Source organism: Terrapene carolina, unplaced genomic scaffold, assembly GCF_002925995.2.
Source record: "Terrapene carolina triunguis isolate 2854851 unplaced genomic scaffold, T_m_triunguis-2.0 Scaffold714, whole genome shotgun sequence".
In the NCBI taxonomy this organism is placed as follows: domain Eukaryota; kingdom Metazoa; phylum Chordata; order Testudines; family Emydidae; genus Terrapene; species Terrapene triunguis.
The window spans coordinates 3306145-3376529 of NW_020665065.1; the positions used below are offsets into that span (position 1 = coordinate 3306145).

At 41.7% G+C, this 70385-nt stretch overlaps 4 protein-coding genes across 7 annotated transcripts in view; 3 read left to right on the forward strand and 1 right to left on the reverse strand.

The window, feature by feature from the left end:
• Positions 1-1337: 1337 nt before the first annotated feature.
• Positions 1338-7675, forward strand: CUNH1orf174 (chromosome unknown C1orf174 homolog). The gene is made up of 4 exons (XM_026659945.2): positions 1338-1457; positions 2411-2524; positions 4716-5225; positions 6202-7675. Exons 1-4 carry the CDS (start codon positions 1443-1445, stop codon positions 6304-6306), a joined length of 744 nt encoding a protein of 247 aa, XP_026515730.1. The 5' UTR covers positions 1338-1442; the 3' UTR covers positions 6307-7675.
• Positions 7676-8618: 943 nt separating this feature from the next.
• Positions 8619-15203, reverse strand: DFFB (DNA fragmentation factor subunit beta). Of its 3 annotated transcripts, none has more exons than XM_024207806.2 (7): positions 15071-15203; positions 14486-14543; positions 13400-13588; positions 12552-12631; positions 12182-12352; positions 10662-10762; positions 8619-10088 (listed from the first exon to the last, which is right to left on the reverse strand). In XM_024207806.2, exons 1-7 carry the CDS (start codon positions 15182-15184, stop codon positions 9869-9871), a joined length of 933 nt encoding a protein of 310 aa, XP_024063574.2. In that variant the 5' UTR covers positions 15185-15203; the 3' UTR covers positions 8619-9868. The 3 variants fall into 3 exon arrangements, with proteins under 3 accessions (XP_024063574.2, XP_024063573.2, XP_026515729.1); XM_024207805.2 differs by having other exon boundaries at positions 14417-14543; XM_026659944.1 differs by having other exon boundaries at positions 13400-13642; positions 14396-14543.
• Positions 15204-15439: 236 nt separating this feature from the next.
• On the forward strand, positions 15440-46325 carry CEP104 (centrosomal protein 104). Of its 2 annotated transcripts, XM_024207833.3 has the most exons (22): positions 15440-15529; positions 21396-21522; positions 22679-22852; positions 23920-24058; positions 25053-25115; positions 26048-26124; positions 28177-28345; positions 28576-28734; positions 29528-29758; positions 31069-31272; positions 31942-32109; positions 33185-33358; positions 37081-37257; positions 37686-37892; positions 38484-38600; positions 39712-39748; positions 40387-40468; positions 41146-41254; positions 43380-43518; positions 43986-44053; positions 44976-45066; positions 45910-46325. In XM_024207833.3, the coding sequence occupies exons 2-22, from the start codon at positions 21410-21412 to the stop codon at positions 46044-46046; spliced, it is 2835 nt and encodes a 944-aa protein (XP_024063601.2). In that variant the 5' UTR covers positions 15440-15529; positions 21396-21409; the 3' UTR covers positions 46047-46325. The 2 variants fall into 2 exon arrangements, with proteins under 2 accessions (XP_024063601.2, XP_024063602.2); XM_024207834.3 differs by lacking the exon at positions 15440-15529 and having other exon boundaries at positions 21424-21527.
• Positions 46326-54064: 7739 nt separating this feature from the next.
• The window catches only part of LRRC47 (leucine rich repeat containing 47), an 18815-nt gene continuing 2494 nt past the window's right edge, over positions 54065-70385 (forward strand). The window contains exons 1-7 of the mRNA XM_029913562.1: positions 54065-54288; positions 57541-58216; positions 59011-59472; positions 62426-62542; positions 67268-67383; positions 68339-68441; positions 69789-69878. Of these exons, the coding sequence (XP_029769422.1) occupies positions 54065-54288; positions 57541-58216; positions 59011-59472; positions 62426-62542; positions 67268-67383; positions 68339-68441; positions 69789-69878 (1788 nt within the window). The remainder of the gene's footprint in view (positions 54289-57540; positions 58217-59010; positions 59473-62425; positions 62543-67267; positions 67384-68338; positions 68442-69788; positions 69879-70385) is intronic.

A 70385-nucleotide genomic window follows, 5' to 3' on the forward strand; every position in this document is an offset into this window, starting at 1 on the left:
GTATAAGTAACTTTAACACTAAAATGAGTGATGTTCCCTTGTGATGAGGGACATTTGAGATCAATGGCTCTGCAGGTGTGCCACATTTCTGAGAAAGCAAAAGTCAGAGCAAGACGAAGCTGAAAGGATCTCATAGTAAATGAAGTGACTTTCGCTCACATACACCCCTGTTGCCCTCATCCCAGAGATGTGAAACATTAGCCATAATATTGCAACATCAGGCATTCAAACAGCATGAGTGCAGCCCCAGAAATCATGAGATTAGTTTAAAATCATGACTTTTTGTAAAACAATAAATGTGGGGTTCTTTTTGCTTTCTGGGCTTTGAGCTTTTTTAAGGGTCCTATTTTCAATCTTTTCTTCACAAACGCAAGGAACTAGAAATTTACTGTATTTTAAATTAAAGCTGAGATTCCCACATACTCCCATGACTCCAAGAACTGGAGCTTCATGAAAAACACTAGTCATTGCAAGACTCCCACCAGATGGCAACACAAGGCAGCAAAAGCATGGTATGAAATATGTCAAACTGCAAAATCATTATCTTTGAAATCTCATGATTTTTAAGCCAACCTTGTGACTAGTTTGGAGTAGGCAAGGCTGCCTTGTGATTTCTTAAAGCTTGTGATTGGCAATAGTGATTTAATCTCTCTGTGGCACATGATTGCCCCGCCTAGCCATGGGAACTTCGGTGGAGAAGAACATCCCCATCAAATTGCACGTAATTAGGGTTAGAAAAATAGATTTTTATGGATAAACAATGTTTTCACCATCCACACAGAAACTGTACATTTCCATTATTATTGATGGGAATATTTTTCACCAGAGAGGCAAAGTAAGAAAAAATGCTGCTTGAGAACTTAAGGGAGTTTGATTTAAGGCCATTCACTTTGCATATTTTGACATGTGTGTTGACAATTTCTGTTTAAGGCTATAAAGCGTCAACTTCTTGAATCTCAGCCTGGACTGTATTGACTATTCTCTGGCCCCTGCCCCCAATTTCCCACAACTGACAAATCTATAGGAATTGGAACCCCCCCCCCCATTTTATGCAACTGTGAAAACTTAAATCGATATAACAGAAGAAAATACTAGCCTCCCACGCGCTCAGGAAGGCTGTGCCCTTCACAAAGATGGCGGTTGTGTTCGCCCCGCCCCTATTAATGCCCCTCAGAAAGATGGCGTCCGAACTCTTCCCCCCTCCCCGTGCGCTAAGCGCCCCTCACAAAGATGGCGCCTGCTCTTCGTCTTTCTTCCCCCGCCCGCCATGTTCAGAATGCCCATCACAAAGATGGCGGCCGCTCCGTGCGTGGCGTAGTGTCGTGTGCGCGAGGGTGGGCGACGTCCGAGCTCGTCCCGGAAGCGGCGGGGCGCCGGCCGGGGAGGGGAAGGAGGCTGGAGCTGGGGGCGCCCGGACAGAGCCGCCCCCTCCTGGGCGTCTTATGAGGACCCGAAAGGTGAGGAGGGCCCAAGCCCGAGCCCGGCCCGCACCGGAGCTGCTCTGGCTGGGCCAGTCACGCTCCCCTGGGGTGGGGGCTACCCGGTCAAAGCCTCCCCCGAGCGCCCCACCACTCCCTACAGTGCGCCCTCCCTCCCACTGCCCCCCAACCAGCGACCCCCCAGTGCGCCCCTCCTCCCCACAGACTGCCCCCCAACCAGCGCCTCCTCCCCACAGACTGCCCCCCAACCAGCGCCCCTCCCACAGACTGCCCCAACCAGTGCCCCCCAACCAGCTCCCCCCCACAGACTGCCCTCAAACCAGCGCCTTCCCCCCACAGACTGCTCCCCAACCAGCGCCCCCCCAGTGCGCCCTTTATCCCCACAGACTGCCTCAACCAGCGCCCCCCCAGGGCGCCCTTTATCCCCACAGACTGCCCCCCAACCAGCGCCCCCCCAGAGCACCCCCACAGACTGCTCTCCAACCAGTGCCTCCCCCCACAGACTGCCCCCCCAACCAGCGTCCCCCCCACAGTGGCCCCCAGAGCACCACCCCCAGACTGCTCCCCAGAGTGTCCCCACATCCTCCCCTGCTGGGAGCGGCTGCTGGGGATGCTGGGCAGAGGTTAAAGCTGGTCTGTGGCGCTGCGGTTTTGTGGCTTCTCTGCCTCCCTAACCGCAGAAGCCGTCTTGTTCCTGTCCCCATCTCTCATGCTAACCCTAACCACTTTCAAGTTCGGGTGCGGACTTCTCCCAAGTGCTAAGGAGTCGAACCTCCTGCCTAACGTAAATGGAGAGCGGATTCTGCCTAAGTGGTCTGCCCTGCATTCCTGTGGGATCTGTGTCACAATCGTTTGGGTGCACACCGTGATACTTTAGGAGATCCTTGTTGCTCGAATGGATGCTTCTGCCGCTAAAGATTTAACAAGACCCCCCACATCCTTTCTGCATTGTAAAATTGCATCTGGTTTAGCTTGCAGATGGAGTGCCATCTTCAGCACGCCAGAAGGCTGGAAACAACGCAGCAGCCCAGTCTTCATCTCATCAAGAGGTTGATCTTTGCAAATCTACTAAAACAGTGTGTCTGGTAGGAAAAACCTGTGACTTTCACTCTTTCTGAAATGTTTTTAAAATGTTACGTAAATTCATTTTGCAATGAGCTGTTTTGGAATATGATATAGGGGATGTTTTGACTTTTAGTAAGGCCATGAAAATAATATGTTGTGCAAAATGTTTTTAGTTCCTTCACTCACTTTGTCTCTGTAATAATATCTTTTATTGGACCAACTTCTGTCAGTGAGAGGGACTAGCTTTTGAGCCACACAGACCTCTTCTTCAGGTCTGGAAAAGGTACTCTAGAGCAGGGATCAGCAACCTTTGGCCCACGGCCCGCCAGGGTAAGCCCCTGGCAGGCCGGGCCAGTTTGTTTACCTGCCGCGTTCGCAGGTTCGGCCGATCGCAGCTCCCACTGACCGTGGTTCACTGTCCCAGGCCAATGGGGGCTGCAGGAAGCGGCCTGGGCCAAGGGATGTGCTGGCCGCCCTTCCCGCAGCCCCCATTGGCTTTGGACAGCGAACTGCGGCCAGTGGGAGCTGCGATCAGCAAAAGCTGTGGACATGGCAGGTAAACAAACTGGCCCGGCCTGTCAGTGGCTTTCCCAGGCTGGCCGCGTGCCAAAAGTTGCCGATCCCTGCTCTAGAGTGTCACAGCTAAATGCTAAGGGACCATTCAACAGAAATTGGTCCCATAAAAGATATTACCTCACCCACCTTGTCTCTTCAACATCCTGGGACTGACATGGCTACAGCTAAACTTTAGTTAATGTACACGATTATCCAGAGAGCAAGGGAGATGGAAATAAACATGCATAACGTACATGCCTTTATCAGCTATATAAATAAATATAGCGATGAACATTTAATATATTGACATATGGAACATTCATTTCTGCTTGTTAATGTGGATGTGTCAGTAATTTGAGGTACTCCAGATCAGAAATAAGTAATTCTGATTCCTCAGGTTGTTACTTCAGGATATCAGGGTGGCCGTGGTGTGTGTTTTTTCTAAACATACAACCAGTAGTGCATACGTGCAAATAAATGCACTGGCACCTTTTTCTTTTCACCCTAAAAACAAGTTTTTTGCATATTATGTCTATACTAAGGTTGAATTGTCCAAGTTTTGTATCATAAAACCTTGGAAATGGTTCTAAGGAACAACAGCATACTATAGTGGAACACACTGGAAGTGAAATCCTGCCTTCCTGTTGGCTACTGTACTGGCATTTAACCTGTTCTGTGTATAAAAAAAAAATACTCTAATAATATGCAGTTTTATCTTGCAGTTTATAAAGTGGTAACTTATTTTTCCTTAAACTTATAGTTTCATGGTTAATAATGGCAATAATGAATAGTTACGGCATTTTCTGGTCGATTAATGACTGGTGAGGTTAATGACTCCATTCCTTCAGCAAGTCACTAATTACTAGGAAATGTGTCCTCCCCAGCAATCATTATCACTTACTTTCTGTATAGGGTCTGTATAGGGTTTTAACGTTAATATATGTGCAATGTGGCCTACTTATGGCTGCTGTGGGAACCACAGTTCTTCTGAGGTTTAAAATCTGTTTAAACACTGCAACAAAGGGGTGGGGGGTTTTTGCATCTAATTATAAACAGCTACAAAATGAGCTACCAGTGTGATAGATTTAGCTTGAGAATTTGTTAAAGAATTTTTTTTTTCAAATTCACTATATTTACATTATTTGATTATATGGCCATGCAAAAAACACAATCAAGGGAACAAGTTTATACACTGTGGAGTCAGTTTTCCAGATTTGTTGTTCACAGCATAAAGTGCACTGTGGTAAACCATGTGTGTATGTACGGTCCTGTGAATTCCTATATAATAGCGATCTCATAATTTAAAGTGTATAAAGTTCATTCTGTTATGGTAACTATCAAGAAGAATATTGTGAAAAATATGATGGGTGATTATCCACATGGTACATTAGTTCTGTGCTTTCCATGAGAAGAGGATTCCAAATGGTGATTGATTGTTTGTAATTTTGAGAAATGTAATTGAGTCAAATTTTAAACCCACTGTTTATCATAAAATCAACTTTCCTTAGGCATGTAGCTTTGGATCAAACTGCAGCCCCCTAAAAAACACCCAGTGCTCACTTCATTAAGCCGTTCAGCTTCATATCCAGCCTGTCACTAATGTTGTCTAGTGAAGTTTGTTTGAAGTAGACCTTAGATCTTCTTTCTTTGTGATAGGCTTCTTCACACAAAGCAACTGACAGACGCCCTTCAAAGAGGCTAAAATGTGAAAAAAACAGTCTAGTGAAACTGGAGTTACAAGAACTTGTATCTGGAAATGGAAGTGTTCCTCTTCTGAAAGAACCAACGGAAACGTCTGATGAGGATCAACATTTGGGAGATTCAGTTGACCCCAATATGAAGCCTTTACAGAGTAAAAGCAGAAGTGCTCCAAAGATGAATGAAGAGATACAGGGGAGTGATGATGATGTTTCCATAAAACCATCTGCACTGAAGGGAAATAGCTGCCCACCAAAGAAAGAGGAAGATGAAACTTTCCTGCAAAACCATATCCCAAATGTGGAAGAGGAGAGCAGCTGTGGAACTGCATTTTCAGATGAGTCTGGGCTGGAGACCGTGGATCTCCAGAAGAAACCAATACAATTGGATAATAGTGCTTTCTTAGATGAGGACAGTAACCAGCCAATGCCAGTGGACCGATTCTTTGGAAATATGGAGTTCATGCAGGTTAGAAGAATAAAACTTTGAAGTGTGTTTTTGTTGTTGTTTTAATTTTGCTCTTATGAACTCCTTTCTAGCTTTTAGTTTATATGTCCAAAGAATGTTAGAATGGTGCCAAAACTTGAAGCAAATTTGACCAGTATTGACAATCTATTCGAGAAACATCCTGAGCTATTGGATACCTCTGGCTGAAAATCTTTCAACTGAACAGTTTGCTGTTTAAAAAAAAAAAAAAAAAAAAGCAGTTTCATCTAAATTGAAACATTTCGCGGGAACTTTGATTTTGAAAGGAAAATGTCTAAATGTTTTTTCAGCTTTATCATTTTGTTTTGAGAAGGTAAAATGTTTCATTTCAATAATGTCAAATTTTTGACTTACTATATTTTAATAATATAATAAATAAGATCATCTTTCATATTCTAATGTAACAACCAAAACTAAACATTTTTCCCTTGCAAAATAATGTTTCTGAATCAGGATTTTTGAGAATTTCCCCACAGAACAGAAATTTCCCACCAGCTCTACTAATGGATTGAGTATGGGACAGGATTTTGAGTTCTATTCCCAGATCCACCACTGACATGTTGTAATTTTGGACAAGACAATCTTTTTTCCCCAGCTGTTTAATGAGGAGTAATACTTAACCATCATACGGGGTAATGTGTGGATTTGTTTGTAGAGCACTTAGCCCAATAATTTCCCACCCCCCAAGTATTAAAAAAGAAAGCAAGCACCACACGCTAAGGCAGATATATTTTGCTCTTAGCATGAGCTCACATGAGTAGTTTGAGTAGGCTCACCTCAGACTGCTTCTGCTTTTACTTAAGATCTATGTGAACACAGTCAGCTGTAGTAGGGATATGTTAATGTCTAGCATATAGCAGTTGTGGAACCTGTATATAGTAATGTGAAATGTCTGTATGGGAGGGCTGTTTGGTTGCTACAGCAGCTGGCTTTTGTTAATAAACTCTCTTTCTTAAAGGACCTCCCAGCAGCTGCAGTCGCGTGCACCACAATGAGCAGGCGGGAACTTAGAAAGCTGCACTTCATTGCAAAGGAAGACGATGACGACGATGATGCACTTTAAGCACAGAATGCAAAAAAGATAACTTTTTAAAGTAGTTAAATTGTCTATTTTTCTATAAGTCTGTTAAAATAATTAGTGATCCTGTTATAATTAGCTATTCTACCCATCACATGTCACTGGCATGACATCTTTCTACAAGTGCCTTTCTTAGAGAGAAACTGTCTATTTCTATAGGAATCCTAGACAAAACCCAAAGCTGAGTGTGGAAGAGAGTGAGTGCCTTTACTAGTGAATGTGGAAGTATGAAGTCAGCAGGATTTAGAAGCCACAGCTACTGATTTAACAGAATTAAACAATTTAATAGAATTAAAGGACTGGTTGCTTTAATAAACTAAGTAATTTTACTTTATCTCTTTGTTGTGAAGAGGAACAGCTAACGAGCATTATGTAAATTTGAGTGCATACAACACAAGTCACCGTGGGGCTAACAGTTATTTTCTTAAAAAGCAGAAAAATCTTAAAAGCAAAATGTGACTAACACACTTGTTTTGTTATTGTATGGTGTTCTTCATAGGTGCCTAGTAAGTAAGCTGCTGATACCCAATACCTAAGAGGGAGTCCATCCTGTATTTCTTATGTTTAGTGTTATACTATTTGTTCACTTCTGAAACTAATCAATTCTACTTACAAACCTTTAAATTGTGGTTCTGTTGGGAAAACTGGCCCTGTACAAATGTCAGTGTGGGTTCTATGTTTTGTCTCTAGATGACCAGATGTGCTTATTTTACAAACAAGTATGGGAGCTTTACTCTCTGCCTGTTCAACAAACTCCACCTGCCATCTGAGATATAAGCTGGGTTTTCTTTCTTTCACGTATATTACCAGCAGTAAAGATACTGCAGGATAAATATTGCCCTCACTTATACCCATGTAACCTTACTGTTTTCTTCAGTTGGTTTACGCAGCTCTTACTGATGGGAGCTCAGTAAATAATTCTGTTGATGCTCAAGAAGGAATAAAAACTAATCTCTGAGCTTTCTTCAACAGTTTATTACTAGATGAATGGTGTTGGAAGTATGGAATAAGGTCGGTCTGCCTGATTTTCCCAGGCGGTAGTGGTTTTGAGAAATGAGCAGCTTCAAATGACTTTATGAAAATTATTAGTTAATCTAACATTGGTAACACTTCATTGGAAGTGGTTATTAGGCAATAAGCTTCCAGATCTATATTTTTGAAACTTTAAGTACTTGCTCTCTGTATTTCTAGAAAAGTACGAAACCTATCAGCAGATGGCTTATATAAATATTCATTTCTACAGCTATTGCCTATTAAGCATCCACATAAAAGCTGAATGAATTGTATAGGGTATGTTCATTCTCTTATTTTCACTTCATCTGATATGCTATTGCTGTCAGCAATGTCTTACTGCTTTTCCAATGCAGTAATATAAAGGCATTCAACTTTTTTAAATAGTGTGGTTATGATTTTTAACAACTAAATCTTGCTGTAATCCCTATACCTTTGTCCTTCAGGCTTTTGGGGATTTATTTATGAACCACTGTCCCTCATAAGTGTCTATTCAGGTGGAATAACATTTATTTTTAATAGCCTCTTGAAGGGTGATGTTAAATTATTTAGGGAACATACTTTATAGACCACATTACGTTTGTCAGCAGGGCAAGAACAGGATCTTCATTTGTTATGACATTTCCAAAAATATCATCCTGGAGTGAGTGTAGATTTCTTATTTACAGGTATTAAAACAGTTACAGATTACTGTTCAATTGGTTTGATTGTATCAAATAGTATATGTTTAAAAATTAACGGGGACAGGTAACTATTGGGACTGCCATAGCCCTGCTTTAAAAATGCACCTGCTCATTGTATAGCAGCAATGCTGAATGCTTATTTTCTGAGTTTTACTCACTTTTTTTTTTTTTTTTGGTATATAGTAAAACTTCCCCACTTCGAACAATAAGATGGTATTTTTGTACTAATAACCTAATGCTACTTGGAGCAGTGTTTGTGATGGAAGAGAGAGAGAAGCAAGTACATGAAAAAAGAGACCTCTCCAGAGAGAAGAGGAGATACGCATGTTGTGACCAGTGTTTCACCAAATGTAAAAACACAACTCTGTGCCACAAAGACACTATTCTAGCCTGACCAATTTATACTTCACTCTATCAGAAGTGGGTATGAGTTCATTTGATTTTGCACTAGTTGCTTGTACACACTTTGTCTCTCCTTTATACTTATGTACGAGGAAAAAGATGCCTGAAAGATCTTTATTAAACAAATATATAAAAATATATTGGAAGTTTTACATTTACATAGTTCCTCAGAATTCAGTTGATTTTAGATGACCTTTAAAAAAAAAAAAAAAAAAAATCTCACATTTTACTACATAATTAAGAAGTAGAAGGGAACACAGCTGAACAGACAATTATCAAAGATATTGAACATACAGTACCTTTTCCTATAATATCCTTCATATGTAGTACTGTACAACACTGCAAGAAAAGTCATGCAGCCAAGGAAGTTGAAAGATGGTATTTAAAAAAATAAAAGGGGAACATGAATCAAAAAAAATGAATCTAGCACCACTGATAGTTTCTTTAGAAAATATGTATGTAAAATAACAGTAAAGGTTAAAAATGGGAGTCATTAGTAGATTAGAGCAGAGATCCCTGGGACACAGGACTGGGAGTAGCTCTGCCACTGAGTGTGTGGTGGCCTTTGGTAAATCTAAGGCACAGGGATTGTTTGCCCAGCTGTAAGCTCTGTAAAACAACTTAACTACCTCACAGACTTAATGTTGAAAGCAATAGCTAAGTGCATTTTTGTTCCAGAGCGCTCGGAAATTAATGATTTGCAGAAATAGCTCAACGTTCCTGGAGCTTGCTTCTTGGACCTGCATTTCTAATGTAAGAAAGAGATCAAAGCCTGGATTGGTAATGGGATACTAAGCATCATCTCTCAATCAGATCTACTTCTGAACATGTTAAGTCTTTACCCATCTGGCAGTTTGTGGTCAGTTGAGGGGGAAATTTTCTAAAATGTCTAAATGTTTAAGTACAGGCCCCAATGAATTTTAAGGGGATCTCTGCTGCTAACTTCCTTAGGCACCCTTTGAAAATCTCCCTCAAAGTCATTTAGTGGTGTCCACGTTAGTACAACTTTTCCCATTTTTGGCATGCCTACAAAACTGGCCAGGATTGAATCAGTTATAGAGACTGAACTTTATTTCCAGGCAGCACCCCGTCTGGCTTCATGTGAGACAAAAAAGCCAATATTATTGGGTTTGGGAGAGACTTCAACTGCCTAGGTTGTACCTATGGCTAAAGGGCCAGGACACTTGGTATAAAAGATCTGTTATATAAACTACATTTCACATTCTATAACCTATGCAGGTTGCTTGGAAAATGAGCTGGGGCCTCACGAACCAAGTGAAAGGTGGAATGACAAATGTTTGAACTAGGTTTGATTGCAGACACATCTATATTAGGGAATTTAGCAAGAAGAGATCAATCTATGATCTTTCACTAAGAATTTCAGAAATATTAAAGATAGTGTCCTTTCAAATAGTTTAGAAAACTACAGCAAAGAGCCACCTTCAGGGAAGTCACTTTGAGATCTTCCGCATACGCTTTCTTTTTCTGTATATTTTAGTTTTGTCACAGGTAAGATTATGGCTGGTTTTCTTATGGCAAGCAATATGCACTAGTTTTAAATTTTCCAGAGTAAACAGCAACTGATAGAAGTATTCCCAGGCCACTTCCCTTCCATCTTGTTCTTTGACAGCTTCTGCCAGTGTTGGGACAATAGTACGTTTCTTCTCTATTCTGCAATATAAAATGAAGGGAGCATTTCCCATTATTGACAGTAACAAACTTTCTTTTTTATGAACCATGTATGTATTCCCTAAAGGAGTGATGGGAGTTAACCTTTCAGTCATGTGTAAGATTTTTCTGCATTGATATTAGGATGTGTGTGATGGTGGTTTTTAAATTCTAAAGAAAGGAGCTTAGCATGAATAACGTGGACCCTAGAATCCTATGTAATTTCTAAGTGCACAGCACCTGAAACAGCTTTGGGCAGGGGCAGAAATGAGAGAACAGTCACCTGAGGAGCCTAGTGGGGGATGTTTGTAATACAAAGAGAAGTTAGGGGTAAGGGAAGAGCAGCTAATGATAAATGTACTAGAAGGTAGTATCTAGTGTAGAGCTCTATCCTGCCACTCATCGCTGCAATATTGGAGTATCTTCCATCTCAGTGGACTTAGGATAAAATGAGCAGACCAACAGACTAACTATCAGACTTCCCTGTAAGATGAAAACGAGCTGGGTGGTAACTTGTTTGACACTGAAGGTAGACAGTGTGTAACAGGTATGTTTGGTTTAATGTTTTATACGTACATATGATCGAGATTCCACGTACTGAAGAGGATTCTGCTCTCTCTGTTACTGTAGGGATTGATGGAATGTTTACACAGGCAGTAATCCCTGTCAAAAGGACCCTGTAAAAAGACAAAGGCAGTGGGATGGTATCCACACAGCAAAATGTATTCAACTTGTTGCATAGGAAAAGATATGGGAAGAATCAAGGCCATCCACTGACAAAGCCTCCCTTTGGAAATACAGGATCAAATTTGAATAGTTCTTCCCTGCACAGCTAAGCAAGCAATATCAGTAAGCTAACTTGTGCTTGTATTTAATTGGGTATCTAAGTAGTTATCTCTTTCCTCAAATTCCATCACTGTAGAGCAGAGGTGGGCAACCTGCAGCCCGTCAGGGTAATCTGCTGGCGGGCTGCGAGACCGTGTTTACATTGACCGTCCTTAGGCACGGCCGCCCGCAGCGCCCAGTAGCTGCAGTTTGCCGTTCCCGGCCCATAGGAGCTGTAGGAAGTGGCAGCCAGCATGTCCCTGCGGCCCGCGCCGCTTCCCGCAGCTCCCATTGGCTGGGAACAGTGAACCGCGACCACCGGGAGCTGCAGGCGGCCATGCCTAGGGATGGTCAATGTAAACGCTGTCTTGCGGCCTGCCAATAGATTACCCTGACGGACCACAGGTTGCCCACCACTGCTGTAGAGCACGCCAGCACTTGCTGTAGCCGAGAACTCTGGCTAAGAAATGACTGTGAAATGTGTGCCTATGTAAGAGATGAATGGGGGGCAGCTCTTAGCATGGTGGAACTTTTAACAATGATTGGAAAGCCAATGCTGAGACCCCTGATACCGCTGCTGTTTTACAACAATTTGTAGAGCAGTGGTTCAGGGCAGTAGATGTGAAATCCAATTTGTAGCTTATAAAGGGCAAGAAACAAGTCCTCTTTTAAAGCTGCGTGATTGTTTACACAACAGTTGGCACCATGTCCTGCTGAAAGCCTAGCTGAAATGTCAGCCTAAATCAGACATTTTACTTAAATAAAATACAGAATCTTGGAAAGCCTTGCCTCCCCTAGTAAGGCTTGAATTTGTTCAGCAGTATGACAATCAGCAAAGGGACACTGTCAACTTAAAAATGTTGTAAATAAGTTAGTTGTTACCCACGCCCTTAATTATTAAAAGAGGTAATTTGCCACAATTTATGCTTCTCAAAAGTTGGATGCTCAAATTAATTAGTCAGTTTCACTCTCAGTGCTACAATGTTTAAAATATCAGGCCAAAAACCAAAACAAAAAAAAAAGTTGTTGGTTTTAAGTCTTGTTTAAATTAGTAAAAACACCAAAGTATTTTCTCTGAGAACAAATTATGCTGGCAGCGTCCTTCAATCACTGTAGGTAGGTATGTTGTTTCTCTTCAGTTTAATAGTTTGTAGTGCCCAGAGGCTTATTCTTCCTTTAAATGCATAACTCCCATTACAATTTATTTTCATGAGCATAGCACATAAAATATACCGTACACACACTTCTTGATCTTAGAAATAGTTCCTTACTTGACAGGAGAACCATCCTTCAGTAGTGCAGAGGCAGACCGCCTCCTCCTCTCTTCTGTCAAAGTAACAGCCATTATATTTAACAGACTTCAGTTTATCCAACATAAAGTCAGTTATTCTTTTATATTCTGCTCGTGCTGCTGGATGAACAGCTGAAGTATAACTGCTAACCTTTAAGAAAATAGAAAGCACTATGTCAGCTCAGACAGTGCCTATTGCACCCTGAATCTATTTAATAAATCCAATAGATTTAAATTTAAAACTTCCATGGCTGTTTATGGGGGAAAAAATCAGCTGTTCAGGCCTAATGTAAAGATTTATTTTTAATAACAGCTTGAAACCAAGCTACATTCAAAACAGCAATTTTTACCTCTTTCATATAACTTCGTATTCTGCTTTCACAACTGTATCTCATATAACTTGATTTATTCTTAAAGCGAGACTCTATACCTAAAAGAAATAAAAAATATTTTATGACTTGCTGCTTGTACAAAAACTCTCAAGCTGTTGTTTTACTTGGCTGGACCTCTGGCTCCTTTTCTTTATGAAATGAAGTGAGTATGGCTGTTTATTTGCTTTGCTTCCCTGTTCGGAGTGTAAGCACTCTGGACACCAAGAATGCCTTACTATTTTGGCTTTACATAGGGCTCAGCATGTTGTTTGCACTTAATAAGTCATATACCAATCATTGCTCTTAATGGTACTCCTTGATGGCCCATACCTGGAATACTGTGTTTAGTTCCAGGCACTTCTGTATCAGAAAGATGACAAACTGAAGGGTGTTCAGAAAGGAAAACCACAATGATTAGGGTACCAGATGGATGGGCTTAAAAGGAGATAGTTAAGCTATAGCTATTTGGCTCTTTTAATAAGTGACATCTAAAGGGAATAGATATCTAAACATAAAGAGGAATATAAATCAAAAATATCTAGATACTAAAGAGTTGCCCAGAGACTGTACGTGTAGAAGAAATGGGAGGAAAGTCAGAGGAATATCTGACAGATCTACTTAACTGTGCAATAGTGTTCCCAGGAAAATGGCAGGACCCTCTTCACTTGGGTCATTTTAGAATTAAGAGTTGATAAAGCATAGGGGAGTTGAGGACATAGACCATGTGTTGTGATCAAATCACGGAAATTAAAGATGGAAACGATTTTAAACTATCTCATCTATCACACTGCTGAGAGGTTTAACTGTTATACTGATACAGAACTTACCTTCAAACCACTTTCTGTCTTCCTCTCTGCTTTCCGCCAAAATGTTTTCACTTAGGTTTTGAATGAGATCCACTAGAAGCTTCTGTCTCTTGGGAGCCTGCTCATCTGATAGCAGCTTTTGTGCAGCCTCAACAATGTCATCTTTTTGTGTGTAAAATGTATTTAGGAAGTGATCTATGTCACTGACAACTGTAGTTTTAAATGAAGAAAAAATTAAACTAGTGCTAGGCAAACTTATGTAGTCTGAACTGTGCTTTCAGCTAGGATTTTGATGTGTTCCATAAAAAGTTTGTCTGGGACTGTATAAAGAACATTTAAAGAGTATTATGCTATTTTTCAACATTTATATCTTAATGAAAGGTAAATCCCAAACTGCAGTATTGACTTTCTAGTGTTTCATAGGAAAACTGGGAGCAAAGGGTTTCCTTCAGGCCAAATTCCCTGTACCTTATTCATGGTGAATAGCACCTTCCTCTGAGTAGCCCCACTGACTTCAACATGACTACTTGGGGAGTAAGATTCCACTCTGAGTGAGTAAAGGCATCTTTACTTTTATTCTGCACCTGTTCAAAAACCCACCAAGCTTTTCTCCACCCAATTGATCCACTCTTAAAAATGAGGGAAATTTCTTCCAGTTTACTTTTTACAGTACTACCTTAGTAATATAGTAACATCACTAATAAGTGGGTGGCCCACTGCACACATTTTTAAAATGGGTGTGAACAAAAACCCAGTGATAAGGCATCCAAGTGTATTTAAAGATGAAAGCTGTAGATTAGCTTTAGTAGTTCAGACTAGTAAAGGCACAGTAGAATGCTGGAATGAAGTTTTAGTATGGTATCATACTCCTTTTACATATTGGTAAACTGCGGCACAAGGAGGCCTTTACAAGGTCATACTGAGCCACAGTTGCAAAGATGGAGATAAAATCTCAAATTCTCACTCCTTCCCATTTGGGGTTTTGAAATGTGAAAGTGTTTAAGTTGCAAGGTAAACTGATAAATTTTTCCCACTTACAACCCTGCCAGGTCTCCCCTGGGGCTAGTAGTATAAGGTCCGTATTCTCTGGAATACTGTGGAAGTAACCTTCAGTCAGTTCGGTCCCATCCTCAGACAAACAGAGCCGGCAGTCAGGAAAAGAAAGCTGTTCACAAAAAGAAAACACACACACAGGCACACATCTGCACTTTAATCAAGGTCGTTTGAAAACGGACACAAAGAAAACTTTAAACGTGAAATCGGTTAAAAGAAATAAAGTAACTGAAAATGGAAAAATACAGATTCCACTAGCACCTCCAGGTGCCTTTGCAGTTACAGAGCTAGAGTCTCTGGACTCCGAGACGGGGTGAAGGCGCATTGGCACCAGGATCTTCCACTCCCCAAAAGCGGGGGGTGGGGGTGGGATTCTCCGGGGAGCTATTCTCAGTGCTGCTCAGGGCGGGTTTGCGCCCCTTGCCCCCCACGCTCCGACGCTACTGTCTGTCGGGGGCGCCCACAAACACCCCGAGATACACCAAGCGGCCGGGCCCCCGCCAATGTACTGCGGGGGGGGGAGCTCTCAGGGGGAGGCACTGACAGGGCCTTGGGCCCCGCCCCAGGGACGGGGCTGTGCCAGGCCGAGGTCACCCCATCTCCCCCGTAAGGCCCCGGGGCGGCGGGCTGAGGCAGCACCTGCAGCAGCTTGCCCCCCTTGCGCAGCAGCTCCGGCAGGCTCCTCCCCGCGACCCCGTACTTCTGGGGGCCGCGCAGGCTGCGGATCTTGAAGGCCTTGGGCCGCGGGGCCATGGCCCAGCCGAGAGCGGGGCCCGAGCCTCTGGCAGCAGCAGCTTCCGGGCCTTAGCGCCGCTCCCATTCAGTTTGCGCATGCGCAAAGACACACAGCCGGCTCCGGACGCCATGAGAGTTACCGAGGCGGAAGCAGTTCCCCCCCCCCCTAAGCAGCAGGTCTGGCGCATGCGCAGATGTGGCCCGGCCGCGCGGTAGGATGCCGCGCATGCGCAGGGGGCGGGTACTAGGCCGGTTGCCATGAGAGCGGTGGCCCTGGCGATGGAGCCGGAGTGAAGTAGGTGAGGGCGAGGGCTGCAGCGGGGGGGGGATCGTTGCCCCGCTCGGGGTCCTGTCATGCCCGAGGTGAGCGGTAACCGTGTGTCCCTGCCCGCCCCCGCCCCGCGGGGACCCCCAGACCCGGCCGGCCTGGGCAGGGCCATCCCCGCCCCCCTCTCCCCGACTGCGCTGCCATCCCGTCCCTCCTCCCCCACAGCACCCCCGTGCTCGGGCCTGGGGGTCTGTCCACGCCCCTGCTACCTCAGCCGGCCCCTGACAGCGGGCGCCTCCCTGCCGCCCTCGCGTTGCTGGCCGGGGGCGGGGGACACCGCAGCGGGTTGTATTTGTCTGTGACGCCCCCGCCGGAATCTTTGTCAAGTTCTTGTTTTACAAACGCACCCAGCCCCCGCGTTTAGGGCCTGCGCCCCGACCCTTCCCCTTTGACCGTCCTGGAGAGAGCGAGCCTGATTCTCACCGGGGATGAGCCCTCCCCCCCTTCTGCGGTCAGCCCCTCTGTGCAGGCGTCTCAGCAAGCTCTCCGCCCCTGACAAGGGCGCCAGTTGGGGGGGGGCAGAGGAGAGGAGCCCCCTGAGTTTCATACAGGAGGTGCAAGCTCCCAGGTGGCGCTCTTAACTACAGCCCAGCATTAGTGTGAAGTTGTGCAGAGGAGAGGTGCCCTGGGGTAGGGAGTCTGTATTTTGTTTACAAGCAGAGGCCAGGTAATTAAGATCAGAAATTGCTGGTGATTAAATGAAGGGTGTGGAAGTTTAGCCTGTGAGGGAGGAGGGTTTGATTTAGAGAGAACAGGGAATTCAGAATGAAATACAGCAAAGCACTGAGCCCAGGTTACATTCAGAAAAGGGGAAGCTTTGGGAATGTAGGCAAAAAGAAGAGGTCAAACGCAGGGAAGAACTAGCAGTGTATAGAGAAGTGCCCACTCTACCTGTGTTATTTATGTGGTTTCATCACCATAGTATCTGAGGCTGCGCCTCACAACGTCTAACCTATTTCTCCTCCCAGCCCCTTGGCAAGGTAGAACAATGCTGTTATCCCCATTGTACAGGTGGGGCACTGAGGCACACACAGATTAAAGGCCAGATTTTCAAAGGTATTTAGGCACCTCATGAGATTTTCAAATACACTTAGAAGATTTGGTGCTTTGTAAACCCCACTAGAGATCTAACTGCATCGTTGGGTGCCTAAAAACCTTTGAAATTCTGTCCTTAAAGCACAGGCCCGGGGTGGGGTCAGACAGGAAGTCCATGGCGGAGGGGAGTAGAACCCAGGTCTTTCAGGGCTAGTTCCCTATCCAGCAGACCAGCTTCTCTCTCTGCTGAATGCTTCAAAAAAAGAAGACTCTGATAGATGAGAGCAAAACCAAGGCAGCCAATTCTCTGAGACTCCAGCAAATGGTCCCAAGATGGATGTCCTGGTTGACAGCATGAAAAGCAGCACTGAGGTTAGGAAGAATGGAGCATGAGAGTCAGATGAGAGGAGATAGCTTAACTCCAAAGAGGTGGCAGGTTCTGCCCCATGCTGGGTTGTAGAGCAATGGCTGCTGTGCAATTTTACATTTTAACTGAAAACCATTTTGTTCAGTCATTTTTTGTTCTGAGCTTGAGAAAAGGAATGAATGAGAAAGTGTCATAAGTTTCAGATGTGTTTATGCCTCAAATGCTTAGGGTTTCAGCTCTATTCAGGCCAATTCCAGAACAAAGAACAGAAACTGCATCCACAGAGTCCATAAAGTCAACGATTTGTCCATAAAGTCCCTGAGCCAATGCATATAAAATGTGTAAATCTGGATAAGATGGCTCAGATATTTAAGTTTGAGGTGTATAGTAATTGACCACTCATTATCATATGTTCACTGTGATGTTTATAGCTATGAGTGGAGGCACTGATGGCAATAGAAGTTTTACTTGATTAAGGACTAGAAGATTTGACCCTCCAACTTTCTTTCTAAAGGAAGAGCTGCCCAGAGCTCCTGTGCCTGTTTATTTTTCTTTCCTGCCTGCAGTTGCCGTGATATACCTCGGAAGTCTGTTTTTTTTTCTCAGCTTTAAAATATAGAATTTTCTTGGTGTTTGGTTTTAAATATTCTCCTGTGAGAATGGCAACTCAATCGCTGTAGTGTGTTTAAGAGCCTTCTGAAAAGTAACTAGCTTTTAAACAGAAGTAAAAACACTGTTGCCAACTCTCATGATTTTTGTCATGTGTCTCATGATAATTCTTTTCCTTAAAGCCCCAGCTACTGGAGTCAAGTGGATATGTGATGATTTCAGCTTTCATTCTTAAAGAAAAATTACGTTTTTAGTCCTCATGGCTGTAGAGAAAGCTTCAAAATGTGACCCCAGTGCACCCTAAAGGCTCAAAAAGCAGAAGGCAAATAAAAAGAACCCCAAATCTGTTATTTTTACATAATCTCATGATTTTAAAGCCAGTCTCGTGATTTTTGGTGAGCCTGATTCATCATTTTTGAACATTTGGGATTGGCAATACACCTCTACCCCGATATAACGCTGTCCTCGGGAGCCAAAAAACCTTACCCCGTTATAGGTGAAACCACGTTATATCGAACTTGCTTTGATCTGCCGGAGTGCACAGTCCCGCCCCCTGGGAGCGCTGCTTTACCGCGTTATATCCGAATTTGTGTTATATCGGGTCGCGTTATATCGGGGTAGAGGTGTACTGTGAAAGTGACTTGAAAGTGTCAGTTTCACTCCTGTTTAAGGTTAGTTTCTAGTCTATTATTTGAAGTGAGGTAACACATCTAGGGCCCCAGGGAGATGTAGTATAAACTCACAGTGGGCGGTTGCCCTAGTAGGATGTTTCCAAAGTTAAATGATCTACTTAAAGCTTGATGAACTGCAAAAAAGTGATAGAAAGTATTCTAGATATTTCTACAATTGTTTCAGTGTTGTATTCAAGAGTTAGTAACAAAGAATATATATTAAAATTTTAAACCTAACCAGCGTTCCTTAAGTGACTTGACACAAGATGTGAGAACATGTTAGTATTAGAGCTGAGTGAGTCTAATGTTCATTAAATCCTCTTTTATATATATGAATTAGATACAGTGCTCCTATCAGCTAATTTCGAAGTTATCTGCAAAACAAACACACACACAAAATCCCTAGAGTTTTCAGGTGCCTAAGTAGCCCTTGGAATCACGGTTAAAGTTGCCCCCCACTTAACAAAATCTGAAATGGTGCCCCTGTTCCCTGTCCCAGGGTCACTGAGAGTTGAGGGGGGACGGGACTGGAGGAGTGCAGGCTCAGAGAATGTGAGAAGTGGGAAAGTGCATGTGCTGTGTTAATGCTGGCCCCTGTTTGCTGTGCATAAAGCATGATGAGGTGGCCTAGAAGTTTAGCAAAACTGAATTTCCCCCCAGGAGAACTATCTTATCACGTGAAAGTGGACCACAGTAACAAAGGGCAGCCCACAAGAGAACGTGTTCTGTGGTGTTAAAGCCTGCTCCAGTCACCAGTGCAAGTGGTCAGGTTGAACTCTGTTTAATATTTTTTGTGGTAGGTTCACAGACTCCCAGGATTCTGCATGTATCTCGTTTTAATCTAATCATGATACATTTTATTTACTTTGTCAGATGTTATAGACCATTTATGTTAGTTTTCAAAACAGAGTGCAACTCATGACAAACCAGCTTGTGAGAGTTTAAAACAGGTGATGAAGTTTGAGGCAGATGGTGATGAGAACTGAAGGTGTTCTACTTTAGACCTTTTTGTAAGCAACACAAGAGTACTCTAGGAGGGAGCATTTCTTTTACAGAGTTCATGAACTTTACAGGAGAAGGGATCTCGCCATCCCTTCCTGATGCCTACTTTTTGTGTGAAACTACAATGTGCTCAGTTTTCAAAGATAACTTAATACATTACTAATAAGTTATTTTGTTGCCAAGTAACCTGTTTGCAGACCACTCTAAGTGGTGAAATGATGGATATGTTTTACAGACATTATAGGAAAGCACGTGTTACATGTTAGCTCTGTATCCTTTTCACTGTGAAATGAGTTCAGTTTTATAAGATCACTAATCAGGAGGCTGTTCTTTGATCAGAGGGATCCATGCACTTTTTTCTGCTTTTGCCTCATGAACAACTGACTACTGAGTTACGTGGAGTGTCTGTGATATCAGAGGTATTTCGGTAAATCTTTACTTTTCTCACTTACCAGTTCCATTCATTACATAAGAACAGCCATACTGAGTCAGACCAATGGTTCATCAAGTCCAGTGTCCTGTCTTCCGACAGTAGCCAGTGCCAGATGCTTTAGAGGGAGTGATCAGAATAGGGCAATTTATTGAGTGATTCATCCCTTGTTGTCCAGTCCCAGCTTTTAGCTGTCAGAGTTTAGGGACATCCAAAGCATGGGGTTGCATTCCTAACCATCTTGGCTAATAGCCATTGATAGACCTATCCTCCATGAATTTATCTAATTCTTTTTTTGAGCCCTCTTATACTTTTGGCTTCAGAACATCCCCTGGCAATGAGTTCCTCAGTTGACTGTGCATTGTGTGAAGAAGTACTTCCTTTTGTTTGTTTGAAACGTACTGCCTATTAATTTAATTGGGTGTCCCCTGCCTGGTCACTGGTATGTTTTATGTGAAAGAGTAAATAACATTTCCTTATTCACTTTCTCCATACCATTCATGATTTTATAGATCTCTATCATATGCCCCCCCTTAATTATCTCTTTTCCAAGCGGAACAGTCCCAAGTCTTTTTAATCTCTCTCCATATGGGAGCTGTTCAATACCCCTATTCATTTTTGTTGCACTGCTCTGTACTTTTTCCAATTCTAATATATCTTTTTTGAGATGAGGTGACCAGAACTGCATGCAGTATTCAAGGTGTGGGTGTACCATGGATTTATATAGTGGCATTATGATATTTTCAGTTTTATTATTTATCCTTTTCCTTATGGTTGGTAATATTATTTTTTTACTGTCTGCACACTGAGCAGATGTTTTCAGAGAACTACCCACAATGATTCCAAGATCTCTTCTTCACTGGTGGTAATTAATTTAGACCCCATCATTTTGTGTGTGTAGTTGGAGATTATGTTTGCCAATGTGCATTACTTTGCATTTATCAACACTGAGTTTCATCTGCCACTTTCTTGCCCCATCACCCAGTTTTGTGAGATCCCTTTGTAACTCTTCACCGTCAGCTTTGGACTTAACTAGCTTGACTAATTTTGTATCATATGCAAACTTTGTCACCTTATTGTTTCCATTTTTCCCAGATCATTTCTGAAGATGCTGAACAGCACTGGTCCCAGTACAGATCCTTGGGGGACCCTGCTGTTTACTGTTGTTCACTGTGAAAACTGACCATTTATTTCTACCCTTTGTTTTCTATCTTTTAACCAGTTACTGATCCATGAGAGAACCTTCCCTCTTATATCATGACTCTTTATGTTACTTAAGAGCCTTTGGTGAGGGACCTTGCCAAAGGCTTTCTGAATGTCTGGTTCTCATTTCCTTTACATTTAAGCCTGTTGGTTAAAATGCTTTGAATTCTTAAAATCGTGTTTTCACTAAATTGGTCCTGACACTTTTTGGGCTCTCACAGACAGGTGGATATGGAAACTTGGTCACTGAAATCCAGTTGGAACGGCACAGAAAACAGTGTTACTAAAGTGGAAATTCTGAAATTGTGCAAATCGTACAAAGTTCCCTCTGAGTTTGGAAGTTTTTATTGACTTTATTAAACAATGCTTGTAAAGTTAGCTAAAACTAATACCTTTAATATTAATGAGGTTTGATAGGATTTAGATTAAGAATCTGATGTGCTAGTATTTATTCAAGAAAGTTCCCATGAAAGTGAACAGTCATTTTGTCTAAGTAGAGACTGCAGGAGTGGGTTGTACTTATTTAGTTGTAGCTTTTATAAAATGGATTAACTTGATTTTTAAAAAGTCATTGTTTTGATCAGCTCAACTGTGCAGAATGCCACACAAAATTGGATTCGTAGTTATCAGTTCATCAGGACATGAAGATGGCTTCAGTGCAAAAGAACTGATGGTTCATGCACCAACAGTCAATGGATGGAGATCACCAAGGTACTGTAAGTGAAAGAGTTATTTATATTAAGGAAACATTGAAGTGTCTCTAAAATATGCGATACAAGTAATTCACAGGGAAATAATTCTACCCTGGGTATCTGATTACACCAAAAAATGAGAAATCTAAGATAGAAAATCAGGATTTTGCATAGTTGCCTCTCATTCAAGATCACAAAGAGTTTGACAAAATCCAGCCCCAGTCCTGTGAACTGCTCCAGGCAGACTCCTGTGTCCACATGAGATCCCATCAAAGTCAGCTGCCTGGTTCTGTCTGCCCAAAGCAGATTGCAGGGTGAGGGACCTCACTGGCTGTGAGAACTATGGACCAAGTTCTGTAGTTGCCTTTCATCCCACGCAGCCCTTGTCTCCCAAAACTCCAGAGTGTTCTTAAAAGGGATCCCATTAACTTGAAACAAGTCAATTAAAAAAAAATGGTTTTGGACACTACATCTGCCTCGGAATCCCCCTGCCAATTTTTGTGGTTTTACAATCACTTGCCTTCTCTAATTTTTGTAATGCTTTTCTCTCCACTTCTATTGTGTGACAGGCCCACGCAGCCAGCAGGGGGACCTGTCTATAAACACTGCTCTTAAATATACAAAGTAAATTGAAAAAAGAGCCCCTCTCTTCCCCCCCCCCCCCCCCAAAGAAAACCAACTTGCTATATAGTGATGTTAGCAGGGCTGCACATCTTGGGGTGCCCGGGGCAAAATCTGAAACTGAGGGCCCCCACCCTGCTAAAAAAGTTACCACTGAAGGAGGGGGGGGGGATTGGAGAGTGATCCCACACTACACTCAGCCTGCAATAGGAGCTTGGCCCCTGTCTCACAGGGCTGGGGTTGGTTCCCTGGTCTGGGCTTTCCAACCTATAACGTGGAGTTGCAGAGCCATTGAGGTTTCGTCTGGCTGACCCTCTATTGTGAGTGGCACTATGACCCTGCATGCCAGGTGGCAATGTCACTTGGTTTTAGGAACCCTCTCAAACAAGGGACCTGGGCAAGCTGTCCCTCCTCCCCACAGCCTTCCCAGCATGGCTCTGAATGTTAGGAGTTACTTGTAGAAATGAGAGAGAAACAATTTTTTGCCAACTTGAATCACGTTTTGTCTATAACTCTTTAAGAAGATGATTATTGAAAATTTTCTTTACTTTCAGACTCTGCCAGTATCCACAAGAAATCGTCCTTCAGATGGTGGAGAGATGTCGAGTTCGAAAGCTGCAATTACTCGCTCATCAGTATATGATTTCAAGCAAAATTGAGTTCTACATTACTGAAAATCTGCCTGAGTACTTTGCACCGTATCAGTCAGAGCGGTTTCGCAGACTGGGGTAAGTCAAAAGGTGCTAAATGATGGTGTCACTTTAATCAGAAAGGTAAGATTTGGGAAGGGAGTGGTATGTTAGTCATGGGTAAAATGTTGATGTGATGTTATGCAAATAGGGAAGGGAAATTCTGTCCCCCAGCTGCACCTGTGGAATGCCACAGTAATAAAGTTGGAAGTCACTAGAATTGTATGGGTGCAACTGAGGACAGAATTTTTCCCTGGGCTTTCAGAACACACGTGACAGCTGCATTCTTTTCTGTGTTTTTATTAAATATGGATATAGACATCTTACTAGACTTATTGACCAGTATCTCTCAGTACACAAGCTGACATGTCATCTTTTTAAATATGCATGTGGAAGAGCACAGTTGTTGAAAGGAGAAAAATCTATCAAAACCCACTATGTATTAAGTGCTGTGTCATTATTATTTATTTGTATTGTGGTAGCACTTAGAAGCCCCAGTTATAAACCTCACTGTGCTAGGTGCCTCTAATACACAACAAAAATATGATCCATATCCCAAAGAGCTTATAATCTAAATACATTATTTCAATTTTAATATCTTCAGATAGAAAAGTCCTTTTTATTGCAGTTTTAAAGGGATGGTGGTTGCCATAACTTCAGGTGGTTTTATGCTTCTCAGTTCTCTGGTATTCTATTAATAGTTGAGCATATTTAACACATCAGCTCTTTTAATACATAGGCCCCAGTGCTGCAATTGTGTCCATATGTGTGGCTGCCAGAGTAGAGCCCCAAGGGTTCCCTCACACGTTTTCTCAATGCGGGCTCAGGGCTATGGGGCTTATTCTACTGAAGTGATATAGGGACTGATCCAAAGCCCTTGGAAGTCAGTGTCAAAACTCCTGTTGATTTCTGTGCACTTTGAATCAAGTCTGTAGAGTGTTTTTTTTTTAAAAGAGAAATGGCATTCTTTATTTCAGTTCTCAATACCATTTTAAAATTTATCAAAATACTAATTTGAATGGATGTTGTATATAAACAAAATATATCTTTCTTATTTGCGCATGTTTTTACACATTTCATCTGCTTAATCAATTTTCCTTCTACAGTTATGTCTCTCTCTCAGACAATGAGAAGACCGGGTACAAAGCACGGGAGCTGAAGTCAGTCTACGTGGATGCAGTAGGACAGTATCTAAAACTCACTTTCCATAAAAATTACATCAATAGATACAACTTATACAGTCAGGTAAGATGAATTAAAATGGTGACTTGATGCAATAAACAATATTGCAGTTGTCCAAGACTTCCGAAGCAAAAAGCTGCTTTGATTTATAAAACTAAAATTGCCAGTGGGAAGTTGTTGTGAATGAGTAATTCTCAGAAAAAATGTCAATTAAAAGTCTGGTGTCTTTTTTTCTTTAATGTGCAAATTATTAGCTTCAAATTATAGGGGTCTAAAGATTTCTATTCTACACTTAAGACATTTGGATATAATCAAGAGAGCTTTCGTCTGGCACACTTTCATCCAAGCACTGCATTGTATATTGAGAGTATCGATAATATCTGAAGGTAAAAGTTCTCTTGCTGGCTGCTCTTCTATCGGATTGGCCAGAAGTGGTATTCAGTGTATCCAGAACAGATTAATCAAGTGTGCAGTTCTATGCCTCTTTTCATTTTGAGCTCTGAGTGCTTAATGTGTAATACAGCCAAGACAAACAGCTTTCTCTGAGATGGAATGCTGCTGATGTCTTGCACACCACAATACAGCGCTTTGGGATTGGATTTTTTTTTTTTTTTTGTAAGTGAATGAAGTAGTTACACTGCACATCTATCCAAAATGAGAGAAGCTGAGAATCAGCCTCTCTAACTTTGCATAGTTATGCTGTGTATGAATCAGACTTATGGCCCTAAAAGGGGAGTAGGAGACCACTACACCATGTTGTTTCTAGCCAAGTTACCTTTAACTAATTTAGTAACAAATTGTTAAACATATGCATCTGACCCTTACAATGAGCTCTTGCCTACCTATGTTTGGGTGCATAGGGCCCATAGAATGTATGAATTTAAGTAATTCACTACTAGATAATTTTCAGAAAGTGATAAAAATATTTTAGAGGTGCCAGCACAAGTTGTGTAGTGGCTCAGTGCATGTTCTATAATGACATTGTTCCAGTCTTCATAAATACAAGTAAAGTAATAATGGTCTTGTGTATCCGTATTTCTTTTTCATTCTATCTTAGGTTGCTCTGGTAGCAATAAATATAATTGGGGAACCTGCAGACTACAGCAATGACAGCAATAATGTAAGTATATAAAGATGATTATGGAAGAAAGTTTCCCTCTCAAACATACTGTCCTTTGGATGTTGCTACACGTACTTAATAATGATGTGCTTCCCCTAATGTAGGGTGCCTTTTGATTGTTGTTGTTGTTACATTAGTGTTGTTTAAACAGAGCTGTCATGCACTTATTTTCTGTTTTTTGTTTGGTTGTTTCTTTTTAATGTAATTTTGAAAAGAAATTCCCTTTGGAAGGAGTAAACCAAAATAGCATCATGGAACTGAGTATGTTTGTATTTTCAGCCTTTTAAAATGCACAGATTATTTTACATGCATGTGCACATGCAGTCCACTATGTAAAATGCAAAATGTCCCCCTTCCTGGCTTTGGAGTTAACAAAGCAACAACAAGGTAGCAAATTTCAGGTCCAGCCTTTTCATCAGGCTGGGTAGTATTCCTCACATTGGACTGCTCAACCCGCACCCTCGTTTCTTTATCCTAAGAGTCACATCTCCCTATTCACAGAAGTGATGGTCCAGTAGAACCTTCTTAACATTAACCCTACTAGATTCTCCCCTGATAATGAAGTGTGGTGTTTCAGGCAACTGCTGCTGTTATAGTACAGTAAATATAAATTATAGAGTTTTATTTTCAAACTTACGCTGTAATTTGCGTATAAGAGAATAGTTTTGCCATGTTTACTTTTACTGTTGTGCTAAACAAAACTAGTATTTTGTCAGAGTTGTAGTAAAAACTCTACTAACATTGTGAGACCTTTTTATATATGTGAGTTTGTTTGAAGATACTGTTAATTCAACTTAGTTATTTAAGTCTAAATATAGAGGCATATAGGAAAAGGTGTGACATGATGTCTCACATTTAATTGTTTGAATCTACAGTTTCTATCCTCTTCACAAAAAAATTGGTGACATTATATTAACCTTTTTCTTCCAAAGCCTTCAAGAGAGAAGCTGATTGACCATTACCTTGGAAACAATCCAGATGACCTAACCTTAGATGGAACATACCTTGGGTAAGATTTCTTTGCTGAGATTTGGATCAGAGGAGTTAATAAAACTAGTGACATCATGAGCTATAACTAAAAACAATTTAGGTGCCAGAACTTTGTCATTTCCAAGCTGTGAATTGTGCTGATTATTGTTGGACTTCAGCACTTAATTATGTCTTACATGCTTGGTGAATGAACAGTGTGCAGTCACATTCTGTTGGGTCTTATTTCTTCATCAGCCACCCTTGTGTCTTATTTCTCAGAAACATTGCTGTTCCTTAAATGCCAAATTTGAACCCAAGCGGTTGTTACCGAATTGACAGCACTAGCTATTCTTCTTAGCATCTTGTTAACCAGCACAACTTTAACTACCATTCATCCTATTTTCCTCTTTAACATTTACAGTGTGGTTGCCATCACAACATGTATGCCGGCAGTCAGGGATTCAGCCAATGTGGCGGCACTGCAGATTTGGCCAGTGGTGGTAGTTCTATCAGCTGACAGACGAGGAGAGTAGTTTGGCTAACAGACTAGCCTATACTCTCCAGAAGCTAGCTAGATCTCTGAGTTACTCTCCTACCAATATTATTGTCATAGCAAACAGCCATGTAACTGTCAGAGACCACCAACAGCCAGCCCTGTGTTTCTCAGTTAGGCTTTTTTGGCTGCATAATTTATGTGGCCCACATTTTCAAAACTCTACAAAAGCCATACACATTGTGCCTACAGAAGCCCTCTTTTGGGCATGCAGATCAAGTAACTGACTCAGTTTGTATGCCAGTAAGTGTGCAGTTACTTGATTTACACACGTGTTGGTTTTTGCATGTGTTGTTGGTGTATGAACAATCTGTGTCCATTGCATGGGATTTTGATATTTTGGCCTATAATACTTCCTGCTTGTTCTGATCAAATTGATCCAATTCTAGCATTATTTGATCAGAATAATCAGCAGATGATTGAATTATCTGTGTGACAACTGGAGGAAATATCATAGCATGCCTGGTACACAAAAACACTCTATCAGAATAACAATCTTTTAGTTTTCAGGAATCTTATTTTTCTGGATCTTTTTTCTTCGTTCATTTTAAAAATGTTAGCATCTCACTTAGAAGAAGAGACTGTTATTCTCAGTGATAAATTCATATATTTTTAAGGTCAGAAGGAACCATTATGATCATCTAGGATTCTAGTCTCAACTGTATAACACAGACCTTATAGAAATTACTGGGTGAAATGCTATCAAACCCCATATCTTGTGGTTGGGTTAGAGAATATATTTTTAGAAAGACATCCAATTGTCATTTAAAGACTTAAATGATGAAGAATCTACCATGTTCCTTGGTAAGCTATTCTAGTGGTTAATTTCCCTTGTAAGTAGAGGTAATTTATTTTGAATAAAAGACAATTTTCTCTGGACATTGAAAAATTGTTTACTTACTAAAATCACTGCAGTCATAGCAACATTGACTAGTGCTAGAGGCAGTATTTTCCAGTTTACCTCAAAGTGGATCTGGGAGGAAGAGGATTTGGTGAATGATGGAAATAACAGGAGTATAATAATTAGCTATTACCTAGTACTTTAAATCTTCAAAGCCATGTATAAACATTATAACAGACATCTGCTCTTCTTCCTTAGAAAATCTCAATGACCAGAGTCTTGAGGAGCTCTTTCATTTACATAGAAATGTGATAATTTAATCATATAGATGTCCCTGAAAACAACAGATCACATCAAAATCTCGGTGGTGGTGGGTCTAGAACATTGAGTTAGGAGATAGCATATCCACTAAACTTCATTGTAGAGTAAAATGGAAAATATACATTTGTTTAAATATTCTTTTGGTTTCAATAATAATTTTACAAGAGCTAAACTTGTATTTCAAAGTAAAACAGGAAAAATGTGACTTTGATGAGCCATTTAAAATAAGTGAGATCCACAGTATTCTGAAGAATGAGAAAAAATAATTGTCATCCTAATATATATATATCTTCTCACAGCAAAAAGAGAAGGAATATATTGTAGGTGGTGCTTCAGATTTAATCTCAAAAATATCTTTTTTTTTTTTTATTCTCCAGAAAACCTGACTCTATTTCACCACTGGATGATTTGGCTTTTGATATGTACCAGGATCCAGAAGTTGCTCAGATAATTCGTAAACTGGATGAGAAAAAGCATGAAGCTGTCCATCATGAACGTTATGACTATGCCAAGAAACTCAAACAAGCTATTGCTGACTTGCAAAAGGTACTGTTTAATGACTGTTATGTCACAAATCCATGAGTTTTTCATTTGTCCATAAGGTGGTCCTCAATCTTTGCAGTAAAATACATTTGTGGTGGCTGCAGGTCACCCCTCTGGTGTGTTTAAAAATAACAAATGAAGAGTCAGACAATTGAGTCTAGCTGGAATTCTATATACATTTAAAAGAATGTGATTTCCAGCAACCTTAATGACATGAAAGCACCATTTTTCAGGTTGGGGAACGACTCGGGCGGTATGAGGTAGAGAAGCGCTGTGCTGTAGAGAAGGAAGATTATGATCTTGCTAAACAGAAGAAACAGCAGATGGAAGAGTACCGCCTGAAGGTGTATCAGCAACTGGAGCTGCACAACCTTCTGGATCCAGAGCTGATGGTAGGGATCACTAGTCATAATATAAGAATAAACACATGGTGACTTGACTCATAAGGCTTTATCAAGTTGTATTATAAATAGAGATGTGCCTGAGAAGCTAAAATAAACTCATGGGATAGGACTCATAAGATAATTGTCATAGAGTATTTTTGTTAAATCTTTATATTTTTTTACTTGGATTGTTAGTTGCTCATATAGCATCACAGCTTGGCTTTCTCTGCCATTGATCTGTACTCATCTAGTTTTTCCAGCTATATACACTTAATGGTCTATAAATAATAATGAAAAGGCACTAACTTATCACAGTTACACTAGATATACTCACGTGTTTTGTCACAGATTTTCAAGGATAAAAGAGACCATTAGATCACTTAGTCTGACCTAAACTTAACCAAGACACGTGGCTTTCTCATATTTCTAAGCACCTCTTGTTGTTGCTATCATACATGCATAAAGGGCTTCTGGTGGCATCACTGCAAACCACAGGAGTTCAAAATGAGTGACATACCACAACCCTAAGGTGTATTTATAGCTTAGAAAGCTATTGGAAAGCATTATTTGCCAATTAGGTGAGGCTGCTTATAATCTGTTGTCTTCTCCCTTGTGTTGCTTTGCTGTTATGCCAGACACCTGCATTTAGAGCCATGATTTCCACTAATTTTTATAAGTGGAGTTGTAGTGTTTATTCAAAAGCAGCTGATATAGTAGTGGTGACTGAGCTTCACTTTCAGAATTTTATTTTGAAGCAGTGTACTGAAACCTTATTGTACAAAAATGCCCTTTCTTTTCTCAGATCCGAAGACCTCCTGAATTGCCACTTGAGCCTATGGTTTATTCAGTTAGCCCTCGGCAAAAGAAACCCATGCAGTCACCCCAGCATGAGAAAACAGAAGCACAGAAGATTGAGCCTTTGCCACAAGAAAAGCCACCCAAGACAACTTCCCCTGAGCCCATTGTTCCTGAACACTCCGCTTCTCCTGTTGCCCAGCCACCAGTCTCTGTAGAGGGTTTTCCAAAGATAAATGTAAGTGATCTTGTTTATCTGAGTCTTCTCTGCTTCTCTGATTTGAGGCCTCCCACATTTGCAAGAGATCATCATATAATCATGTCCAGCCAAAAGTCACCTTTCTTGGCCATTTCTATAGGAATCTACCAAAGAAAAGATTTTCTTATTACATTCAGCTTCCTATAAAAATCTGATCATCTTTTGGTTATGCTGATGTCTCATATGGCATCAGAGGTTGGCTTTCTCTGCTGTTAATCGGTGTTCATCTAGTAATAATAATGTTTAGCATCTCTTGTGAGAAACTCTTGAAAGCCTTTACAAACATTCATGAAGACTGAGTTAAGTAAGATTATACCCAATTTACAAATAGGGAAACTGACGTAAAGAGAGGTTAAGTGACTAGTCCAAGGTCACACTGCTGATTCACATTAGAGCTGGGCTACAACTCAGCTTGTTCCTCTAATGATCTGATAACACTCCTCTTTTATAAATTATCATGTGTGAGTCCAGGCTCAGGGCCAAAACAGCAGCAAAGAATATGCTGGAATGAGACTGAAGAACATAGTAATGGCTTGATGGCACATGCACCACGAGGAAAAGTAATCCAGGCAGTAATCGTAATAAAAGTCTTGGAACCAGCAACACTACGCGTACGTCTACGCTGCAATTAAAACCCCATGGCTGGCCCCTGCCGGCTGACTCGGGCTCACAAGGCTGGGGCTGCAGGGCTGTTTCATTGCAGTATAGATATCCAGGCTCAGGCTGGAGCCAGGCTCTAGGATCCTGTGCAGTGCTCAGGCTGCAGCCTGAGCTGGAACATCTGCACTGCAGTTAAACAGCCTCTTAGCCTGAGCCCAAGTCAGATGCACCCTCCAGCTCTAGGTGTCTAATTGCAGTGCAGACATAACCAATAAGGCCAGCCCAACTTCCGCTGAAGCCAGTGGAGACTCCCATTGACTTCAGCAAGAATTAGATTGGACCCTAAGAGCAGCAATAATCTCTTTACAGCACACTGGAGTAAAATAATGTAACTGTTTACATTGTCTTCATATCTGGAGAGTGGCTATAAATGGAATTCCATAATGTTTTTATCTTATCTGCTTAATGTCATATAAAATATATCCTTTGTACTGACTTCCATTCTGAAAACACTGTTGCCATGGTAACAGGATAAAAAAAGGAAAACTTCCAAACCTGCATTTAAAATGCAGGAGATACAACTCTGGAGAAAAGTCTGTCTGGATTGTGTTGAAATGAAGCAAAGTAGTGATGGAACAACATCAGATCTGAGTCACAATTAGAATTACTTTGCTTGTCTTCTCCATTAGGTTGAATTTTTGCCATACGATGAGAGACCTCTTCCAGCTATTCGTAAGCAGCATGAGGATGGATTTGCCTACCTTGAGCCAGAGATGAATGAAGAAGATATCAGTGATACTCCAAGAAGTGGCATCACTGGGGAACCAGAACCATTAACTGAGAAAGCGCTGAGGGAGGCTAGCCCTGCCATTGAAGTTTTCGGAGAGGCCTTGGTAAAGACCAGAAAAATAAACCACTTCATATTTATAATCCAGATCTTGAGTCATTTTAGAATTCACTTTGTGAACAAAAGCATGATGAGATAATGGCTTCATATATATAATGATTAAATAGAACGTCAAATCTAAAGTTTGGTACTGCTATAATTAGTATTAAAATCAGGTGCCTATTTTCAGCATTTACATGGCTATCCAACGTTCTGTTGCTAATGAGTTGATTACATATTATCAGAGGAATCTATTATATCTAGATAAGTTTATGTAGTTCATCCATTTAGTTCATCCATTTTGGGGAGCGAAATAAGATGTTTACAGATTATCTGCTTTCGAATTTGTCCTCTGATGGAAGTTTCACTACTAGTGCCAGTGATTGGTGCTTTGTCGGTAGATAGGTAATTGCCAAAATCTGGGATCGTTTTTTGAGGTTAAGGTATTAATCCCTTTTCTTTTGGTATAAAGTCTCATTTTTCCTTTAAGCAATCTTATGGAAGAGATTTTTCAAGGCTGCAAAAAGAAGTAAAATGCCTCAGTCCCATTGAAAGTAAATGGGATTTGGGCGCTTAATTCCCATTTTGCCTTTGCAAATCTCTTTCTGTGTCACACTAAATTATGCATTGAGTTGCCAGTATTAGCCATTTTAACAGTAATCTTGCTCTGTATCAGGTTGCAGGAGCATATTCCAAGACTTGGTCGTATCGAGAAGATGCATTGCTTGCTACATATAAAAAGCTGATGGAAATGTCTGCCAGCACATCTAAGGATGATTTAAAGAATATGCTTAGAGCTGCTGTCTTTCTTATAAGAAGAGCCATAAAAGACATAGTGTCTTCAGTGAGTAATACTGTTTCATAATAAAAATATCCTCATTGAAGCTCCAGTCCTGCACAACCTTGTGCAGGGCTATACTCACATGGAACAAGTTGCAGGATCAGGGCCTAGTAAATGAAGGCTTTTAGTTGAGAAAATAATTGTAATTTAATAATATTAAATATCTGAATAGTCTACACTCTAAAAGGGAATGCTGTTATATTAATTTTGGCTTTGAATAATAGGTGCAATTTTACAAAAATGTGAGTTCATGCAGGTTTTTAATTGCTGTAGAATTTAGGGAACTGCATAATATAGAGGTAAATATTTTAATAGTTTATAAAATGTGAGCATCTTGGGTTGTCTGTATATTGCATACCACCAAGAATAGTGACAGTGCTCAATAAATAAGTTTTATGAAACTTTTATACAGAACGTAAATGCTATAGTAGAAAGAGAAACTTAGGTTATTTAGCAAATAATATATTTTATGGGTAAGGCTCCGTGTTTGTCATGGAAGTCACGGATTCTGTGACTTCTGCAGCAGCCAGTGCACCTGGCCCAGGGGCCCCCTGGGCAGCTCCCGGGCCAGGTGCACCGGACTCTGCTGGAGCAGCAGGAGTTTGGGTGTGGGGGGGCTCCAGGCTGGAGGTTGGGGTGTGGAACGTTGCTTACCTGCAGTGGGGCTCCCCGGAAAGGTGACAGGAACTCTCCTCCCTCAGCTCCTAGCTCCACAGTGCTGCTTCCGCCCACAGGCACCGCCCCCGCAGCTCCCATTGGCCGTGGTTTCCAGCCAATGGCAGCTGCAGAACCAGGGCTTGGGACAGAGCAGGGGCAGCATGTGGAGCTAGGAGCTGGGATCGCCGCTTCCCAGGAGCTGGGTAGGAAGCCTGCCCCAGCCCCCTCCCCCTGCGCACCCGCAGTGCCCCCCGGGCCGCCCTCCCGAGCTGACCCCTCCCCAAGTTTTAGTCAGGGGTATACAGTAAAAGTCATGGACAGGTTCACGGGCCGTGAATTTTTGTTTACTGCCCATGACCTGTATTACCTGGAAATAGGAAATTTTAAAATATTTTTTGTTTTAATAATCTTTTTGACTCAGGTTTTCCAAGCTTCCCTGAAACTTTTGAAAATGATCATCACTCAGTATATACCAAAGCATAAACTAGGTAAACTGGAAACAGCTCATTGTGTGGAAAGAACGCTTCCAAATCTGCTTTCTAGAACAGGAGACTCCTCAACCCGTCTTCGTATTGTGGCTGCCAACTTTATTCAGGTAGGAATGTCATCTGGCAATGCATATTAGACTGACTTTTAACACAACATTTAGCTGTTTTACCCACACATACGACAGACTGAGAATGCCACCAAGACACGGACTGCATGACATCTGTCCAAAATCAAATGTAAAGTTAATATATGAAAATGTAATAAGATATATTGGTGCTATAGTAATCAGTTTACTGCTGCTGGATTAACCTAAATAAACTCCATGTCATGGTTGGTTGTTTTGACACTAAATGTTACTTATCCTTTTTGGTTTGAATGTGATATTTCTGGTCAATACTTCATTACAGATTCCACTTCCAGACTCCTGGGCTGGCTGCCTCCTGTGCTGCTCAGCTCCCAAGCAGGCAACCATAGAAGCCAGCTTGCCCTCAGGTCTGGAAGCCCTCCATCGCCAGCCCCAAGAAGGTCCACCCCAAAAGTTGCAAAACTTGGAAGCTCCAGCTGAACGGCTGACTGAAATGGACATTCTTGTCCATTTCACTGCGGTATCCTGCCAAGAAAGTCAATTTTAGTCAACAGCGGCCCTCTGGAAAGCGTGTTTCTTTTTTGGAAATGTAATGTGTTGGTATATGAGAAGCAAAATATTTTTCAGGATTTCCAGTTCATAAGAAATTTCAAAATATTGTGCTGAATTGGAATTAAACCATATTTCAAAATGTTGAAATATCTCGTGAACTGGAACTCCTGAGATTCATCTTGTACTGCTTGTGAATGCAGGAGACAGACCTCTCACAGGATTTGGACCTAAATTGTGGAACTCACTCACAGAGGAGATAATGACCATGAACCTCACAGTAGTTGAAACTAACTCCATTTGTTTGACTTAGCTTCCTCACAATTACTTTTTCAGCAGCTTGCTCGAATCTACTGGTTGTGGAGTAATCTGCTAGCTTTCAGTCTACTCCTGCAAGAGCAGAATGGACACAAAGTTTAGTTTGCCATTCTTTTTTTATTATGATTAATTTGAGGGGTACTGCAGTGATGAGAACTATGAAAGTACCTAGATAGTCCTTGTCTCCTATTTGTAATATGGTAGAATTTTTGATTAAAAGAAAATATATTTACACTCAAACTAATTGTAAAATTATAAGTAAACTTACCTGTTCTGTGACTGAATTTTAGTCATTTTATAGTCTTTTAACCTAATTGCAGTAAAAACTAAGGGAAAAGTTTTAATTAGAAGTAAACAAATGATATAAATATCAGATTTAGCAAAAGAAAAAAAAGATGCCAGTTTAAAAATTGACAATCCATTCCTCATGTGGTGGCACTGAGGATTTGTGAACAGCTGTTGAAGTATAGACTCTGTTTTCCAGTAAAACTTCGACACAGGAAAAGTAATTCTCTGTGTGTATATATGTTAATATAGTGCCAGGAGGGTACTAGGTGAGTCACTGTCTCTGGGTTATTTTATCATTGCATTCATCCAGATGGGGAGAAAAGCTTTTTCTTTCATTGCTGACTTGACTCCGATTTTAATAGGGATAGTGTGAGCACTGCTCTGGTTTGTCACTCTAAAGCCAAAGGTGGCTTATTTATTTAATGAATACCTCTTGGCTCATGTACAATAGATTTGTAATTGTGTACTTGAAAGGAAATGAGGAAGCCATTAGTGGTGTAGTTTTGTAGCCAGGACATAGCGTACTGTTACTTGGAAAAGGAGGAAGATGTACTTACTATATTATTGCTAGCAGAAAATAAAAAAAATCTTAATAGAACCTAAACAATAAAACTTAAGAAATATTTAGAGTGACAGTGTAATATTACCGTAGGATTTTTGTATGACATTTCCCTACAGGAGGTATAAAAGATGGTCAAACGGCCCTTTTCCTATATACACTTAGTACCTTTTCCTGTAGGTTTGCCTCTTACTTGAAAAGTGAATGCAGATCATTCATGTGTCCTTTAAAAAATATGAACTAAGTTTAAATGAAACGTTGCTCCATAATCACTTAAAATCAAACCAATTTATGAAAGAAGCTGTTTCTCTAATGCCACTTACTCCTTTGGCACAGGGGTCCAACACAGACCGTGCAAATGAAAGGTTAATAAATTATCCTGTGCAATGGGTGCTGGCAGATCAGTGTTCTTCCTCCATGCGCATCCACTACATATTCTTTTGATCCTGGTGCAAGCTGCTTCACATGTCTCACTTTTCTCCTGTAAGCTGTTACTCTCTCTTTCCTAGCCACTGGCAACCAATGTTCAGTCAGTTGTGCTGGCAAGACCAATAGTGGCTTATGGTCTGAGCTATGTTGCAGTAAGCCTGTTAAAACAGACTCTTCTTTCTGCACAACCTACCTGAACTAATGCCTGGCTCCTTCTCTATTGTTCCCCTTTTTGTCAGGGTTGCTTACAAGAGGACAGAGTGCAGTGATTTCAAGGGAATACTACCTGGCTTCATAGCCTCATGATCTGGTGCCTGTGCTTCCATACTTCTATTGTCACAACTGACTTGGGTGTTTCTTTTAATTTACTTGTTGTTGGTAGCTCCTTAGACAAGTCAGGAAACCTTAGCTTAAATATACTTTTCTCCTTTTTCATGTGACCTTAGCAAATTTAAAGCACAACTATTAAACTAAATGTTATGACTTTTTTTGGTGTTGAAGACAATAATGATGCTTGGCACCACACTGAAAGTAAAAATAAACCAATGAACCAAATTACAAACATTACTTGAAATGTTAAAAAATACAAACCAAAACCTTATTTTTGCGATGTGGCATTGAAGAAATTAAATGGGCACAAAAGTTAGTGTAATTTGAACACAAGTGAGACCTCCAATTGCATTAACCATGTTTTAGGATTTAGAACTTATGTAGGAATGGAGAACTGTCCTAGAAATATGCATTTCTTTACCCTTCATAAAAGCACAGAATATACGAAAATGCTAGTCTTCACTGTTCATTAGTGGAAGGAACAATTATTGATTCATGCATATTAATATTTATTCACAGGGAAAAATAACTGGATTTATTTGTTAAATTTACTCAATGGGTCAGATTCTGATCTGTTATGCTACATACTAGATCAGGAGCTGGTGGATTTAATCCAGGTTTCTTATTGAAATCAGAATCTAGCCTAATAAAACTAAAATGTTAAGTGAAAGTTACTTTATTTTTTTCTACAAACATGTTAAAATTATCAGTTTTGTGCACACAGCTAGAATAGGTACTGTCTAGCATTGAAAGGACTGAACAGCAAGCATCTTATGACAACAGAATTCAGCTATGAGGCTGTTTCCTTAGTAGATCAATAAAATGTGAGGTGGTAGATTTCCTCCGCTGAAGCACTTGCCTGAGATCAGTCTTGAGGCATTATCATCAAACTTCTTCTAGGAAATTTTCTCTCTACTTCAGTTATTTAAAAACAAAAAAACTTAGTATCCAATTCTGCAGGTTTTGTTCAGATGAAAGGTCCAAGTGAAATACATATTTCTCAGCAGATGCAATATGTGCATATTCTTTGTCAATAAAGCTGTTGTCAATAGCAAGACTGACACTTTTTTTTTTTCTTCTCTTTATGCTGTGTACAGCAGACTGTGTTGAAATAGTGAATGACCATCTGCCTCTCCTGAAAGGCTTATCTCATTGTAACTAACACGGTACATTCTTGGTTATGAGGTCCTGAATAACGTTGGCTTTGCAAACCATTTCATCCTGTGTTTCAGCATTTTCCTGTGCGAGTTAACTCTGTATTTCCCTACAGGAAATGGCACTATGTAACGAAGTTAAACCTCTTCAAATCATTCCGGTTCATCTGGTCCAGCCATTGAAACCAAATTCCCCTACTCATCTGGCAATGAGTCAGGTGGACTTGGTGGAACGGCTGTTGAAAGACCTGGGAACAGAAAACTCTGGGTTTACCATTGACAACGTCATGAGGGTAAGAGTCTGAAACTACAGTATTTTAGTCTCTTTTTCTTGGATGAATGTTAGTTTATTTGTGTTAGAGTGCCTGGCGCATATGCCAGTTAATGAGGCCCAGTGAGCTTCTCTAGGTGGCATTAGTCAACCTTGTGAAGATCCATAATGCAAAAGAAAAGCTATAAAGGATACTTGGTTGGAGAAACATGTCTGTCTGTCGGTCTGTCTAACTAGGCAATAACAATGCTCCCATTGCAGTGGGCAATCGCTCCAGATTAAGGGACAGATCCTTTGGCCTGACCGAGCTATGCTCGGCACACAGTGGAAATGGGGCTGGTGACGGTGGTTTAAAGCTACCTTTGTTTTTCCCCCAATGTGGTGACAATAGTCCAGCCCAGTTTAACTCCAGAAGAAAATTAGAATAACCTTTTACACCAATATTTTCAGTTTGCGACAGGGGCATTGGAGCACAGAGTATATGAGGTACGCGATACAGCATTACGGATTATCTTCGACATGTACAGGCAGCACCAGGCCATTATAATGGACTATCTTCCCCCAGATGATGCCAACACACGCAAGAATGTTCTCTATAAAACACTCTTTGATGGATTTACAAAAATAGATGGTAGACTTACTGAGGCTGAGCTTAGGGTAAGTAATAAGGCTCGAAAGTGTGCAGCTATATTAAGATAGTGTATTTTCAGCAGTCTTGGTGGAACTGTATATTGAATTTGTAGCTGCACTGATCATATAGAAAAATTGTTATAACACTTATGGCAGAATTTCATAATTGTAAATATCATGGTTGTATAGTAAAAAACAGACTCGCACTCACTTTACTATATAAATCCGTTTATAATCACTGTTATAATAGGGATCAAACATGGAAAAAAGCACAGATTATATTTCTGAAACAGTAACAATATTTTCACATCAGTAAGGTAAAAATCTAGGTTTCAATGGCAGTATGGTCATTCTGTGACTGGGACGAATAAAGATGTGTTAATTTATTCATTATCTGTCAGTGGGGTATTTATAGGATAAACATGTCTAAATCATAATGCATTTATTTAAAATTAGCATAGAAGATCTTTTTTTGTTTATATTGTGATGGACCAGTTGTTAGTTTTACACACGGTAAGAAAACAATTTTATGTTCTAGATTAAATGATGTTTTTGCATCCTTCCCTGTATATGAGAGTATTACAAAACCACTGTAACTGAAAGAGTATTTCTTAACAGGCACAGAAAAAGGCGGCCACAGAAGAAGCAGAAAAACAGAAGAAAGAGGAGATTAAGGTCCTGCAAGGGCAGCTAGCAGCACTGAAGGAGATCCAGGCAGAAGTTCAGGCTGGAAAGGTCAATATCATTTTTGATCAGATGTCCTGGGTTGAAATTATCTTGTAATGGTGGAGTAATTACAGGTACTGGTCCTATTATTTTTTCCTGATGGATGCTGGAAACCGATTAAGCTGCTGAGTTCTGTGAGATGAAACCTGCTTTGTGATAACTCTGGTACTATATTAAACCACAAGAAGTTTAACTGAAATACATGAAGGGACTGGTCTTTACTCACATCAGAAAGAGAAGTCAAAATTAAAATTCTATGCTTTGTTTTTGGTACAGTGGTACAAAAATTGCATCCATGTAGAATTGTTTAATCCATCATGTGGTATTTGGAGGCTGCTTCTACAGGCTTTAAAATGTCCAAGTACTTGTTAGAGCAGTGCAAGGATACTATACATCAGGGGTCGGCAACCTTTCAGAAGTGGTGTGCCGAGTCTTCATTTATTCACTCTAATTTAAGGTTTCGTGTGCCAGTAATACATTTTAATGTTGTTGTTTTTTAGAAGGTCTCTTTCTATAAGTCTATAATATATAACTAAACTATTGTTGTATGTAAAGTAAATAAGGTTTTTTAAAATGTTTAAGAAGCTTCATTTAAAATTAAATTAAAATGCAGAGCCCCCCCAGACGGGTGGCCACGATCCGGGCAGTGTGAGTGCCACTGAAAATCAGCTCGCATGCCGCCTTTGGCACGCGTGCCATAGGTTGCCTACCCCTGCTATACATAATAACTCATGTAGGTCACTTTAGAATGATGCTATACTATATAATTGTCAGCAATTGGATTTGAACATACTGGACTTTAAAAGGTTAATAACTGCACCATGACATGGTAGAGGGGCTGTTGCCCACTCTGCTGCAATATACGTGCCTGTACCAAGGCAGGGAAAGGAATATGTCTACCGGAGGAACACTGTTGTGACCCAGCACACAGGAGACATCCTCTTTGGGAAGGTTGCCTGTCTGCACCACAACCTATGCTGCCTTGACCGTGCATCTCATTTGTTCACTGACTGGACTTTCTCTGGATTTCTTCTTTCTTGAAATACCAAGAAATCATTCTTTCTTGGCTGGTGCCTTAGTCACCAAGGCAGTTACTGACATCTACTTTTCTGTTTGGCAGGAGAAAGAAAATGATTTTCAAAAGCCAAAGACTCAAGGTAGGTAAAGCTTAAAACTATTCAAAGAAACACAGAAACCAAATTAGCCTTGAAATGTTTTGGATTGGGAAGTAGTTAGGACACATGGCAACCAGTTGATGACTGGCTATGACATAATGCACACTGACTCCTCTGAGTTCAGAAACACACCGATCCTAGAGCTTTGGATTGGTTGACTCAATCTGACAGAATCATTCAGTCTTCAGGGGAGAACTGACCATTTAGTGTGCCAACATTGGTTGCCATCAGCTAGGTGGGTGGTTTCTTGCACCAGATCAGATTGGCTTGATTCAATTAGATTGGCTTGGATTGAAGCCAGTTTGGATTTCTCCTCACACTGAGGTAAAATCATCTGCCGCTTTATTTTCAAAATGTTCACCAACATTTTAAGTGGTGACTGTGTGTGCAAATGGTCCATTGCTGCTGTTTTGTATATGGCAGTGCACCCAAAAGGCAAGCAATTGTCCTGCTGTATCCAGGAACCGTTTCCTCTTGGCACTGCGTACGCTTTAGTTACTTTTCGATGTTTAGGAGTGTACTATTCCAAATAGTCAGTTACCATTAAGACCTTGAGAAACAATATTTATCCAAAAAGAACTAAGAACCATCTATTGAGTTTAATAGATTCCTTGTTACAGGTGAGCAGGTAAAGAAAGTCACCCTACCTGCGGCAACAGAGATTCCAGATGATCATTCCTCGGTTGCAAATTATTTAGATAAGTAAGTAAAATCAGCAGCTTCTAACCACTTTAAAAGAGTAATTGCTAAAGAGCAGTTAGTGATCATCCAAATGCAAATATCTATACTGACATTTGTGGACAGTTCATTAAATAAGATTTAAATTGTTAAGTGTTAATAGGGGCCATTTTGAATATTTTAATTTCTTCCTCCTTATTCTTTATCTTCCAAAATAAATATAATTAATAATGGACAAATCAGGATTACATATCCTTCACCACTTGTACAGTGTGAGGTTTGTACATGTGTTTGAGAAGTTGTGTCCATGGATTAGAAAACTGTCACAATATAACAGCCTATCACTGCTACAGGAACAGAGGCAAAGCTAAGACTAAGATTGTCACACTTAGGGGCTTGATGAAGATACAGAATGCTTTCTGGGATCAGGTAAACTGTCCAAGTGAGCTCTCCCCAGTATTTATTTGTAATAACGTCTCTCTTTGAGTGAACGTTTTTAGTTATAGCTACATTACAACTTTACAAAAGTCTCTGCCTGAGCCCAATCAGAGGCGGGAATTCTGTAGGGAAGATGTTTTGTACAAAAAAACTGTCTATATCACAGAATTATTTTAAACTGGAAGGATGTTTCCCCTCGATTTGGACTACCTGTTTCTTTTAGTAATCTATAGCATTTGTTATTCTTCCTCTGTCTTCTCCAGCCTATGCATTTTTTGTGGTGAAAGGGACGAATCCTTCACAGAGGAAGGCTTGGATCTCCATTACTGGAAACATTGCCCTATGTTGACAAGATGTGAGCACTGCAAACAGGTCAGGCATTGGACTCAAAAGCCTGTATCAATATACAACCTAACATACACATTCCAGAACTAACACAAGCAGTGAATTATTCTGTTGTCAATTGATAAGCTGCAAAAGGTGAAAATTGCTGTTTAACAAAAAGTTCTGTTTGTAGCAAAATCATTGTCATGGACAATAACATGAGGAGAGGAGCAGTATAAAGAACAAGATTAACAACCAAAGTAAATCTGCTCAACATACTTGTCCATTTAAAATGTAACAGCACCATTAGAATGAGGAAACTGGAAATGAAGGGGATCTCTCTTCTGGGTTAGGACAAATACCTTTTAAATAGTGTTGTTTGGAAGGAAAGGCGGTGTCACATCTATAGGGGAATCACTGCTACGCAGTATAAGTTGCAGATGCATGTGTGAAAATCAGAGCTCTTGCTGTGTGTGAAATTCTAAATCATTTCAGACCAGATGTCATATTGGGGGAGGAGAAGTTAGTGATACTCTTCCAAACTCCACCCACAAAATCAGCTCTGCCCACAGAAGAGACATAGTCAGAGTTGATTGCGCAAATGTTCAAAATATGATCACACATGCTCTCTGGGCTCGGCTTTCCCCCACTTGGGTCCTAATACACCCCTGGCTCTGCTGGGCTTCTTGAGCTTGGCTTCCCCTTAATCGGATTCTGCTGGGCTCAACTCTTTCTTCATTGAGGGAGGAACGTAGCAGTGTCTCCCAAACACATTTGCTGCAGGTGCCAAAGGGAGCTGTCATTCACAGTAGATTGTGAATGTGCAGATTTTCATAATCTAACCCTCCGTCTCCTTTTTTTACACAGTCTGACAATCAGTTGTATTGTTAACATTTTAGGCATCTCAGTAAGCTCCCATTGAGATGAATTGGGCAGCTGATAACACTCGGTGCCGTTGGTTCAGGCTCTGCAAATGTGGGCAGGCATCACTTTATCTGTTTCGCTCCATACATGTTTTTGAGGCTGTCTTGACAATTATCACATCTAGAGACTAGATTTTGTCTTTTAAAAAGCGCTGAGATTCTGGAGAACAAGGCAGCATGCCATATGACTACTAACCAGCTCAGTGTGGGCCCTGTTTCAGATATGTATTTATTTGTGGGGGCACTTTAACATTCCAGTGTTATTTGTCGAGTAACTTGTTCCAATTTGTCATACATTTGTTTTGCACTTTCAATTTAACGTACACCTTGGGTGGGGAGAAGAGGGATGTAGCAGGAGAAGCAATTAAAACAAGCACTAAAAAGTGAGAGAGGCCGGGGGTAGCTTATTTCAATTGCTTTTCCTCTTCCTCCTCCCACCTCTACCTTTCTGTTCTTTAGGGTGTAAGCTCCGTTATTTTGTACACCCACTGATTTTTAGATCAGTCCAAATTTACTTCAATATTTACATCTGCTTTGTGACCAACTTCTACCTGAAGTTCAGCTTACAACACTTGTTGGCCCCGAGACTTCCAAGGGAGTTGCAGCCATTTATTTCAGGATGAACTTGGCCTAGGAGCCCTTACTGAGGTGTTTAATGTGAATCTTTCATTTCTTTACTCAACCACTGGCAGTCAAGGTGGCTTTGAAGCATCTATCTAGACGCTGCTAGCTATGTTGTGCAAAGATTATCCCAGAAAGAAGCATGTGTTCCTGTTTTGTCTCAGTGCCTGCCTGTACATACATGCAGTGTTAGCAACTTCTATGTTCATACAGAGTACAATACATGGAATCATTTCTAACAACTGTATTTAAAGGTAAGAATAGAGTTAAACACAGGAACAAGTTTTAAGTTATCTTTCCTTGTTTTATTTTTAAGCCTATAATGATACATTTTCACTTTAAATTTGCAGGTTACATGTGTAAGAAGCACAAGCAGAGTTTTATCAGATTTAGGCATTTTTGAAATTTTACCCTGAGCCCCATTTTCAAAGGTGAATTAGGAGCCCAAGTTTCATTGATTTTCAATGACATTTAGGCTTGTAAGTGCCTACGTCACTTTTAAAAATGAGATTTGAGCTCTAAAGTCACTTGAGATCTTTGGAAAATATTATTCTTAATTTCATAGCATAATACAAGTCTATTCCTGTATCTCTTGTATTCTCAGCCACCTGTCTGGTTTCCTGTTGCAGGTGGTGGAGATAGCAAGCCTGACCGAGCACTTGCTGACTGAGTGTGATAAAAAAGATGGCTTTGGGAAATGTCAGCGCTGTAGCGAGGCCATTCCAAAAGAGGAACTGCCCAAACACGTGAAGGGAAAGACTTGCAATCGTGAGTAGTTTCAAATGGAATAAGTGACGCCAGGGGGAGCTGCAAGGACTCCATTCCTTTGGAAAATCAGGCCACTTCTATGTAGGTGCTGAACTATGGATTTGGAATCCTAACTTGAGGCTAAGGATTTAATATTTTTGGCCTAAATGTTTTTGCTTTTCAGTGCTCCCTGCACTTAGCTCCTATTAACGCATGTGGGAGTGTCTACGGAGCAAGAACAGAAAACCCCTGAAGATTGCTCCACAGTTTAGTTTGCTCCTCGTCACTGTAGAACAAGCTGAAGGCACTTCCGTGTTAGCTGTTCTCTCTTGATCACGAGATCGGTTTCTTGACTAGGCAGGGGAAGGTAGAATAGCAGCCAGTTCCATCTCTTGCTCACAGAAACTGGCAGAGATCAATCTGTTCCTCTTGCATTTGGCAAAGCACGTGGCAATAGCGTAACTTTTTTTTCTTTCTAATCATTTCAGCTGCAAAACCAGAAAAGGTGGCAAACCATTGTCCATTGTGCCATGAAAACTTCGCCCCAGGAGAGGAGGTGAGAGAAAATGAGTGTAGTGTCAAATTGGTCTTGCTAGTCTTGTTACTAAGACTTCAATAATTTGTCCTTTAACACTGAAATTACCTACATTGCCTGAACATAACCATATCAAAAAGTGCCTGGAGTCTCTGCCTGTGGCTTCAGATTCTAGAACAATGATAGATATCAGGTATCAGAGGGGTAGCCGTGTTAGTCTGGATCTGTAAAAAGCAACAGAGAATCCTGTGGCACCTTTAAGACTAACAGATGTATTGGAGCATAAGCTTTCGTGGGTGAATGCCCACTTCGTCGCATGCATCCGACAAAGGGGGCATTCACCCGCGAAAGCTTATGCTCCAATACAGCTGTTAGTCTTAAAGGTGCCACAAGACTCTGTGTTGCTTAGAACAATGATAGTAAATGCAAACTGGTAGCAAACTACTTTCAAAGGCTGTTCTAAAAGATTTTAATGGCCGCCTTGCTTCTTTTGAAATCAGCCTTGGAGCAGAAAGTGGTGCCTCTAATTCTCCCCCCACTTTAATTTCCTTTGGTAAGTGATTTGATGGAGTTACATTTAGGCTTGTTCAGGTTACAGCAGGAATTGATTATCCATGTTTGGCTTTCATTCAGAGGTCTTTTCTAAATCTGATCAAGACAGTAGTTAATAGGCAAAAGAATGAGACAGCGTGTCATCTTAAACCCAAGCTGACTGTGAGATGTTCCTGATTTTGTCCTCAGTGCAGGCCAAAACTATTGAAATCTGCTTGCTTTTCTCAGTAAAATAACACCTAGCATTTCATTTTTCCTTTGATGCTGTAAAAAATGTGTGTGCGTGCGTGCGCACGCCTGCTCATATGTGTAGATACAGAAATAACGTTCGTATGAAAGACCTGCTATTTCTCTGCTTTTGTAACACCACTTGTTTCTTAATTTATCATAGGCCTGGAAATCTCACCTAATGGGCAAAGATGGCTGTAGAATGAATCTGCGGAGGGCGCATACACTAAACAAAACCCTGCTGATGCAGCCTGGTATGGATTTCCTTGTGATTACTATGCTTTTCACTTTGTTCACTTATTTAAGCAGAAGGCTCTATTCTAGAAAGCAGGTTGATCCTTAGTCAATAACCATTCAATGCATTATTCAAGTATTTGTATATGCTGACTCTGTATTTCTAAATATGTTGGTATAGAATAGCACACACAGAGGGCAAATTACCCTCTGATACTCCAGTCAATCTCAATGACTTCAGCACAGATGCGCTGTTGTAATGGAATGGAGAAGTTGCATCATTTTTCATTTTGTCTTATCGTTTGTCTCATTTTATGGAGCAGCATGCCCCAAAGACTCTTCTTGCTGTAGTTGCTCTCTTGTATCCTACGGTATGCTATGAACCGAACAGATCCAGTAGTGCACAGGCAGCCGCTTAAATGCTATACTGTCAATGTGCCTCAGGCTTGAGAGGGGCCAATTAGAGATGCTAATCTAATCCTAACTATGGAATGGAGTGAAGTGAATAGGTAGTCTTTATCTGTCCTGTAGAGAACTAGAAATGAGGACACTGGGTTGATAAGCATCATACAAATGCCTGAGGCAGGTAGGTAGATGGGAACTGAACTCTGACCATGGACTCGTGTCACATATGGTGGGTCTCTGAACAAACTGATGGTATGTTGATGTCAGATGTTAATGTTTACTCCCTGGCCTGGATTCAAATTTACGATCCATCTCCTATTACCACGCCTGTGAATAATCCTGTCACTTAGAAATACTAAGATTGACTTTGGTCAATGTTGTAGCTCAGGCATGTACTTGAAATGCAAGAGATGTGCAGTATTGGTTTGTGATTGACAATCTGTATGTTCTTTTCCCAGGCAAAGCAGCAGGATTAACCATAACCAAATCCGGTCCTACAGCAACAAAGTTTCGATCCCCCTCTGTAGGAAGCAAGATCCCTACCCCAAAAGGGGGCCTGAATAAAAGCACTGGCAGAACATATGCAAAGCGATGACATGAGAAGTACTTGTTTCCTTTGTCTCCATAACTGAGCAAGTTTTATGTGATGCACAACATTTCCAAGATTTGTTTACAAGTGATAGGAGCCCCATATCATCCATTTCACCTGAACTACACACTGCTGTTTATCAACCACAAATAGTGTTTGACTGCTTCATTTACCCAATAGTTAAAGCTTAGATATTGGTTCTCTCTGTGCAGTGTTGTGTATAATTATCCCAAGAACCTGCATCTCACTTTTGGTGATGTGCAGTCTTTTGGGGACAGCGCCTCTGGCCTGTCCTTTTGCACTTCCCCGATAGCATGGAGGGAGCAGAAAGCAGCCGAACCTTCCCTGATGAGGATTCTCTCAGCTTGGGGGCGTCCCTAGTAGTATAGATCCAGCATAGCCAGATCCTGAGCTATCCACTGCAGCAGCAACCAATGTAGAGATCCTGGCCAAAATATAGCATGCTTCGACTGTCCCTGGCCAGTGTATTGTCCCATGGGACTAGGGTGGTAGCTAGTGTAACAAGAGCATCCTGGATGCTAGGACAAGTAAGGAACTGGCCCCAGGATCAGGAAGCCACAACTGGCTCTTTTGGCCCTTCCGCGGAGCATAGCTGAGACTCTAGCCCTTCTGATTCAAACTAAATCAGGTTTTCAGAACAAAGCTTTGAGGTATCTGTTCCTTTGAACCAAAGCTAATGTTCACTTACAAATACTCCCCAAACATCTAGGGAATGCAATCATTGTATCATGTGACTTTATCAGTTTAATGAAGTCACTATACAATTTGTTGGTAATTGTTCTTTGCCAAAACTTGCTTGGTTGTGTGACACAGTAAAAGTCATAGTGTCACTACATACCTGATTGAGAGGAAATAAGTACTAGTTGTATAGAAATAGAACTACAATAAGACTATAGTATCACTTACCTACAGTATAGGTCTACTATGTGTATTTCTGCACCACTCCAGCAAATCAAAACAAATCTACAGAGAAATTATCATATTTAGGCTTTGAAACACATCACTGAATATTAGAAACACAATAGCTGTATTGCAATCACAGTAGCCTTGCTGTCGTTAAGTTTGTGTCATAGGAGTGTCACAACCCAACTGTTCTAATGTACAGCTAACAAAAATTAAAGTAGAAAGTAAGTCTTGAGCAGCTAAAAGTATTCCTTTACTAGACACCTTGAAATTCTCTAGCTGGCCAATGTTACGTAGCCACAGAATGATGTGGGTAAACAATATGCTCTTTCTAGAAAAACTTTAACTGCTCTTACATTCCTTTGGGTTGGCTGTCTTATCTCCAGATCCAAGTCTGATACGATCAGTATAATGAATATTTCAGGTAGCAGCTTTTATATTCTATTATAACTACATATACATAGAAAAATATACCTGTTTATACAGAATACCTGTTAGACATTTATAGCAAGGGCTTAAGCATAAATTATTCTGTCAGTTAGTCATGTTTAAAAAAGCAGATTGTACTTCCAAAACAATTATTTTATAAATATGATTAGACAGACTCGTGAACAGATACACACCTGGAGCAGTGAACTTGTGAAATAGCAATTTCCCTAAATTAAAACTCTACCAGAGTTGTTTAATTCAGAAATAACATTGGAGAGTCACCAGTGCAGGCCAGGAACATATTTTGAATCCTGCAAGACCCAACCTGTAGTTTCTCTCTACCCATAAGGTGCCCAGTTTATAAGCAGGACAAGAATCTGAAAAGTTTTTGTCAACTGCCTTGTTCTCTGTTATCCACCCTAACATCTTGTAAAGCAAAAAATCATCCCATTCTCTGAAGACTGTAATTATCCATTATGCCACATACTAACATGATTTGATAGTAATTCAGCAACACCCATTGACTGAACCTTAATTATAGTACCATCAATGTGTCTACAGCAATCCCATCTGTTCAGGGGTTTCTAATCATTCTGGGAGGCAGGTTATTGGTTGAGGGGGCAAATTTTGTTTTAGCAAAAGTGGACAAAATAATTTTGGTCATTTAACTTACAGAACTGTAAAAAGCTAGTCATTTCTCTTGGATGCTTCAGCTCAAAACTGCTATGTTTCTAAACTGAGATTATGCAAATTATTTTTCTGTAACAATAATTTATACTTCATTTAGGACCTAATTCGACTCCCAGTGAAGTTTAATAGAAAGATTCTGATTGACTTCAGTAGGTTTTGGATCAGCCCTTATAACAATACATGTCTGTGAGTAAAAGCTACCAGGAAGTGTAGCTTTGAAAAATAGTTTCTCTAGAAGGAGAGAAGTTACTGTTCAAAGGCTTTTACTACACTTTTCAGTGGGTTTTACGACCTGCATTTGCTGTGCACAGTTAGTGCAGTACATATACCAAAATGTGTTTCTCCAATAGACAATTAAAGTTCCCAATAAATTTTAATTTTAAGTCACCAAAGTGCCAGAAAAGTTGCTGTTTAAATAGCCTCTTTGACAGCCACGTAGTCTCCATCAATGATTTCTCCATCCTATTTGCTCAGACAACGTAACACTTTCTGAACTGCAAATAAGAGACAAACCTATTCATAAAAACGCATTGTGAAATCCTGGCCCTGTTGAATTCAATAGAAGTCTTGCTATTGATTTCAGTGGGGCTGGAATTTCACCCGCAGTCTAGCTTATTCTGCAGCTATGTGTTCGTGAGCAACTGTTTGAAGTGTTAACCCAGTCTATTTATTGTTTAACTTTTAACATAACATGCTGCACTTCTACGTCACTTTCCTCCCAAAGAGCTGAATAAGATTGTTGCTCCACTGCCCAGTAGTCTGTGGGGATGGCAAAAGGTTCTTTTAGATAGAATTGTTTGATATTGTAAGAGTGGGCTAAGCGAAACCTGCTACCAGTAAAGGCTATAGAGTGGGAGGGGGAAGTGTCTGTTGCAGGAGAAAATACTTCTTGATTAGAAGGGAACAGATTGTATAACCACAGGAATTTGAAGCTCGTTAAATTGTTACTAACAACACTAGTGTAAATGCATAGTAAAATGTTTAACTGTATGCCCTTCCTTGTGTGTGTGGACAAGCAGCTTCCTTAGGTATTAGCAGGAGCACTGACTGCAAGAGAAGGAAAATATGGTATACCTCATAGGTTGTCTCGCTCTAGGAAATTTGTGACCCATTATTTGCCACCAGTGTAGCTCCACTGCTGGTAGCATTAGGGGAGGAGTATAGTCTTGAGACTGATTTCCCCTCTGTAGCTCAGCCCACCAAAATGATGCTTGGAGACACTAACAAAAGCCGTGTATACTGAGAGGGGAGAGCCGGTACCCTTGGTGAAATTTGGCCTTCCTTCTGTTTACTCATAAGTCTAGACTTTTCAAGGAGGAGTGCTGTCCAAATCTTAGTTCATGCCAAGACTCAGCTCTAAATAGAATCCCAGAGGTTGGTTGAATATTGCCTTAAAAATGGGAAAAGGTTTTAAGAACTATAATTACTAAAAAATAAAAATCCCTTTTAAAAAAAAAAAATATTTTAAAGCTTTAGCTCTAGTGACCTTCTCCCCTGGCTATTTTCAGGGCCCTAATTTCATAATAACAGTTTCTCTCATTAGCTTTTTAGTAAAATAAACATTCATAAATTGACATTCCACTGTGCAGTTTTGCTTTAAACAGAACACTGAGTTCTGAGGTGTAGTGTGTTAAAATACAGTACGTGCACATCCTGGAACAGACCTTTAAAACACCTTTTATTCATTGTAAATTTCAGGACATTTCCTTCCGAGATAAAATTAATTGTTCTGCACCATTTTCCACAACAGGATTCAGAAATACAGGATTATAGTAATCTGAAAGCAATATTTTTTCTTTTGCCACATTGATACGAATTTGCTGTATTTATTGTATTTTGTATATACTATACTATATTTGTAGTGTACAGTTTTTATAGAGCTTGTGTGCTCTGTACATGTCTATGAATTTTATAAGCACATTGTAGCACTTGCATTTGAAATGCTGTTGTATGTAATCTTTAAACACTCCTTCACATATTTGTTAGAAATTAAATTCTGTCTCCATTTTAGAACCTGATCTTGGAGTCCCTTATGCAGGCAAAAGTCCTGTTGACTTTGCTCAGAGTTTAGCTTGTGTAGTGACCGTAGGGTCAGTTGATAAGATCCCAGAGTACAGCTTACCTTTGAACGGTCCAAACCTGTCATCTTTTATACACGGAATTCAATGGACCTACTCCTGTCTGAAAAGGTTCTTGTGCATGTAAATATTTGCTGGATTGGGCCCTCCCGGGCTGCACTGCACTGGTAAATGTGACTCTTCTTACAGTGTGGTGTCTTTTGAATCCGGCAATTAATAGTTAAAACAAAGGCATTTAGTTAAATCCTTCGCATAACTGCAGCGGCAAAGATGCTCGCTGTCTCTTATTTTGACTAAGGGGAAGCCCAGAAAACGGCCAGGGGATAGACTTTTATAACTATGTCATTTATAGGTTAAGCCCAGGAATTGGAATAAAGGCCATATTTTCTGTTGTTACTCATCATTTTGAATAGCTGATAAATTTGGGGATGAACTTGGCATTGTTTTCAGGAATTCAGTATTCTTTCTGGCATCTCCAATTCTTCCCTTGGCTAGGACTTGCTCATCTCTAAGGTGTTTGAAAGTTGTGATGCTTAGGTCACCTGTCTAAAATGTGCATCTCCCTATTTCATGTGTCAGCGCTTCACAACAGGTGTATGAACTGCTTTTCTACTATCTTAGGCGACTTTCTAGAGTTTAACTAGGCTCCTCGTCTGCAATAACTGCACAGCTTCCTTACATTCTACTAGTCAGTGCTAAATGTTTTTGTATTTATACTTGCTAATACAAAGACCCAAGGCAAACTTCAGCACTTTTGAACATTATCGGGACTGGGGACATTGCTTACTGGATTTTGATTCCATAAATAAAATACAAAAAGGTTCAGAGAAAGGCAACAAAGATGATCCAGGGTATGAAACGGCTTTCCCACACAAAGGGATGTTAGTGCTGTTCAGCTTAGAAAAGAGGTGACTAAGGGGGGGTGGGATATGATAGAGGTCTACAAAATCATGAGTGGTGTGGAAAAAGTGAACAGAGAAGTGTTATTTACACTTTCACACAATACAAAAATGTGGGGTCACCTGATGACATTAACAGGCAGCAGGTTTAATACAAATAAGAGGAAGTACTTCTTCACACAACGCACAACTAGCCTGTGAAACTCATTGCCATGGGATGTTGTGATGGCCAAAAATAAACTCCGTTAAAAAAAGGACTAGATAAGTTCATGGAGAATAGATCGACCAATGGCTATTAGCCAAGATAGTCAGGAATGCAACCACATGCTTGGGCAATCCTAAATCTCTGACTGCCAGGAGGGGAAGACCAGTGGATCACTCCCCCTGAAGCTCTGGTACTGGCCACTGTCAGAGACAGGATTCTGGGCTAGATGGCCCATTGGTCTGACCTAGTAAGGCCGTTCTCACATTATTTTGATAGCTTTTTTTTTTTTTTTTTTTTTTTTTGAATGTTGCACATATGTTTCATGTTGTGTAAAGGAGAACGGTACTCCTTTTTCTCCAGGCTAGCACTATGAAATTCTAAAATGAAAGCAGCTCCTCTCTCCATGAATAAACTCAGGATTACATATTGTAAATAACTTTATTTCTCTTCAAAGGCTTGGTCTACACTTACCCCCCAAGTCGAAGTAAGGTACGCAAATTCAGCTACATGAATAACGTAGCTGAATTCGACATACCTTACTTCGAACTTACCGCGGTTCAGACGCGGTCCACACGCGGCAGGCAGGCTCCCCGTCGACTCCGCGGTACTCCTCTCGTTGAGCTGGAGTACCGCAGTCGACGGCGAGCACTTCCTGGTTCGATTTATCGCGTCCAGACCAGACGCGATAAATCGAACTCGGAACTTTGATTCCCAGTCGCCAAACTCGCGCGGCAGTGTAGACCAGCCCTAACATTCCAGGCTTCTGGGACGAGCAAAATGGATCCAAATTTCTGTTGTCTGCATCATCTCTGTAACTCACTCCTGGTAGAGACCTCAGAACACCTTTATTAATAAACACAATAACACAATTAGAGATACATTTTTTTAAATTATGATTTAACGGGGCTGCTTCCTTTTTAATAAGCAGTCTGTTTTCCATCCTTTGGTAAAATAAACGCTTGAATGAAAAACACAATGAGACATTCCCATGCTATGAAAGAAGAAACATGTTTCCAGTGGCTTTTGTGGGTTCTGGAGTAAAATATTCTGGAGCTAAAACTATTTTGCAAGGTCATATCTTGCAGGGTAAAGGAATTTCCCCCCCCCCCCCCCAAAAAACAACCTGATTATCATGTGCACTCCTAGCTCAGCAATATTGCAGCATCACTTCTAAAGACAGAACAGACTTTGGCTCCTATTCTGTGGCTTTTCCGTTTTAATGTACTGGGCTCTGTGAGTATCTGCCAATTTTTTCATCGATCTAAATGGCAGAGACTATTCAAGAGCATACAGCATGCACTCTCTCCAGGGGAGTCTCCTAGGCCTCTGCTTGGAATTCCACTACAACAAATTCTTTGCTTGTTCAGTACTTAGCAGTTGTGATGATTTTCCTTGGTTGATCAGAATAATCTATCTCTGGAGAGCAGGCCTGATCCTAGAGGTCTTCAGCTATCGTGTGCAGTGGGCTAACACCTGGATGAAATATATAAATTAAATTTTATTGCTATGTTTTAATAAATCTATATATGCATCCGAAGAAGTGGGTTGTAGCCCACGAAAGCTTATGCTCTAATAAATGTGTTAGTCTCTAAGGTGCCACAAGTACTCCTGTTCTTTTTGCGGATACAGACTAACACGGCTGCTACTCTGAAACTAGTTAATTGATGACTCAACAAGTCTCATTCATTCATAAAAACAAGCCTCTCTCAGCGCCTAGTTTAAACTGATCACTGTTGTCTGAGGCAAGAGGGGGCTGTGGTCTGGGGTCACAAATTTGCCATCTAGCCTTTGGTTTTGTTCTTTGGGAAAGCTGCAGCAGCAGCAGCATAAATGTAGAAGTGGGCAGGAAATGTAAATCTGGTGAGGCAATGCCCAGTCACACTGCAAAGCAAAGGACTTCACAGTGCAGAGCAGCTCATCGCAAGGCCCCGGAGCATTAATGCTCCTGGGCCATTCTGGCCAGAGCTTTTCGAGTTAAGTGAAATGAACTGTCCTACCACAGCTGATTCTCTTGTCATGCACAAGCTCCCACATCCTTAGTACTGCCTCTGGGGTCATCTTGTGCATCAACAGCAAGCCCTTGTAGAAGCAAGAGTCCCTGTTCATAAAGTTGCTTCTGCACCTGACAGTCCCAAAAGTCCTGAAGCCTGGGTGGGCCTCGGGCATATGCCCAGGAACACATGGTCAATGGGGAAGAGCTGGATCGTCTCGGAGTCCAAGAACAATCTTCTGGCCAAGGCGGTGGCTATGAGGAAGCCTCCCCCACCGGCATGGGAGGTAGGGCTCGTCATAGAGCCCCTTGGGGATATAGTACCTGCTATGCCTGTTCCGCCTGGGGAAGGCCGCACTGCTGCTGTCCCCAACAAAGGGCCAGGGCAGGTTGGGGTCTCCGCGCCGGGATCCAGGAAATCCAGCATGGTACCCGTGCGCACGAAGACGTTGCTGCCTTGGAAGAGGAACTCGACCTGTGGGCAGTGCCGGTGGAACCAGCGCAGGAAGTTGACCTCCTGCAGGGTGCGCACAAGGAAGAGGGTCCGGACCCGGCCGCCCCGGCCACCTCCAGCTTGCGGCCCCGCGTGCCCTGCACGGCCACCTGCCACTTGAAGTGCTCCAGCCCTGACTTGACAGCGAAGAGCAGGGCCGTGCGGTCGCCCTGGCATTTCTCGGGTGGCTGAGTAATGGCAGCGGCGGTACAGTAGGAAGGGGTGGAATCGCCCATCCACCTGCCCAAGCCAGCCCGGGGCACCCGGCACCACACAGCTTAGCGAGTCCCCAAGAGGAGCCCTGGCTCAGTCTACTATGGACCAGCTGGAGCCAGCCCCGGGGGGCCCAGTGCCCCCTGGACCCTGGCTCCAGTTGCTGCAGCTGGTACAGGGTGAGCAGCATGGCCAGGAGATAGGAGATGCTCAGGCCAGCCTGCAGCTGCCTTCCATGCTGGGCAGCGGACCCCTGCCAGCAGTTAGGCATCCATGCGCCCTGCCTGGGCCCCTGCGCTCGCCGCCTGCCGGGGGCACCGTCAGCAGGTCTGGCTCCAGGTTACCACTTCTCCAGCCTGGAGCTAGCCCACCCCAAGAGATGTGCAGAGTGCTTCTGGTGTCCTGGCCATGGGCTGACTGCAGGGCCACTCCCCAGGGCGAGCCTGCCAGGATAGGACTGGCTCCCTGGGCCACCACTTGAGCCCAGAACTGCTTGGCTTGATGCCCGAGTTGCAGATTCCAGCATGGCCCTCTGCGTGGAGAAGCTGGGGGGAAGGGCGTGCAGTTCTTGGCCTCCCTGACTTAATGCATTGTTCAGCCTTTCTCATGTCGATCACATCCAACAATAACAGGGAGAGGCAGGGGGAGCAGCCTTAGCGGGACTCTGCCGGCGAGTCTGGGGCTGCGAGATCTGGCTGGGTGTTGGAATAAGAGTGCAGAATGAGCGCAGATCAAAGCAGGCTTTTGGAGATAGTGCCAGGGTTGTAAAGCACTACAAACTTGCCAAGTAACTCAGATGGCTGGGATGTTAATATGACCCCAGTGACTCCATTTCTTGCTGTGCAGGCATAGTCAGTGCAGCTTGTCCAAAATGACCCCCTGCCCACACACACACATACCCCTGAAGAAGTGCTCGGTGTAAGCTCCAAGCTGGTCTCTCTCACCAACAGGAGCTGGTCCAATGACAGACAGTACCTCACTCACCTTGACAAAGAAGTTGCTGTGTGAGTCTTTTAAGAGAGGCAATGAGCACTGAGAGTTAGCCCTGACTGTTAGAAAATCAGAAGTGTGAAAACTGGGAATAAGATTTTTTTTTATCAAATAAACAGATTATTTTACATCTACTATAATCACAACACACACGTTATTGCTCAACTCTCAGGGAAGTAGAACAGGAAAACCGAAAAGCTAGTGTTAGTGCCATTCTATGACAGACCTGCGGGTGGCTATCTTAAAACAGAAAAACTTCAAAAACAGACTCCAACGAGAGACTGCTGAGCTGGAATTGATATGCAAACTAGACACAATCAACTCAGGGCTAAATAGGGATTGGGAATGGCTGAGCCATTACAAACATTGAATCTATCTCCCCTTGTAAGTATTCTCACACTTGCTTCTTATCAAACTGTCTGTACTTGGCTACCTTGATTATCACTTCAAAAGTTTTTTTTCTCTTACTTAATTGGCCTCTCAGAGTTGGTAAGACAACTCCCACCTGTTCATGCTCTCTGTATGTGTGTATATATATCTCCTCAATATATGTTTCACTCAATATGCATCCGAAGAAGTGGGTTGTAGCCCACGAAAGCTTATGCTCTAATAAATTTGTTAGTCTCTAAGGTGCCACAAGTACTCCTGTTCTTTTTGCGAAAAGCTAGTTGGCTGTCAGTAAATGACCAGCAATCAGATCACTAACTTAAATTTAAGCAAGTGCAAAACTATCGGCAAGCCGAGAGTATCCTCGCTATAACACCCCTTTATAATATTTTCTTGCTCTAATTGAGCAACATATGGCACTAGTCATCTTGCTTTCTTGTAATATACATATGTGGACAAGATACCCCCTCTGTTGGCAGAGCAATAGATTTACTCCTAGTGTTTTAGCTAGAAGTTAGAGACATACTCTGAAGACACACGTAGCATATGATTTTGCTGGTATCTGTGTTTCTGTACCATAGTGTATATTTTTTGAAGTTTCTTTCAGAATGACAGGAAAATGTGAACTGATTCTTTAGGATACCAGAATCGAGTATATTTAATTATCCTACTTGGTTTGGCTTTTTGAAGTGTTTGGCTTTTATATTGTGTCTCTTAAGAAGTTTGCATAGCTCTAGGTTATAATTATTACATTTTCACTGTTTGAAAATGTCCCTTCATAGGGGATTCTTGTAAATGAGGTTGATTAATGATTGTCTCTTGATAATAATAATAAAGGAATTAAATGGTCATCTTTTAAATATATCATCGGGCATCCAAATACACATATTTTCAGGAAGTCCACAAAGTCCAAAAACCATTTTCTAAATTATTTGGGATATTAAACAGTTCCTATTTTATTTTTAACACATTTTATTTCACATTTAAAGGTTACATGTTGTATAATTAAGGTCAAATGTGTGTGGTATTAAAGGGACAAATTCCTTTGTAAAAAAAAAATTGGATGTGCTTATGTAAAGACAGTATCATAATCCATATGCAGAAGGGAGATGAATTAAGGCTGCCTAGGCATTTCTGTCATTTCCTAACTTTTGAGTGATTGACTTTGCACCTTAATGGTCTTTTACCATAACTTTTTTTTGGTTTGTTTTTTGCTATAGTTTTGGGAGAATAGAGGTGGGGGAAAGGAGAATGATTCCCCCCTGAATTCCCCCTGCCTAGGCTGAGATAGTGAGCCCTCCCTCTCCTTTCAATGTCCTTTAACCACACTCATTTCATGTACAGTTAGTCCCATTTATGTCAGTGAAAGAAAGTACTTCCCATCCTTTGAGGTGAAAAAATGGGCCCTTATAGGCACTGCCACCTTGTGACAAAATGGTGCAGCCAGGCATCAGCCACAGGCTAAAATCTGCCCTCGGCTTTGCACACACAGTTAGGCCAGGTCTACACTTAAAAATTAGATTGACCTAGCTACACCGCTCAGGGCTGTGAACAATTCCGTGCCCTGCATGACGTAGGTAGATCAACCTAACCCCCAGTTGACCTAGCTACCGCCTGTTCTGCCTCTGGGAGAGGTGGGTTAGCGGCTGTGAGTTACCTACATCAATGGAAAACCGTGGATGTAGGGTCTGCGCTACGGTGCGACTACATTGGGTTGCCAACCCGCCAGGATTCTCCTGGAGTCTCCAGGAATTAGATTAATCTTTAATTAAATGCGATGAAACGTCCAGGAATTCGTCCCACCAGAATTGGCGACCCCAGGGCTACAATGGCACAGCTGCTGTGGCTGTAGTGTGGACACACCCGCAGTTACGGGCACAGGCACCAGTTGTCCCAGAGCTGGGCTGAGACCCCCCCCTGCAAGGTGACTCCAGGCAGGTTGGCAATAAGGGGGAGGCTAGTGGGACACTCTAGCCTCCCTTTGTGCTGCTCTCCATGGCAGCCACACCCACTCTCCTCCCTCGGCAATGGGAACGCGACCCTCTGGCCTCTCTGGCGGCCCCTCGCTCTATGGCAGTGCCGGGCGTGGCGCTGTACAAGCGATGATGGGACACTCTAGCCCGCCTTCCGCGCCGCTCTCTATGGTCAGGCGACCGACCCCAGGCCCGCACCGCCCCCGGAAGCAGTGCCGTGACCCGGAAGTGCGGGGTCGGCAGGCAGCATGGCGGACCCGGCCTCTTGGCCGGAGCTGGAGGCCGCGGAGCGGGAGCGGCGCCGGGAGCTGGTTCTCCCCGGCGCGGCGGTGGAGGCCCGTATCCGGGCGGGGGGCGGCCGCCTGCCCCCGCGGCTCCTGGCCCTGCCGCTGCTGCAGGCGCTGGAGCTGAGCGGCTGCGGGGCGCTGCGGGAGCTGGGCCCGGGGCTGGCGGCGGCGCTGCCGGCCCTGCACACCCTGGTGCTGCGCGGGAACGGGCTGGGCCCGGCGGGGCTGGGCGCTCCGGAGGGCCCGGGGCTCGGAGGCCCCTTGCCGGCCCTGCGGGTGCTGGACCTGTCCGGGAACGGGCTGGAGACGCTGCCCGCGGCGCTGGGGGGAGCCCTGGACCCGGCCGGGCCCTGCGCTCCTGGGGGCCCCCCCGCCTTCCCCCAGCTGCGGAGCTTGAACCTCACCGGGAACCGGCTCCGGGAGCTGGGGCCGGGCTTGGCCCGGGCCGCCCCCCAGCTGCAGACCCTGCTGCTCTCCGGGAACCGCCTGAGTGCCCTGCCCGGCGGCCTCCTGCCCCCGGGCGCCTCCGGCCTCCTCCCACTGCTCAGCCAGCTGGAGGCAGCCGACAACGGGCTGCAGGAGCTGGGCTCTGCCGTCGCCAACCTGCCGGCCCTCAAGGTCAGGGGGAGAGGGTGAGGAGAAGGGGCTGGTTAAAGAGACTGGCTACCCCTGGGGGAGGTGAGGTTGAGCCCCTCATATGGTGGGTGGAGAAGGGGTTGAGGGGCTGGGACCCCACAGGAGATTGCAGGTGGCTTCCTGTAGGTTGGAATGGGGTGATGCTGCAGCCCTGTGGGAAGGGAGAGAGACCATTTTGCCAACCCCCGTGTAAAAATATCACAAGTTAGGCACTTAAAAAAACCCTGTGATTTTAACTAACGCCACATTTGGGCTTCATTTTATTTGCTTTCTAGTTTCTGAGCCTTTAGATTGCATTTGGTTCAGGTTATCAAGCTTTTCTCCGCAACCAAGAGGGCTAGACACTTTTTTAATGGAAGAAGAGCTTCTCGCTTCATTGATCCTGGATACTGGGGCTTTAAGAAACTCACAAATGTTGCATGACTTGTGAGAGTTGTCAACCTGGGTGACGATTAGACCTTTATGAGAAAAGGTTGATGCATTGGAGTCTGCTAAATTACAAGTTCTAAAAGTGGTGGGTGTTCTATAGAGGAACTGCCAGAATTCATGAACTATGTAATGGTGCATTGATAGAATGACGTATCTTGGCTTTAGGGTTAGGTAAAACAAATGATCTTTGGGGGGGGGGATGTCTACATAAAATGTAGACATTTTATGCCATGCCTTACCATGTGGCATCTAGCTGCCTTCTGAGCAAACAGCGTGCCAAGGCAGAGCTAGGCCCAAGCTGTTTCGAAGCAGCCAGTCTAACTTTGTAAATGCTTTTCCTCCCTCAGATCCTGGATGTTTCCAATAATGAATTATCAGAAATCCCCGCTGAGCTTGCTGACTGCCCTAAATTAAAGGAGGTCAACTTCAGAGGGAACAAACTGAAAGACAAGCGGCTGGAGAAAATGGTCAATAGCTGCCAGACAAAATCCATTCTGGAGTACTTGCGGGTTGGAGGCCGAGGAGGCGGCAAAGGAAAGGGGAAACCAGACAACTTTGATAAAGAAGAGAGTAAGAGAAAAAAGAGGGATAAACGCCAGAAAAAGGATAGCGGAGATGGGGAACAGGACAAGCTGGAAGAGGTGAATAAACTGATGATCAAGATTCTGCACATTGCAGAAAATCCAGCTCCGATGGTAGTTAAAGTTAGTCCAAATATCAAAGAAGTTCGGCCATACATTGTTTGCTGTGTGGTGAAGGGAATGAATTTGAAGCAAGGAAATGCCTTGAAGAGATTTCTTTCTGCACAGGTAATTATTGAAGGATTAGGTTATAACTTTTGTGAATCCGTTTTCAATGTGATCATTTTACTCCCATTCCAAATGAACAGAATTGAGAACAGTCTGTTCCTTGGTATAGACTCCATTAAAGAGAAAATAGAGTGACTAAAGAAGCTATTGCACACAAGCATAAACCTCGAGGACTGCTTTTCTGTAAGTACATGAGTTTAGTTTTTTAGAGAGGGAGCTTTTCCCAACCAAGGAAGTAACTGATCAGTTGTTATGATGAACATTGATGTTTTTAAATTCTGGGGGACTCTTAGATTGACTGCAGTATAACAGTACATAACAAATTACATCTATTCCTTTATGTGCAATTTGCTTTAGTTTCAGATTTTTGCCCTAATTTGTACTAAACTGAAATTTGCAGTAGATCACTCAAAGCTTTCTTTATGAAATAGGTGTTAGGAGCTCAGATACTATTGCGGAAGGTGCCACATAAGCACGCCGATTTCTGCTACCAGTTTAAAAGCTCCTTGTAGCTTTGCCATATACATTATGTACTGGGAACGAAGGATAAATGTGAATCCATGTTAAAATCAGAGACAGCAAAGACTCTTTCAATCAGTGATACTCAGACCTCAGTTGTTCAGGAGCCAAATTAGGGATCAACGTTACCCAAAAGAGCCACAGTAGTGTGAATTCATTGTTTCATTCACTATAGTACTATATAGTCATATTTCAACAGTATGACAGGAAATATTTAGTTTATATATTGCTGTGAGAATATCTATATAATATATAGATTATGTTATTATTTTATCAACTACAGTTGGTTAATAACATAATACAAGCATCCTGATTGGTTAAGAAGTTAGACTGGTTAATAATTAAATCTCACAGTGTTTTAATATGTGCTGCAAATAACCGCAGGAGACACTAAAGAGCCACTTACAGCTTACGAGCCTCAGTCTGAGTATCACTGATTTCGATCACAGTGTGTTTTTTCTCTGGTGCTGGACTGGTAGTTTCCTACATCTGTTCTTCAATGCTTTGTCCAGTCTAGTTTTAAACACCATTTGTGGCTTTAAAACTATATTAAGCCATACTAATAGCACATGTTTGTACTCTAGTTTTCAGACTTGAAGGAGGTATGTTTGAAAAAATGTCCTAACTAGTACATTAGTCACCTTGTCCGCTAGATGGCAGATGCTAGTTTTTCTCAAATGTACAGGTCCTTGTGTATCTATAGTTTTTCTACCTTGGTCGACTTGTGCTCTGCTACACATTTCCTAATGGAAAATGATGAATTAGAGGGATAGATCACCCAAAGTGCTTTTTGTTCATTCAAGTAAGTGCCCAACTTTGGTCCCATACAGTAATTGATGCTTACAAATGCACAATCTTTCAAAATATTATGCATAACAATTGCATTTAAAGTTGCAGGCTGCAATGGAGTGTTTTCCCCAAAACACCTTGTTGAGATTGGATCAGTTTCTTTTCATGGGTTTGCTAATTTTGCCATATGTGGTAATAAGCATCTTCAAATACTCAGTCTCCTTACTTGTATAGTTAATAAGTATGGGATTTAGGGGTGGGGAGGAGAGAGTGGAGGATGGGGAAGATTATTTTGGAAGAAAAACAAGTAGTACGGGGCAAAATTTGACCTACCATAGAGTTGTCAGCTGGAGGGAAGTTTCCTCTTGTAATTGATATATTAAATATCTAAATAGAAGCATTTTATCTGCTCCCTAATTATTATCTTTTGTCTCCATTTTTATGGAACCAGCAAAACAAATCTGAACTCCTCTCTTCTGTCTCTGCATTATAATTAGGCTTGGCAGAAATTGATTTTTTCCTCTAATTTCAACAAATTTTTTAGGGTAAAAAAAAAAGTGGAAAAAACCCCACCCATGACAGCATGTCTGAGTTCACCCAGGCTCGCATATAGGGATAAAAATAGCAGTGTAAATGTTCTTCCTCGGGCTGGAGCCCTGTCTCTGAGATACACCCCCCTCGCCAGGTTTCAAAGCCCAGGCTCCAGCCAAACGGGAATGTCTACGCTGCTGTTGATAGTCCTATCGCATGAGCCCAAGTCATTGACATGGGCTTTGAGACTTGCTGCTGTCAGGCTTTTTTGCGGTATCGATATATCCTTAATTTTTACAGTTGCTGGAAATTAAGCAGGGGTTAGGTTTGGGGTTAGGGCAGCACTGACAGTAGGAGAATACAGGGGACTCCCTGCATGGCTGACGGGACCCAGGGTGCAGGGAAGACTGTGGTCCTGGCAGAGCCCCTGGCCCCAGGTTGCTGCTAAACAGTGCCTGCACAGGGATGGCTTCCACATTCCTGGCTGGTGAGTAGGTGGGGCTGTGACAGCAGAGCTGCAGAGGGCTCTCTGGGCTGGTGACTTTGGATCCCTGCAGGCCAAAGGGGTGAGGAATGCTGTTGTCCTGGTATGGCAGAGCAGGGACCCCCAGCACTCCCAGTTAGTGTGAGCAGGGGCTGCAGAGGGCTCCCTGCACTGCCACAGGGCTGGTGACACCCAGTCCTTGTAGGTGCAAGGCAGGGAGGCTGTGCTCCCGCTGACTGTTACTAATCAGGTTTTTTTTTTCCCTGTCGATTTCAGTTTGTCAGTTGAAATAGTTTACCAACATCTATCCATTTAAATGGAACGCTACAGAGCGTAATTATCAGGAAATTAACAAGCATTCTTTCCAGTGCCATGTGGACAATGGTGAATTACTCTGTTTTGTAAACGAGTAAAGAGAACTATTGCTTTCAGCCCCATCCAACAGAGGGGGAAGCAAAGGCTTGTCAAATGGAAAAAGACTAAGTTGATGGAGGGGGGGGAAATGTTTGGATACTACGGGACTAGTTTAATAAGACAACTTAGAGTAAGGTTGAAGTTGGTAATGGTACAGGAATGCTGAAGGACATTGGCTGGTAACTTCATATTTCTGTGTCCTGCACATTTTGTTAGATCAAACTTCATGATGACATCTGTGAGAAACGAACAGCAGCAACCATTGCCACACATGACCTGCAGCTGATCAAAGGGCCCCTGCTGTATGATGCTCAGCCACCTAACGAATTAAAGGTAGGATAAATAACCTTTTTCCTGTTGCTTTATCAAACTTTGGAGTGATACAGAAATGGGAAGATGCAATTTTGCACGCTAAAGAAATGAGAAAATTTAACTGGAACCAGGAGGTTAAGTTCAGAAAGTGTGCTAACATTGTACCAATCCCTATCTAAATCAGGCTCAGAAAACTCCTCACTATTCAAATATCCTTCAGATGGTGCACGTTTATCAAATTATCTGATTTACTAGTAGTCACAGAACCCCTAGCACTAGTTGAATACCTTAAACATTCAAACAGGTAAAGCAGTCCAACATGTGTTTCTCCATAAAGAGCATTTTGATCTTGCATGTTACGCACCTTTGCTTAGGGTGACAGAGGTCTTGGTGTTTCCCTGTTAACAGTTTCACTGCTGGTCCTCTCATCCATGTTGAGCTGTTGCCAAGTTAATGTTCAGTGGAAGTCCATAAAATGTTAGGATATACCTGGAGTGTTGTGCAGCATAGCAGGTGTTCATTCACGTGAATGTACCAGGAGGGATCGGCAGCAGTCTATAAGGTAATCAGTTGAACCAAATTCAGGCTCTGTTCACCAATTCTTTCTCTCTGGCAGTTTCTATTGCCACACCCCCAGATAATGTAATCATTTACCACTCATTAGTATACCGCGCTCTTAAGCTAAACTCAATACAAGACTTAAACCCATGCTACAAAATGTTACTTTAACATGCTGCTCAGGAAACCCCTTTGTGAATTGCCATTGTAAGAGGAAGTCAGTGAACTCATTAACTTCATTGTTGATCTGATTAAACAGGGAAGTCTGAATAGTGTGGATTTTGAGAGCAGCTCAGCATTGTTCATTTCTTCTCTCTGCACACAGTCTAATCAGCAGGGCCATGTACTTCATTTCCAGGGATTGCCCAAGTATGGCTTCTGCTGTGATACCGTAGTTATCCTCATTCAGTGTGTGGTGATAGCAAGATGGTTGTGCCAGTCTTTGTGATGGTTAATGTGCTTGTTGCTTTCAAATTAATTAGATGTTGTGCCAGTCATTTCAAAGGCAGCTTTTACCACAGAGGGTAATACTTTATGTTAGAAAGAAATTGAAGTTCAGGACTGAATATGTCTGGCAAAATTGATTTTTCTACAATAACAAGTAGCAGAAAACCCTTCTACGTTCGAGGTCCTACACTTGAAAAGCTCTCTCAGAATTTACATGGGCTAAAAGTAATGTTTCTTCTCCAAGGTGCTATAGTGTCCAGTTAGTGAATCTGCAGGTTCTCACCAGGGTTTGGATGTAAAACTAAGCTCTGGATGCTCCTGCAGTAACTCCTCTGTAATGAGGCATTTCAAACAGGAACACTGCCTGCTTAGAGTAGAAGTCAATCTGCTCCACATCCATTTGTGTTCCAACAGAGATGCGCACTCTAGTGTTCAGGTTCATTTGCAGTACTAAAAACTAGATTCTCTCTCTCTCCAGTTCTTGGTTCCTTCTTACTAATCATGGGTAAGCTAGCCTCCTGACAGGAAACTCGGGTAAACAATGGAAAGAAGCTTATGTAAAACATAACTCAGTATTACACTTGGATATTCTATCAGAAATAGCTGCACTCTTCGAACACACATAATTCTGTCAGTGTTTGTGCATCTCGTGTTATTGATAGTAGGCAATGTGTTGTCATGAAGAGAAGAGCAGGTCTCTTAAATCATCACATCTGCACAGGGGGAGCCAGAAGAAATTTTCAACGGCACTAAAGCTTGTTTAATTCTAGATGCTGTGATTGCAAACCAGGTCGGGGGCGGGGGGGTGTTAAGGTTCGGGAGCTATAGAGTCCTGAAATATGGTCCATGACCTCACTTTGGCTGGCTAGAGCTCTTAGATGCAGACTGCCTTCTTTCCATCACTAATAATGCAATCATCAAGGCATTTCTGTTCATTTCCATAGGAGTGCAGGCAAATGTTAGTAGTTAATGCATTTTGTCTAAAGTGTTTAATCATATACAGATGAGGTTCAGGCCTCCAACAGTTGCCCTCTTATGGACTGAGGCCATTTGAAGCTAGAAATTATTTGGAACAAGTCCAGTACTTGTCTCTTGCTACAAAGGAACTGACAGGCTCTAGTAAACTTACCTACCTGTTGCCCAAGGCAAAAACACTTAACTGTACTTCCTGATGAAATGTTGCTAATCTTTGGTTCTTTGTTTACTTTTAATAGTCAAGATGGCAAAGCATCTCTGATTTAAACCACGCAGACCACAAAGTAATCCCCGATCAAACAAGGCTTTCTGAGAACCCACTTCACAGAATATATTTAACTCCTAGCAAACAGTACCAGCCAGCAGTAGAATCCAGGAACCAGTCTCTCATATATAATTAAAATTAGAAAAAATGTTGCAAGTGTGGACTTTGGCCAAGAGATCACAAATAAATCCTGAACTTCATTGCCTCTCTTGTGGCCTTAATTGCAGGTGCAAATACTAGAATGTGGACATCTAACTGCCTGACTCTGCTTGCCAATTGGGCAAACATGTTTAATGCAAGTTATTTTGTGTGAATAGTCACAGAATACAGCAGGCTAATGAACACTTCTGGAGACTTTGTCCAATTATTTCCTTGGGTCACAAGTGAAAGATTTTGTTGGATCTTCAAATTTAATTGTCCACAGCATCATGATTCTAAAGGGACCAGAATCCAAATTGTGGGGTAGTTCTTCATAGTATGAGCCAGTGCTATATTTTTTCTGCCCGTTATCATTAATTGATGACCAAACTATGGGAATAGCCTATGAGATGCACCTAAAAACGTGTTTTTCTCGTTCCATTAATACAACAGGAGAGCAATTGACTAACTTTTTTTTTTTTTAAGGTGGTGGGAGGAGGCAAAGTGGTGAGGCAGGGGTTATTTGCTTATTAGAAATAAACCATAGTGTGTGTTCCCCAGTTGGACACAGCTCCTCTCCGTACCGTCTCCTCTCAGCTGTGCAGGAGTATTTCCAGCATGGAGTGATTAAAATAAAGGCATCTAAATCATTGTCATAATTTAAATTGCTTGATCTAAAACAAATACAAATAACTGTTTTAAATCACATTGAGGCTTTGTAAAATGAATTTTAGATTTTGTCCATTGCAACTTTAGATGAAGAAAATTTGTGCTGGGTTATAATGAGGATGGTTCTGTTTTAATTGCACTATTGTTAGGGTATTTTATTTCAGTTTTATGTAACTGCTATAGGCAAAATAAAACATGGAGAACTAAGGTCTTGATCCTGCAAACATTTAAGTGGGTACATAACTTCACTCACTAATAGTCCCATTGATTTCAGTGTGCTTAAAATCAAGTGTTTGCAGCATCTGGGGCTAAAATTGTATTGTTATTAAATATTTTTCTCTGAGTAGAATAATCATCTTTGTCATTTTAAACGGCTTGTTTCGGTGTTAACCACAAGAAGTTTAGATTTTCAATATGATAACTAAATGATTGTGGCCTTTATATGTACAGGCTAAAATATAGGAGCCTAAAGTTAGGCTCCAAAGCCCCTGTGTAAGTACCTCTGGGTGGAGTTTTCAAAATCACCAGAGTGACATGGGAATGCAAGTCCCATTGACTTCAAACTGAACCGTGATTTAGGAGTATAGCCTGTTTGAAGCATTTCAGCTTTCTTGACTTGTGGAAGTACAATCTATCAGAAGGTGTTGGTTGTAAATATAGCATGGGCTATTTGCGTAGCCATTTTGTGTTTGAGTTTGTGGGTGTTCTCGTATGAAGGATGTGAGTAGGCTCTGGACTCGTTTTTCCACACAGATAAACATTTGAAGTGTGATGGTTCTTGGAAAGAAATCTCTATGTAAAATCTGAAGTTCTACAAGCAATTAATAAACTAAAGAGAAGTACAAAACAAAGACTAAAGAAGGCAAAGAACTAGCAACATGTAAAGTTAAATAAAAAGTTTGCTTTTTTAAAATGATTTTTCTACCCGTTTTCCATCCTGCTGCTCCCTCTGAGTCTTGCTTTGCTCCAGTCTGTTTGCAGCACCAATGAGAAGGCGGATTGCAGAGCGGATCAAATAGTGAGGGACCATAATCACTGCTTGAGCATGTAACAGCAGCCACCCTTGATAAAACCTAGGGCAACTAGAAGAGACTTCAGCACTAATTGGGGTGGGGGAGTTTTCTAAACTCTGCAGACTCGATTAAACTCTACAGCTCTATATAGTAAAGTAAAATCTGAGATATATACATCACAAATTAGGCCTGTAGGGCATAAGAGTTAATACTAAAACTATTCAGTTTTTTCTTATAAAATAGTCCAAAGCACTGGAAAGTCCTTGGGTGAACTATGGTTCGAAGATACGTATCTCAGGTCAAGCTCTTTATTCTTGAATGTCTCCTATTTACTCAACTCAAAAATAAACATGATTTTCAAAACTCAAGAACATAGCATAATTAATAGGAATGTCCCTTTGGTGTGGTAACACAAACAAGAGTCCTGGCAGGGAGTTTAAACATGCCTGAGTATCTAGGATGTTTTTAAAGAATGAAATGTCACACATGTTTCATAAAATACCCCCTTGTCTATGTTCCAAGCAGTATATTGAAATAGAAGAATTAGTTATGAGGAACGTTCAGTTAAATATTATAATCTCCCCATTTTTTATCCCTTTAGCTCTTATGAACTAGCTCAGATAGTCCTGACATCAATGAATGACTCTTAGCTTTTAAGTATTTGCTTTCTCTCTGATACAGGTAATGCCACTGGGTCGGAAGGAGATCAAGGCAAAGGATCTTGTCCGTCAGTTGCAGTTAGAGGCTGAGGAACAAAGAAAACAGAAGAAGCGTCAGAATGTTTCTGGACTGCACAAGTCAGTGTATTAATGCACATCTTTTTTCAAATTGATCAGACACATTTTGGCCAGTTTAAGATCACGTGAAAAGCAACAGTATTGTAACTGCAAAGAACATCAGATTTGCCCTCTGTGCTTAGTTATGAAAGGCAACATGTAATGGTAATGGTGCATATGCACTCAACATGAGCTCCTGAAAATCTAGAGGGGAAAAAAGGGGGGGGGGAGATTTACAAATAACAATACTGAGTAAAATGTGGTTGTTGTGACATGTTGTTGTGCCTCCTATTATACCAAGAGTTAATTTGGAAGTTGTCACCATTACTACAATATAAACTGTGCCTAAAGACAGTGGATGTTTGAGAGGCGGGAATGTGGAGGGGAGCTACATATAAATGTAAGCACAATAAGTTTACTTATATGAAATGTCCAAAATTCTGTCAATGGAACAGCTTGTAAGGAGCTGAAACCTTTAAGTGACTATACATCTAATTTGAAGGAAAGCGACACATCACCCTTCCCATCCCGTTCCTATTGGGATCATCTCACATGTCCATCATCGTGCATGTTTGGGGGAAACTGACCAGGTAAACACAGTGGGGATTGCATATTTCTGTAAGTGGTGGAGAAAGGTAAAGAGACTTAAATTTAAGCATATGAACTCGTAGTGTCAGTAAAACAAGCTCTAAAATGTTGCTATATTTTGAGCACTGGGCACAATAAAAGCATTAAGAACATGTTTGCTCACTTTGGCAATTGGAATATTACTTTAACTTTAAAGTTCTTCATGATATTACTGCATTACTCACCTTCAGTGCAGGCCGTGCAGTTGTTTGTCATGATGCTGTAGTTATGTTTTTCTGTGTGTTGGATCAGAAACACACAACCTCCATTTTCCCACTCTTCTAACTGTCTTATTTATTGTTGCCTGATTGTTCTCTTTCCATTATCTTCACTTTTTTTTCCTTGACAGGTACCTTCAATTACTGGATGGGAAAGAGAACTATCCTTGTCTAGTAGATGCTGAGGGTGTTGTGATTTCTTTCCCACCAATCACTAACAGTGAGAGAACAAAGGTACAAAAGTTTCAATCCGCTTATATCTGAGTCTCAATGATAGTGGAAATGGGCCAGGCTTCAAAACTAAATCACTCCAATCCTCTCCTTGTCAGGAGATACTCAGAGGTGTTGTGGAATAACTACTCCTGATATTACCATATGTTCAAGTCTCCATTGAAATTCATGACCGAGTTTAGAATCTGAACTTTAAGGTCTAAAGTTTATATACTAAAAGCACTAGATTTTAAAACATGAATTTAAAGTCAAACTATGCATTTTTAATGCTGAATGTCAAAATTATGTTACGCTATTTAGCAGTGCTGTTTAACCTTGATGGCCTGTAGCAACCCAGTGAATAGCTTTACTGGAGCGAGAAAAAAATCTGGCTTACTAAGTATTTTTATATAGATTATATAATGCATGCTGCTGTAATAATTACTAAAAAAGAACACTGTGCGTATCATAGCAGTGGCTCCTGTCCTGTGGGGCTGGCTGGGCTTGGCTCCCCACTCTGGGTGTTGTAACCTCTGGGGTCGTAGAGTTACCCACTCACATTTGGCCCAGCCGGCAGCCTGTCGTCATGATGGAGGAGTGGTGCTGTGACTTCACGCAGCAATAGTACATACGAGCCCAGCCAGTCCTGTAGGAGTCACTGCTGTGGGATGAGTGTGGGAGCCTGCCCCATCCCAGGGCCTCCCATCTCCCCAAGGGCAGGACCTGACCAGGCCTCCCACTCGACTGTTTGGCTACATCTACACCATGAGCTAGGGATGTGATTTCCCTTGATCGTATACAGATACTTGTACTACCTGTCATCGAGCTAGCGGGAGTATAAATAACAGCGTAGCCATCATAGTACAGGTAATGGCAGCAGAGGCACAGCTAAGCCATGCTGAGTATGTACTCCCCTGAAACCAGTAGGTATGTACTCAGCATGGCTGTAGTGGGTGGACTGCTATTGATACAGCTAGCATGAGTATGTGTTCGCAAACAAGGGCATCATGCCCTTAGCTCATAGTGCAGGCACAGCCTTTGACGAATCCTGGCCACCCAATCTTTGGATGGCAACCCACAGGCTGAGAAACCATGCTCTGTAGTAAGCCGTTCCAAAGGTACGATGTTTTGGCCTGAGACAGCTGGTTATTGAGCTGCCCAGATAGGTGCAAACATACAGTTCTTCCTTCATGAAGTTAGCAAGATTCACGTGTAGTTACTTGTGCACTTGGATGTTTTTCAAATAAAGCTGAAATATCCTTTGAAAAACAAATGCACCAAAATGATTATGGAGCTGTGTGCACTAGTTTCTATTTCATTGTATTACAATTCAGCCTTCCCTTTTCTGAGTCCATCTGGAATACTTTTCAGATTAGAAAAAACACTTCTGAGCTCTTTCTGGAAGTGACGAGCGGCACCAGCCTCCAGATCTGCAAAGATGTCATGGACACCCTTATTCTAGTAAGTATTCCAGTAAGCTGACTCTATAGCTTGTTCTTTGTGTGTGCCCCTGAATAAGAGAACCAAGTTGGAATAGAGAGGTACATGGAGCTTCATTTCTCCCTTTATTGTTTATAATTTTGTCTTTATTGCATGTTACTCTGAACATTTACTATTGGTAACTTTATTGCATGTGACTATGCCACTTCTTAATCAGGAAGTGTCAATGGACTTCAGATGCATTACTGCCTATTGGACATGCACACCTCTATATAGATTCATAGGCTCCAAGGCTAGAAGGAGCCATTGTGATCATCTAGTCTGACCTCCACGGGCCAGAGAACCTCCTCCAAAATAATCCATACAGCAGAGCTTTTTAGAAAAACATCCAATCTTGATTTTTAAATTGTCAGTGATGGAGAATCTACCACAACCCGTGGCAAGCTATTCCAGTGGTTAATTACTCACTGTAAAAAAATGTACACCTTATTTCCAGTCTGAATGTGTCTAGCTTCAATTTCCCACCAT

Bases quoted from the DNA above. Each gene is read 5' to 3' on its own strand.
- CUNH1orf174 (XM_026659945.2), top strand. The intron at 2,525-4,715 runs GTAGGAAAAACC...TCTTTGTGATAG, and splicing joins CTACTAAAACAGTGTGTCTG to GCTTCTTCACACAAAGCAAC. The intron at 5,226-6,201 runs GTTAGAAGAATA...TCTTTCTTAAAG, and splicing joins GAAATATGGAGTTCATGCAG to GACCTCCCAGCAGCTGCAGT.
- DFFB (XM_026659944.1), bottom strand. From the start codon at position 15,184: ATGGCCCCGCGGCCCAAGGCCTTCAAGATCCGCAGCCTGCGCGGCCCC. The intron at 12,632-13,399 runs GTAAGTTCTGTA...TATTTCTTTTAG, and splicing joins AGACAGAAAGTGGTTTGAAG to GTATAGAGTCTCGCTTTAAG. The intron at 10,763-12,181 runs GTAAGGAACTAT...GTCTTTTTACAG, and splicing joins AAGGATGGTTCTCCTGTCAA to GGTCCTTTTGACAGGGATTA.
- CEP104 (XM_024207833.3), top strand. From the start codon at position 21,410: ATGCCACACAAAATTGGATTCGTAGTTATCAGTTCATCAGGACATGAA. The intron at 39,749-40,386 runs GTAGGTAAAGCT...TCCTTGTTACAG, and splicing joins TCAAAAGCCAAAGACTCAAG to GTGAGCAGGTAAAGAAAGTC. The intron at 45,067-45,909 runs GTATGGATTTCC...TTCTTTTCCCAG, and splicing joins AACCCTGCTGATGCAGCCTG to GCAAAGCAGCAGGATTAACC.